This window comes from Ursus maritimus, unplaced genomic scaffold (genome assembly GCF_017311325.1).
Source record: "Ursus maritimus isolate PB19 unplaced genomic scaffold, ASM1731132v1 scaffold_23, whole genome shotgun sequence".
In the NCBI taxonomy this organism is placed as follows: Eukaryota; Metazoa; Chordata; class Mammalia; order Carnivora; family Ursidae; genus Ursus; species Ursus maritimus.
Genome location: NW_024424786.1, coordinates 36,390,964 through 36,451,911, shown reverse-complemented (window position 1 = coordinate 36,451,911; position 60,948 = coordinate 36,390,964). Strand labels below are relative to the sequence as shown.

Below are 60,948 nucleotides of genomic sequence, written 5' to 3'. Positions count from 1 at the left end.
ACTAAGGAAAATGTAAATCAAAGCTGCAATTATGTATCTCTACAAACTTAGAGCAGTTGAAATAGAAAAGTGATAATACCAAATGCTAGTGTGGATGTGGAGAAACTGGATCTCTCATACATTGCTGACAGGAGTGTAAAAATGGTAAAGTCCCTTTGGAAAATAGTCTGGCAGGCTCTTATAACTTAGCAGTTGCACTCTTACACATCTATCCCAAAGAAATTAAATTTTACATTTATATAAAAACCTGTATGTGAATGTTTCTAACAGCTTTATTCATAATGGAAAAAATACGTGAAGCAACCATTTAATGTCCTTCAGTAAATGAATGCTTAAACAAAATCTGGTACAATCAACAATGGAAGACTATTCAGCATCTTAAAAAAATGGACAGTTGATATACACAACATGAATGGACCTCAATAGAATTATGCTCAGTGAAAAAAAATCTCAAGAGCTTAAGTATAGTATGATTTTACTTATGGGACATTCTTGAAATTACTAAACAATGGAAAGGGAGAATAGTGGTTGCCAGGAGACAGAGATAGGGTTGGTGGTGAGGTGTTAATACAAGGACGTATCAAGAAGGAGTTATTTTGTGGATGTGAAACAGTTCTGTATCTTAATTGTTGTGATAGTTACAGAAATATATACCCAGGATAAAATTGTATAGCACTAAACACAACTAAATACACAAATACATACACATACAGACGTAGGACAAAAAATGTCAAAAACTGAACAAGGTTTGTAGTTTAATTAACTGTAAATGTACCAGTGTCAATTTCCTGGTTTTGATATTGTGTTTCAACTATGTAAGAGGAGGCCATTGAGGGAAGTTAGCTGAAGGGTAAATCTGACACTTATCTTTGCAGCTTCAAAGAATTTTGAGTAAGTCTAAAAATACCTCAAAATGTAAAGTTGAAAAAAACTTCATAGAGCTTGAAAAGTAAAAACACTGAAGTATGAAACAAAATATATATATGTATTCATTTTTTATTTTAATGTTAGAAAATTATCCAGAAAACAGTTCTTAGGAACATTAAAATCAATAAATGAGCTTCCATATTTTGGCTGTTGTGAATAATGCTTCAATAAACATAGGGGTGCATCTATCTTTTCAAATTAGTGTTTTCCTTTTCTTTGGGTAAATAAACAGTAGTTGAATTATTGGATCATATGGTAGCTCTATTTTTATTTGTTTTGAGGGACATGCATTGTGTTTTACACAGGGACTGCACCAATTTACGTTCCCACCAATAGTGAAAAGGGTTCCTTTTTCTCCACATCCTTGCCAACCCTTGTTATTTCTCGTCTTTTTTATTTTAGCCATTCTGACAGGTGTAAGGTGATATCTCATTGTGGTTTTGATTTTCCTTTTCCTGGTGATCAGTGATGTTGAGCATCTTCTCATGTTGGCCATATGTATGTCTTCTTGGGGAAATGTCTATTTAGGTCCTTGGCCTATTTAATCAGATTGTTTGGGGCATTTTTGGTGTTGACTTGTATAAATTCTTTATATATTTCAGATATTAACACCTTATCAGATGTATCATTTGCAAATATCTTTTCCCATCCAGCCAGTTGCTTTTTTGCCTTGTTGAAGGTGTCCTTTGCTGTGCAAAAGATTTTTATTTTGAGGTAGTCCCAATAGTCTATTTTAGCTTTTGTTTCCCTTGCCTTAGGAGACATATCTAGAAAAATGTTTCTGTGACTGATGTCAGAGAAATTACTGCCTGTGTTCTCTTCTAGGATTTTTATGGCTTCAGGTTTCGAACATTTAGGTGTTTAATCCATTTTGAATTTATTTTTGTGTATGGTGTTAGAGAAAGTGGTCTAGTTTGATTTTTCTTAAAGATTTTTTTTATTATTTATTAGAGAGAGAGAGCCAGCGAGAGAGGGAACACAAGCAGGGGGAGTGGGAGAGGAAGAAGCAGGCTCCCAGCGGAGCAGGGAGCCCGATGTGGGCCTCAATCCCAGGACCCTGGGATCATGACCTGAGCCGAAGGCAGACACTTAATGACTGAACCACCCAGGCACCCCTATAGTTTTATTTTTTTTTTACCTGTAGCTGTCCAGTTTTCCCAGCATCATTTATTGAAGAGACTGTATTTTCCCCATTTGTATATTCTTACCTCCTTTGTCATAGAATAATTGACCATGTAAGTGTGGGTTTCTTTCTGGGCTCTCTATTCTGTTCTGTTGATCTCTGTGTCTATTTTTGTGTCAGTACCATACTGTCTTGATTACTACAGCTTTGTAGTGTATCTTGAAATCTGGAACTGTGATGCCTCCAGCTTTGTTCTTCTTTCTCAAGATATCTTTGGCTATTCAGGGTCTTTTGTGTTTCCATACAAATTTTAGGATTATTTATTCTAGTTCTGTGAAAAATGCTTTTGGTATTTTGATGGGGATTACATTGAGCCAAGATATGGGAGCAACCTAAGGGTCCATAGATAGATGGATAGATAAAGAAGATATGGTGTGTATGTGTACACACAGACACACAGACACACAGACACACACACACAGTGGAATATTATGAGGCCATAAAAAATGAGATGCCGTCTTGCCATTTGCAGCAACATGGATGGACCTAGGTATTATGCTAAGTGAAATAAGAGAGACAAATACCATATGATTTCACTCATATGTAGAATCTAAAAAACAAAACGAATGAATAAACACAAAGTAGAATCAGACCTATAAATACAGAGAACAAAGTGATGGTTGCCAGAAAGAAGGGAGTGGGTGTTTGGGAAATCGGTGAAGGAGAGTCAGAGATGTAGGCTTCCATTATGGAATGAATAACTAATGGGAATATAAGCCACAGAATAGGGGATATAGTCAATGATATTTTAATAGTGTTGTATGATAACTGATGGTAACTACACTTGTGGTGAGCATAGCATAATGTATAGAGAAGTTGAATCACTAGCTATTTACCTGAAACTAATATAACATTGTGTATCAACTATACTCAAAAAATTTTTAAAAATCAATAAATGTGTTATACCCATATATGGCAAAAGAGGGGGAAAATCTATGGAAGTATTTTGTTTTGTTTTGCTTTGTTTTTCATAACAAGGGAGGATAGCAAGAGAGAGAAATAAAGGAGATATAAAGTAAAACAGAAGTTATGGGAAAAAGTATCAGGGAGGGATGATGGGAAAGAGATTTGGGGAATGACAGCTATGTACCGGCAATGGAGGGTGAGTAGGCTGGGTTTCTCCAGTAGAAATTCCTTCAAAATGATAACAATGATATTATTTGTAATATGAATCAGTATGTTAAGAGATTTATAACATTGGAGAGGTTTGGGGTTGAAAGGAAGTAAAAAAGAAAGAAAAAGCAAGAAAGCAGGCAACCAAGAAAGAAGTAAAAGAACACCATTCCAGGGGGGGGGGAAACATTGTGCAGGAGAAAGAATAATTTAGGTGGCTCAATTCCAATGCCATATATGGTCATAAAGAGATAAATAACACATGTGTCTCTGCCCAAATTATGGGCTTTGTAGAGAGGGTGGGGATGGGGAACGTTTATGTGTGTCATCATGGTTGGGGGTTGGAGAGAGGAAAGAGTTAAATTTTGATCTTCCACAATGAGGAGATCAGTGCTTCTCAACTTTCATCACATAAAGGTATTCATAGAAAATTATATTTTTCTGGTGCGTGGCTGAATTGGAAGTATTTAGAGTTCCAAATAGAGCTACTTGTTACTCAAGATAATTTTGTATGACTTGTTTATTTTTAAAACCATGTGAATATGTAACTGTGATTATTGGAACCCCAGAAAATGACTACTTTGGTTGTGTGTATGACAAAGCAAGTTAATATATCAAAAGGAAAAATAATACATCAAAATGTATTGAATCCTTTTTCTTCTTCCTTTATTGCACATCAGGGATATAATAGGAATTAAGGCACCCAAGAAAATTTCATGCCCTAATTCCTAGAACCATGAGTATGAGAAGATACCACACCCATGAATAGGCTACCTTGAGCTTTACTAAGTTTACTTCTAAGTGGGGAGATCATCTTGGATTATTTGAGTAGGCCCAGCGTAATCATGGGACCCCTTAGAACTAGAAGAAGGAAAAGTTTGAGAAGGACAAATCATCATTGGGTTGGGAGATGGAGGGGGCCACATGAGAAGAAACGGAGGTGTCTTCCAGGAGCAGAGAGAAGCCCCCAGCAAAGAAACAGGGTCCTCTAACCTCAACTGTAAGGAACTGAGTTCTTCCAACAATGAATGATCTTGGAAGAGGATCTCAAGCCTCAGAAACACCGAGCTGGCCAGTACTCTGATTTTAGTTAAGTGAGGGTCTGAGCAAATAATCTGACTAAGCTATGTAGGACTTCTGATGTATAGAAACTGAGAATGAATTGGTGCTGTTTTAAGCAGCTACATTTGTGGTAATTTGTTAGACAGCAATAGCTAATACAAGGGGATAAAGGTAAGGCTCTTACCATTTTGAACAAGGTTTTTTGCCTTAATGGCTCTGTTACTCAGAGTCGGCTAACTTCTGTGACAAAAAATTCCATGCTTTCCTTGGCCTAGTACCATAAAAGTTTTCTCTCTTAGGTCACAATCCAACTGAACGTTCACCAGTGGATTTAATCTATTCAGTTATTAATGGGTCAGGCACAATTCTCCACACATCTCAGCATCTTCTGGGTCCTGCATTCTCTGCATCTGGCCAGTACAGATTATGAGAAAAATGCAGGGGATTTAAGGGGCCAAGCCTGGACGTGTGGTGAGCATCACCTCACCACCATTCCATTGGTAGTCACCTTCTCACCGACTCCGACCCCTCTCACCTACTATAACCCTTAAGTGGGCGATTTAATCTAGCAAATGAAGGTGTACTTGTGAGCAGTCAGCCCAGTTTTCCCACAGGATCTTGGGAACTGTAGGTATAAGGTAGCATCTGAAAAATTAACTCTTCCCACTTCTACCAAAACAAACCTCAGTTAGAAGTAAGATAGTTTAAGAAAAAAAGCAGGTTGCCTTTAAGTAAATCATCAGTGCTCTGGCTCCCTACAGCCTTTTTCACCTTGTTTTATAAACAGCTACTTCACACATTTACATTCCTTTATTGGCTCCTAAACACATTTGATTTTGTCAGCTCTAGACCCAAACTTATTGACAGGACAGTACAAAGTATCTCAGAAAGAGGAGGTAAAGGGGGGGGGGGGACTGCCTTTGAAAAACAAAGAAAAGTGGAATTCTTGCAGATTGGAAAGTTGTTTGTGGGCCCAAAGGGGATTAGGGGCCTCTGACCTGCTCCGTAGCATTCTCAGTGGAATGGAAAAACCTCAGAGAAGATGGTTTTTAACTTTCTTACATTTTCACATTGTAAGCCCAGCCCCTAGGCACTGTATTTTTGCAATTTGGGGGAAAAAACCCTATATTCCAAGTGTGGTACAGAAGCATTATTCACAGGACACTTACGTTCTAATAGGAACTGAAACAATGAGTTTCTCATTGGTGTGGTGTGGACTAGCCAATAATGACAGGAATCACCTCTCCAGTGACTTACGCTGTTTTAAGATAAGACCCTGTGCACGGGTGTGTGTGTGTGTGTGTGTGTGTGAGTTTGTTGGATGGGTATGAAGAAAAATGGGCAGAACTGACTGCATGGGTTGGATTCTCAAATAATATGATTAAGAGTTGCAAATATCTATTTCCTGAACACCTGCATTTGTGGACTGAAAGGTAAACATATAAGCACCACATAAATATGTGCTAATCTAGCTGAAGCAAAAGGGTTTCCCTTTATTAGTATTATTATTATTCAGAGTGAGTTGAATACAAAGTGGCAACCATGTAGGAATGGGAGGCCAACTCAGGTAAGGACCCTACCAAGGTGGAACCACGTTGGGAAGTTCAGACGGCTAATCCTTACTACAGAGGCAAAGGCAACAAGGAGCCGATTGCCAGTCTCTCCAGCTCCATGCCTCATTATTCTACCACACATAAATTCACTCACCTCTAGGTGGAGAGTTTGTGTTTTAAAAATGATTGAATGCCTACTCAAAGCAAGCCTTTGTGTGGAATTCTGCTGAAGACTCAGCTATGACACGGTTTGGGATTATTCCCAAGGATATGAAGGAACTATGAGAGTGTATGTGATTTCAAAAAAGGAGGATGTTGGAGAAAGAGGTCCCTGGAAACACTTATGTTAGACTTCTTGAAATGGGAAGAAAAATGCAGAATCCAACAAGAGTGGTGAAGATTACAGAGAGAAGGAATGGTTAACAACTCCAAATGTATTTAAGAAATTGAGGAGAAAAAAGATTGAAAAAATGTTATTAGCCTTGGAGGATGCAGAGTAACTGATGGCTTTTGACCACAAAACTGACCACCAAAGGTCAGTTTCCTTTGGCCATTGAGGTCATAAGGGTTGATAAATTAGAAGTGAGTGCAGGCATACAGAAGTGAGTAGAACTTCAGTATATCACAGTTTGTCATACTTTGTTACAACATCTGCATCTCTGCCATTCCCTGCCTCCTACTTTCCTGTCCCTAGGTATGTTTGATTCTCTCCTTATACACTACAGTCTTTACCCATTGCCACATTATATCTCATTAATAATTGGACAAACTCAACATAGATTTGTGGAGGTAGTAGTAAATTGGGTGATTGGAAACAGGAAAGCAGGGGAATGGTGGGATTGATTTTTATTTCTCACTGACTCTTGGTTCTTGAGCCCTTTGAGAGCCTACATAGACTTCCTGGTTGACTTACTGAGCCCCTATAATACCCAGAGGAGGAGGCAAGGAATTTTAGCACCATAGAAAAGTAGGTCCATTTAAATATTAAACTGTAAAACAGAAATAGACTCATAAATAGAGAAAAAACTGGTGGTTTGGGGGGAGTAGGTGAAATAGGTGAAGAGGATTAAGAGGTACAACTTCTAGTTTTAAAATAAACAGGATTAAAAGTACAGCATAGGGAATATAGTCAATAATATTACAATAACTTCATATGGTGACAAATGGTAACTACACGTATGTGGTGAGCATTTCATAATGTATATAATTGTCGGATCACTACATTGTATGCCTGCAACTAATATTGTATGTCAACTATACGTCAGTAAAAAATGTATTCAGCTGTAAACTGAATTGGTGATCATAAATTGAAACACTCATACTGGTAACAGAATTTAAATGTGAATTACTCCTTCAAACCCAGAAAGTTCTGATATAGCATTAATATTTGTTGCCATTTTATTTTAATTAAGGACAAATCCTTTGAGTGTTCTGCATGCCCTTTGTTTTCTGCTGAGTGAATAAGGTAGCAACTATACTTGAGAACATAGGTTGGAGAAGACTATATTGTTCTTCCTTGTTTTGCTTCCATAATTAGGAGCAGTGTGGCATTTGGGTAGATTTTGCATGTTAGTCACAGTCTTCAGGTTGCTGTTGGTCTTTAGGGTAACATGAGGTAGAAGTTAAAGTAATATCTTCTTGGTATGAAGTTGAGCAAGTTGAAATGTTTTTCTGCACATCTTGTTCTGAATTTATATCAGACGTAGAAGTGAAATGTGTGTCTTGTACTGAGCTTTGGCAGGAGGAACAATTAAAATCTGGCTTTTTGTCTTCTGACTGCAGGTCGTATAGGTTTTGGCTCTCCTGTTTCATGTCTTTTAGTTTGTTGTCTTTCGTTTGCATGGTGTCTGTTTGCATAGCTTCTTTTTGGGTATCTGTGGATTTAAGGTCTTGTTGGTTCTTATCTTGATACTGACTGTCTTGAAATGGAATGCTTTGTAATTGTTGATGTCGAGTTATGGCGTGCACAGTTTGGACTTCTTGTTGTAGGGCTTTCTGCTTTACAGATTCTTTCTCTAATAGATCTTGGGTTTGCCGGATTTGAGAGTCCCACGTTAGGGAATGCGGCATTTCTAATTGTATTTCCTGCACTTTCCAGTCTTTGCTTCTCCAGCTTTGAAGTCTCCAGTCTTGGGATTGTTGGCCTGAAAATTGCCAGCCTTGGTACTCCTGGATTTGGAATTGCCCATCTTGATGTAGCTGCTCTTGGACCTGCAGGTCTTCAGCTTGATGGGTGTGTTTCATGAGGGCTTGCTCCTTATAAACCTGTAGAGCTCTATCTTGTCTATCTTTGTGTTGTTTCTTTGGGGATTGCTTTTCTTTGTCCTGTTGATCTTCACCTTGTCCATAGGGGGATTGTTGCCTTCGGGATTGTTCCCATTGGGCCAGCTGGCCTTCAGCTTGCTGATCTGGGTGTTTCTGTCTGTCTTGCTTAACTTGGATTTGCTTATCTGTGGAGCGCCTCTTTGGGGATAGCCAGCCCTTGATGTGCTCGTCTAGGGATTTCCTTTTTGGAGATTGCTGGCCTTGGATTTGCCGGTCTGGGGATTTCTGTTTTGGATATTGCAAGACTTTGTTTTGCTCCTCTAAATTATTTGACTTTAGAGATTGCCAGTTTTTGTTTTGCCAGTCTAGGTGTTGCCACTTTGAGAATTTCCTGCTGTGGAATTCCTCCTTAGATTTCCATTCTTGGGTCAGTAACTTGACTTCTGATTGCATGTCTTGATATGCTACTTGCATAAATTGCTGATTTTGTTGTTGAAGGGACTGCTGATCTAGGCGTTGTATATTAGAGGACTGTGCAGCATGAAATGTTGGAGCATCAAATAGCACGACTTGTGCTGGCAGAGCTGGTACTTGGGAAACCAGATCTTGGTTAGTTATGCCTTGGGGTGGTGGATATGGGGACAGCATGTCTTGGGATGCCATGTTTTTAGATGGCATGTCTTGGTATGGTGCATTCTGATATGATATGTCTTGGTATGGTACATTTTGAGATGGGATATCTAGGGATTGTGTGTCTTGGGATGATAGGTCTTGGTACGGCATGTCTTCTGATGTTGGGCCATGAGGATGTGTAACATAGGGTTTTGGGGCTTGTACCGGCACAGCGTGGGATAGCAAGTCTTTGGGTGGTAACGCTTGGAGTTTTTTTGTAGAATAGGATGGAATAACTTGGAGTGGTGAAGCTAGAGGCTGCAGCAGCTGGGTTTGCTTTTTTGGGGATTGTGCGATAGCAGGTTTTAGATCTTCATCTTTCAGTTGTTTAGTGTATGGAATATTTTCTGTGGGCTTTTTATCTGATGTTGGAGGCAAAGGTTTCAGCTTAGTTTGTTCTTCATGAAGTTGTGAAGGTGGAGGAATATTTTTATATTGTTCATCTAGCATAGATTCAGAAGATGTATAATAAATATTGCTACTTCTCCTCCTTGAATGTCGAAAGGCCAACGGATTTTTTGAGATTCTTAACTTGAAGAAAGTATAGCCTCCAATGAAAACAGGTTGCTTGTTTGTTGTGGAATCATCAGTGGAAGACTGTTCTTGAAGCTCAAATTGTATTGTGGCATTTTCTTCAGGGGCAGATAGTTCACTATCTTGAGTAACATCCGAAGGCAAGAAAAATACAATCTATAAAACCAAGGGGTAGGGGAAACATTAATGTAACAACCAAATTTTGATGTTCTTTTTTTCTTGTATTCCCAAATGATTTTTCATCTCTGCCTTAAGGTAGTAGATAGAACATAACATCTACACAAGGAGTCAGAAAACAAATACCATTACTAGCGCTGCCTTTGCCATCAACTCATTGGTTTTATTTTGGACAAGTCATCACCCACCATTATCTCAAATATTGAAAAGGGGAATTTGATTAAGATTGTCTGAAATATTCTTCCTATACTTAATATTATAAAGTATCTCAGAAATTTAAAATTATCCACTTAATACTCATGTATTCAGTTTTTTGGTTTTTAAAAAAGATTTATTTATTTCAATGAGAGGAAGAGAGAGCAAGTAGGGAGGGGCAGAGGAAGAGGGAGAGAGAAATTCAAGCAGACTCCTCATTGAGTGTGGAGCCCAATGCGGGGCTCAATCTCATGACCCTGAGATCAGACCTGAGCTGAAACCTAGAGTCCAATGATTAACTGACTGTGCCACCCAGGTATCCCCATATATTCAGTTTTATAATGATTTACTGTTCACCTACTAGATGAACTAGATACTGGAGATCAAAAATAATTGGATGTGGGTTTCATCTGTAAGGTACTCACAATGATAGGTATACCAAGATAAAAATAGATAGCAATACAATTTAGCAAATGTTATTATAGAAATAGGTACTAAATGCTTTATGGGAGTGTAGAAGATGACCTAATTTTGAGTGCCAGGAAATGCTTCATTGAAGGGTGATATTAGATCCATGTCTTGGTGGATGAGTAGGAATTCCTTAGGCAAAAAGTTCAGATGAAGTAAGATAAGAGTTGAAATCCAGGTAGAAAGAAATAGTGGGTACCAAAACACCATGTTATGATGCAGCATTGTGTGATGGCAGATGGTAAGCAGTTAGATATCGTTAGATAGTACATAGGTGCTCTAAATTGAATGTTTGTGTCCCTCCAGATTTATATGTTGAAACCTAATCTCCAATGTGGTGGTATTTAGAGGTAGACTCTTTGGGAGGGAGATTAGATAATGGGGCTGGGCCCTTGTTAATGGAGTTAGTGCCCTTATAAAAGGACCTGAAAGAGCTCCCTTGCCCCTTACTCCATTCAAGGATACAGTGAGGTTACCAGCTATGAATCAGGAACCTGAATATGCCTGAATCTGAATCTTGGACTTCCCAGCTTTCAGAACTATGAATAATAAATATTTGTTGTTTAAGCAACTCTGTCTTTGGTACAGCAGCCCAAATGGACTCAGACATAAACAGATACCAAGAAGTGGGAGTGCTGCTGTAACAAATATCTAAAAATGTAGAAGCAGATTTGGAACTGGGTAATGTTTGGAGACTGGAGGAGTTTGGAGGTGCATACTAGAAAAAGCTTATATTGCTGTGAATGGGCATTATATTGCTGTGAATGAACCATTAAGGGCAGTTGTGGTGAGGGCCCAGGAAGAGAAAAGGAGAGCCATAGATTAAGCCTCAGTCTTCTTAGAGAATACCTAAGTAATTCTGAATGAAATGTTGGTGGAACTATGAAAGATAAAGGTCATTCTGATGAGGTCTCAGACAGAAACGAGGAATATGTAATTGGAGACTAGAAGAAAAGTGATCTTGGCTATAAAGTGACAAAGAACTTGGCCAAATTGTATTTGTGTTCTAGTGTTTTATGGAAGTTAGAACTTGCAATAGTGAATTAAATGTATACCAGTATATAAAAGTAAATTGCATTTCTATATGTAGGAATGGATATTAGGAAAATAAAGTTTTAAAATACATGTACAATAGCAGGAAAAAGCATGAAGTATTTAGGGATAAATTTAACAAAATATGCTAAAGACTTATACATTGAAAACTACAAAATATTACTGAGAGAAATAAAAGGATATGTAAGAAAATGTAGACATATTCTATGACATGGGCAAGCAGACTAATATTACTAACAAGTAATTTTTTCCTAAATCATTTATAAGTTTAGTGAAACTCCAATCAAAATCCTAGCAGCATTTTTTTAGGAATTAATAAACTAATTCTAAAACTTATACGGAAATCTATAGGATGTAGGACAGCCAAAAATGGTTTTGAAAACAACAAAGTTAGAAGATTTACACTATCTGATTTTAAGAATTATTCTAGGGTAACCTCGAAGAAGAAAGCAGAATAAGGGAGCTCCTGGAATCTGTCTGTTCATCTATACAGCAATTGTACTGGCGGAAACACTCTGAAATAACTATTTTGCAACTCTGGAGTCTATGTGAACACCTGCAGCTTCCAGTGGAAAACTTAGCTGGTAAATTCGTAGGTTATGTCAGTCAATTTAAGCCTTCAGCATAGTAGTGACTACCTGTCTCCCACTCCGAGCCCCTGACAGGCAGCTGGGGGATGGCAACCCATGTTGCTGGAGCCAGGATGGGCAATTTAGGATCATGTCTTCCAAATATCAGGTTTCTGTATTCTTATTGCAGATTGCTGCTTCTGATCACTGATGTGTAGGCACAGAGGCTAGATGCCATTATTTCAACCCATACTGGCTGAAACAGCTTCTAGAAGAAACTATTCAACTTCCAACTATTTTTGTTTTTTGGTTTGTTTTGTTTTCTTGATATTTAAAAGCAATGGTATTTATGGGAGAATGTAGAAACCCACCATGCATGCCCAGGAAATGATGCAGGCTCAGAATAGACTTGAGAAGACCTGAAGCTTTCCTCTCAGGCTTATCTCTGGCACAGAGAAGCTCTACAGCAATAAAACAAACAAACAAAACCCCCCAGCAAAACCCAAAGGCAGATGGATAATCTGATTTCCAGAGTTAACACATAATAAGATTCAAATGTTGACTTTTCAACAAAAGAAATCCCAAGATATACAAAGAATCAGGAAAGTATGGGCTATTCAGTGAAACAAAATTAATGAACACAAACATACCCAAGGAAGCCCAGACATCATGCTTACTAGACAAACACTTTGAAACAACTATATTAAGGATGCTAAAAGAGCTAAAGAAAGTCATGGGCAAATACAGGAAAATGATGTATGAACAAAATCAGAGTATCAATGAAGAGATATAATTATAAAGCAGAACTCAAAGGAATTTCTGGAGCTGAAAAGTACAATAAAATATACACAAGAGGGATTCCAAAGCAGATTTGAGGAGGCAGAAGAAATAACCAATGAACTTGAAGGTAGAACCATTGAAATTATTGAGTCTGAGGAACAGAATAAGAATTCAAAAAAGTGAACAGAGCCTAAGTGACTTGCTATAAGGCATATAGAAAGCAAATAAAAAATGGTAGAAGTTCATCTTATTAGTATTTACTTTAAATGTAAAAGGTTTAAACTCTGCAATCAAGAGACAGAGATGGCCGAATGGATAAAAAACAAAACAAAACAGCTCAATTATATACTGTGTACAAGAGACTCACTGTAGATCCAAGGCACAAAGAGATTGAAAGTGAAATTATTGAAAAAAACTATTCCATGCAAATAGCAACCAAAAGAAAACTTGAGGGGGAGGCTATACTAATATCAGATAAACTTTAAAATCAAAAAAGGTTATAGGAGACAAAGAAGGACTTTATATATTAATAAAAGTTTCAACAGAAGATGAAGATACAACAATTATAAACTTTTATACATCTAATAACAGACCCTCAAAATATATGAAGCAAAATTGATAAAGTGGAAGAGAGAAATATTTCAGCAAGAATAGTTGGAGGCTTCAATACCCTACTTTCAAAATTGGTATAGCGACCAGACAGATGATAAAGAAATAAAGGGCTTAAACAACACAGTAAACCAATTAGACTTGACAGACATATCCTGAACACTGCAACCAACAACAGCAAAAAGCATACTCTTCTTAAGTGCACGTGGGACATTCTTCAGAACAGACCACATATTATGCCACAAAGCAAGTCTCAATAGAGTTAAAAGATACCCTACAAAGTGCCTTTTCTGGCCATACCTGGATGAAGATAGAAACTAATGATACAAGGAAAACTGAAAAATTCACAAATATTAAAGAAGAATTAATACCATTCATTCTCTTTACTCTTCCAAAAAATTGAAGAGAAGGGAAAATTTTTCAGTTCATTCTGTGAGGCTGACATTACCCTGATACCAATGCCAGATAAAGACATTGCAAGAATAGGAAATTAACAATATCTCTTGTCTATGTAGATGCAAAAATTTTCAACAAAATATCAGTAAGTCAAATATAGCAATATATCAAAAGGATTATTCATCATGACCAAATGAGATTTATGTCCCCAATACAAGGGTGAGTATGGAGCCTGACACAGAGCTCAGTCCTATGACCCCGAGATCATGACCTGAGCTGAAACCAAGAGTTGGATGCTCAACTGACTGTGCCACCTGGGCACCCTCATAGATTGATTTTTGACAAGAGTGCCAAGACCATTCAGTGGAGGAAAGGATAGTCTCAACAAATAGTGCTGGAAAACTGGATATCCACATGGAAAAAATGAATTTGGAGCCTTGCCTTACACCATATATAAAATTGAACTCAAAATAGATCAAAGATCTAATGCTAAAAGTAGCCAAAGCTGTAAAACTCATAGAAAATATTGAGGGAATTCTTCATGACATTGGATTTGGCAGTGATTCCATGGATATGACACTGAAAACACAGACAACAAAAGAAACAAGTAGTAATTGAACCTCATCAAAATTAAGAACTGTTGTGCATCAAAAACTACTGTCAAGAACAGGAAAAGACACCTAGAGAATGACAGAAAATATTTGCAAATCATATATCTACTAAGGGGTTAATATCCAGAATATATAAAGAACTCCCACAGTTCAACAACAACAACAAAAACAACCCAATTAAAAATGGGCAAAGGACTATAATAAACATTTTTCCAAAGAAGATATACAATCAGTAGGTCGATGAACAGATACTCAACATCACTAATTGCTAGGAAATTCAAATCAAAATCACAATGAGGTATCTACCACTGCATACCCATTAGGAGGGTTATTATAATGAAAAGAGATAAATGTTGGTGAGGATGTGGAGAAATTGGAACCCTTGTGCACTGCTGATGGGAATGTAAAATGATGCAGCCATTGTCAAAACATTTTTGCAGTTTCTCAAAAGGTTAAATACAGAACTACCATATGATCCAGGAATTACACTCTTAGATATATATCCAAAAGAATTAACTAGAACAGATATTTGTATACGAGCGTTCCTAGCAGCATTATTCACAATAGCCAAATGGTGCAAAAAAGCTGTGTCCATCAGCAGATGAATAGATAGACAAAATGTGGAATATACACAAAATGGACTACTGTTCATCTATAAAAGGAACGAAATTTTGATAGATGAATATGAATGAACCTGGAAAACATGTTTAGTCAAGTAAAACAGATAGAGAAGGAGAAGTATATGATTTCACTTTTATGAATTATCTAGAATAATCAGTAGATAATGGAAAGTAGACGTAGAGACATAAAATAGACTAGAAGTTACCAGGGGGTGGAAGGTGGAGGAAAGGGGAGTTATGTTTATGGTACAGAGTTTATATTGGGATGATGAAGAAGTTTTGGGCATAGATAGTGGTGATGGTTACACATCATTCTGAATATATTTAATGCCACTGGATTGTGTACTTAACAAATGGCTAAGATGGTAAATAGTACGCTATGTATATTTTACCACAATAAAAAAAGGTTACTATACGAAACCTGCAGAAATTAAGACAGTGTGTAATATGTGGAAGGATAGACATACAGATCAATGGGACAAAATAGTGTCCAAAAGAGACCTATAAATACGAGGTGAATTAATTTTCAACCAAGGTGCCAAAGTAGTGGGGGAAAACAATGTATTTTCAACAAATAGCGTTGGCATAGCTGGGTTTCTCCATGGTGGGGGGTGCATGAACTTCTTACCTCACAGCTATATAATATGTAGAAGTTAACTTGAAATCTGTTACAGACCTAAACACAAAAACTAACACTATAAGACTTCTACAAGAATATAGAGAAGAAAATCTTTACAGTCTTGGTATAAGCAAAGCTTTGTTAGAACACAAAAAGGACTAACCATAAAAGAAAATAAATCATAAGTTGGACTTCAACAAGTTTGTTATTTGAAAGAAACTACTAAGAAAATGAAAAGGCAAGCCAAGGCTGGGGAAAATATTAGCAATACACATATCTCAAAAAAAGACTTGTATTAAGAATTATTTAAGTTCTTATAACTCAATAAGATAATGCAATAAAAGTTGGCTAACGATTTGAACAGACACATCTCCAAAAAAAAAGAAGATATACAAATGCACAATAAACACAAAAAAACTCATCATCATTTGTCATCAGGGAAATGCAAATTAAAGCTACAATGAAATTCCACTATATGCCCGCTAGAAGAGCAAAATTAGTAATACAACTGGCAATTCCAAGTGTTGGTGATTATATGGAGCAACCTGGCGGGGAGATAAGGAGCTATGTCTCAACAGAGATGACTGGATAGCAGAGAGGACAGGAAAAAGAAGCATAGTTATCTCAAAGGGTGGAGTGAACCATCAACGTTATATACCTCTCATATATTGCTGATAAGAAGGCAAAATGATATAGCCACTTTGGAGAACTGTTTGACATTTTCTTACAAAGTTAAACATTCACTTGCCATCTGACCTGGCAACCAAATCCTAGATATGACGCTCCAAGAGAAATGAAACTGTATGTCTACAACAAAGACACGAACTCAAATGTTCCATGGCAACCAAATGCGCATCAGGAAGTTCACAGATAAACAAATTGTGGCGTGACCTCACATAAAAGGAACATGGTATTGATACATGCAACACCATGGCTGAAGTTCATGGATATGTTTCTTGGTGGAAGAAATCTGGACACAAAGAGTACTTATTTATGATCCATGTATATGAAGATTGAAAAAGTAAAAACTTATCAGGACAGAGATACTGACTGTGAAGAGGTTCCAGAGAATCTTTTGGGGTGATAGGAATTCACTGTATATTTTTAAGATTTTATTTATTTATTTGAGGAGAGTGAGAGAGAGAGAGAGCACAAGCAAGGGGAACAGCAGAGGGAGAAGGAGAAGCAGGATCCCTGCTGAGACCATGACCGGAACTGAAGGCAGATGCTTAACCAACTGAGCCACCCAGGCACCCTAGGAATTCCCTGTATCTTGATTATGATGGTAGCTAAACAGGGGTTTACAATTTGTCTAAACTCCTTGAATTAGGTACACTTACAATGGGTGCATTTTACTGTTAGTAAATTAAACTTCTATAAAATCGATGTAAAAGAAAAACACCCACCTTACACAGGGCATGGAATGGTTTTTTGGGATTGAGACAGCAGGCTCTGGAGCCTCATTATTTTAGTCAGAATCCTGATGTTCTGTGACACTGGAAAGGGTACTCTTTGTGCTTTAGTTCTTTCAAAGGTAAAATAAGGGAGTCTTGATAGTTTTGATGAGTATTGCTGTTAAATTTTATTTTTCTTCTCTCCTTCCCTTCTGGTGAGGGGATTGTCTCACACACCCTTATGGCCCAGGTGTAAGCTCCCCATGACATAGTAATATGGGTTCCCATTAAGTCTGTTTCTCTTCATGTATTTTGTCAGGGAGATAAGGTAAAATGTCTGAACAGAGTCTACTGGATATTGCAGAGGGCAGGAAAAAGAGGCATAGTTATTTCAAAGTGTGGAGTGAGCCATCAATGTTAAGCTTATCTCTCCTTGACCCTCTTCACCTTAGAAGTTTTAGTTCAGCATCTGAGAATACTGCTTTGGCAGCTGTTAGACCAGAGGTCATCTTGCAGTGTCCCAATAGGAATCTGTTCTTATAACACCATTGAACGCACCTCATCGGCGTTTGTCCAGCACTTGCTTCTGAAGGAGGCAATAGTCACAGCGATGCTGAGCTCTACTATACTGATGACCAGTAAGACTGACAAAATTCCCTGCAAATAATAAGGATAAATATATGGCATTTGGAATGAAAGCTGTATCATTTTAAAGATATAAGCCAAGGACTACTTACACTGTAGGACCAAATAGGGGAAAACCCACATTTTAGATACTCCCATAGCCATCAGTGATTGAACAATTTTCATCTTACGTCATTTTGGTAAGTGTGGATAACAAACTCCAGTGCTTATAGGAGGCAGGCAATCATCCCAAATGAGTGGAACGGTTAAGAGGGGAGACAGTAGAGAATAAGCGTTCCTAGAATGTGTCCATTAATCACTTCTGACCAGTGGTTACCACGTGGGAACACGGGTCCCATGATATTTTTTTTCTTTCCTAAGGAAGCTGGATATGCATATTTTTAATGTGACATTTTCCAGCTATTCATTCACTTGTGTGAACCAAATAGAACATATCTGCAGGCTGGATATAACCCACAGACTGCTGTTCTGCACACTCTGCTTTAAGATAATAGTTAGATCAAAAAGCAGGGTAAGAAATAGCGTGGTGTCCAGAAAGCTTGGGTTGGGGAGACTGGAAAAGCAGGGTGCAGTCAGGCAACACTTAACCTGGTCAAGCAACTGAGTCTGTCTGAAGCTTGGTTTCCCTGCAACACATTCAGAAGCTTGGGTATTCCCCCATTTGTTGGTAAAACCAAAATGTATGAAGTGTCTACTGTAAATTTGCTGTTGGGCAAGATAGACCTGTTCCTGGTCATTGTGGAACTTATAATAAGGGAGGCAAACAGTGGCAAATAATTAGACAATTATTTACTTAACTGAGGTGTGATAAGTGCCATGAAAAATATTGGGAGCTACACACTACTGTAATGGGAGATCCAAAGAGGTCAGCACTGGGAAGGGTAGAGGTGCAATCAGGAAGGACTCCTCAATGAAGTGAAGTTTAAACTGAGGTTCAAGAATGAGGAGGAGTTTTAACTGGGGAGGTGGAAAAGGGTAGGCACCAGGCTGGGAAACATTGGAAGCAAGAGAAAGCTTGTCTTATGGTCCTGGGACAGTGGGTATTTAATACATTAAGGAATTTGAGGAAGTGCCGGATGTGTGGAGTAAGAAGGACAAAGACCTGGAACAATGTTGCAAAGGTAGGCAAGGTAGGTATTATAGGGTCTTGTAAGCCTTTTAAGATTTGAGTCTTAATTCTGTGTTTCACAAGAAGCCATTGTGTAATGTGCTCAGATTTGCATTTTTAAATGATGGCTCTGGTCACAGTGTAGACAGTGGATTGGTCTTTGGGACAGGGGTCCATTCAGGAGATGTCTATAGCCCACGGTCCTGGCTTTTTTTTTTTAAAGCTTATTTGTGATATTTAAATACACCAAGGAATTGTTGAGTCATACACGTGAGATCTTGGAACGGGTTCTCCCTGATTCTGTATATAGAAACTAATCCTGCAGTTGCCATCCATGCAGAGTCAAAAACCTGGACATTTAACTGTCAAGTATACAGTTTCTAACATATACTAACATAATGTACAGTAGTGGTCTCCTGTCCACTAGGAAAAGAGAGTAAGGGATTATAATGTTGTATGTCTTGGCCCAGTTAGGACAGGACTGTGTTCCTCGTATAGTTTTCTGGCTTTCCTTAGTAACTGTTTTTGAGTCTAATTCTGGAGTTTATCTCAGAACATACGAGAGAGTTCTTAGCCTTGCTTTTGTGGATGGTTGTGAGGATTAAATAAGATCTCGTATCCAGGAACTGGTAGCTCTTTTCTCTTTCCTCCTTTATTGGGGGAGACAATTTCCCATGATTCTTTTTCACTTCCATCCAAACAGGTCAAATCTCATTAATGTTCTAAGACAAAAACCTTCAAGATGTGGCTGGCAGAAATAAAATGAAAGCCCAGGATTTACTTGGTGAAGTAAAAGGCAAGGCCTTTTGGAGTCATTGACATGCATAAAAATGATGTCATTGAATGCTTACTAGATAAATACTGAAAATTACACTTAGAGTTGTGTTTCCTGGCAACGGTACATCTCATCTGTTGTAATGAATAAAATTACTACATTTGTGTAAAATGACTTATGTTCTAAAATTATTAAAATACTTTATTAAGTGGCTCAAGCACCTGCTCCCACTATATTTTGTTTTTAGTATTAACTGGGTAAACTTTATTTTTTAAAGATTTTATTTATTTATTTGAGAGAGAGATCGTAAGAGAGAGAGCACAAGCTGGGGGAGGGGCAGCAGGAGAGGGAGAAGCAGACACCTCACTGAGCAGAGAAACTGATGCGGTGGAATGCTGGCCTTGATCCCAGGACACTGAGATCATGACCTGACCCGAAGGCAGCCACTTAACCGACCGAGCGACCCAGGCGCCCCAGTTGAGTAAACTTTAGGTCATTTTGCGCCTCCCTACTCCTTTACAGGTAGAATTTAATCCAATCCATGTCGTACTAATAGTAATAGCCAAAACCTATGACTGTTCACACTGTGCCAGGCAGTGTTCCAATTTAAGTAATCCTCATGACACCCAATGCAAGACATATTCTTATCATCTTCATTTTCCACACAAAGGAAACTGGGACTCAGAGAACTTACAAAACCAGGATTCAGATCCTGAATCACAATACACTTCTCAACAGTCAGCTCAAATGCTAATTAACTTCCATTTTTGGAATCAAAAGTAATGAATTGATGCATCATGAACATAGTTCAAATAAGATTGTACAGATTCACCGTACAGAGTAGGACCACTTACATTGAAAAGAATTCTACCTATAACACATATTCCTTCGAGGGAAGGCACCTGGCAGTACTTGTGCTGGTATCTGTAGCTGATAATGGTTAGAGTAATCCCAGCCACCGCAACCAAGGAACTGATAACATTCATGGCCGTGGCACCTTGTCCCTGAAAAACAGTTTTGAAAATAATATTAAAATAAATAAAACCCAAACCAAACCAAAAATACCTTGTAAGAAATTCATAGTGCCTTTGTCTTTCCAAATACGCCTCAGGGATGAATTGTTCCGTCAGGTCAGTATGCCTGAAAGGCATGGTAAGTTAAATCCTGATTCACTGAAGTCAGAAGGCAAACTAAGTTTTAGAATGAGCTAGGAAGCCAAGAAAGAGAACAGGTAGAGAAGAAGGAGTGCCCTATGGATAATGCTAAAGAAAACTTTCATTTTATCCTCACGCACGGTCTTTTGTAATCTACAAGGAAAATGGTGTGTTAGGAAATATCTTCACCTTGTAATTAGACCTGATTTTGAATCCTATTGAACAAGGGCCTTGTACAAGGTAACTTAATCTCTCGGAATCTCGATTTTTACCTCAAAAAATGAGAATAATGTCACCTAATTTTAGGGCAGTATTCACTTACTCATTTATTTTAACAAGTGTTTAGTGGGCCCCAGCTATGTGTCCAGCACTGCATTAGGCCCATGAGACACAAAGATCGACACAGTAGATGAGGTCCTGCCTTTGTGTGGTTTTCATTTATTCTCCCAGGGATTCAAACAGTAGCCAACTAAGTCACTAACATATTTACTGAAGGCAACAAATTTAAACGGGGGTTTAATGATTTCCGTTCTTGATTTCAGTGTCCCAACATAGAAGTTATTAAAAGTCCTGATTGCCCCACTGTATGCAAGGAAGGGGGAACTGTCTTATTCATACCGGCTCCCAGCACTGCTATTGCTTTTTTAAAGGAAAAACAAAGAAAAGCCTCATATCTCAGATATTTACTGTATCTTGATTGTGTATGCCTGTTGTGATGAGAGATGCAGTGACACATTTACCCAGCCTGTCCTATCCAGGAGCAGCTGTGGCTTCATGTGGCAGGACTTGGAAGTATACCTATGACTTAATGCTTACCTCAAGCACAAGTCTTTACTACAAACAGGCATTTTGGTAGAAAATGTACAGGGACATACAGACATTCTATCTCTATCAATCCTCAGTCCTTTGCTCTTTCTGGGCTCTGATCTGGCTCTCATAGGACCTTTAATGGACTAAAATTTCTAAGTAAGCAACCCCCTATTTGTATTGGGCTTTATGGTTTGCAAAGAATATGCCCAGCCTTTGTCTCATCTGATGCTCATTATGGTTTTGTGATGTAGGCAGATCACTTGTTATCCCCACATTACAGCTTAATAAGGTTCAGGGACTGCGTGAATCCTGCAGTTGGTGGCAGAGCTGGGATGGAAAGCCAGATCTTCGGATACCCAATTCAGTGTTCCTGCCTCCGTGGTGTCCTGCCTGCCTTCTTCTGCATAGCTCTCAGTGAGTCTGGGGTCAGTCTGCCTATCCTTAGTTTATTCCTCAGCTCTGAAAGGAATCGATATGGAAAGAACAGCAGCATTTGGACTTTATCTGCATTGTCTGTATTTATTTCTACAGGTAGAGAGAGATGGTGGCTTTCATCCCCTCAGAGCTTTCCTATGGTCTGTAGCTATGCCTGGAGGAAAATGACAAAGGACCATAAAAACACAGTCAAAATGGCTTCAAGAGAACCCTTACATCTCTAGAGCCTTAAAAAAATGAGTTGTTAGAAGGGAATATAAATTTTTAAGTATCTTTTATACATAGTATATTTTTTAAAAGATTTTATTTATTTATTTGAGAGAGAGAGAGCAGAGCGAGACAGAGCACGAGCAGGGGTGGGGGGCAGAGGGAGAGGGGCAGGCAGACTCCCCACTGAGCGGGAAGCCTGATGTGGGGCTCAATTGCAGGACCCTGAAATCATGACCTGAACCAAAGGCAGACAGACTCTTAACCGACTGAGCCACCCAGGCACCCCTATAATGTAATATCTTATTAAATTCTCAGAATAGCCCTTTGAAGTAGGTACTTTTCCCTTCAAGTTGACACAGCAATGAGTGATAGCCTTGATTCCATCCCAGAATGATCTGCCATCAATGTCAGACTCTTTCCTGCAGACTTTGGGCAGGTCCCGTAGAAAAGCTTCTGTTGGTGGGGGTGAGGGGCAGGGAGATTACAGTGATCCTGGGATTGGTTTTGGTTAGAGTAGGGTTTCTCAGATTTGGCACTACAGACATTTTGGGTTAGATGATTTATTTTTTGTTATGGTGGACTTTCTGTGCATTTTAGGATGTTTAGAAACATTCCTGACTTCGACCCCTAGGTAACAATAGTACCCTGAAACCCAGTTGTGACAACTAAAAATGTCTTCAGATACTGTCAGATATTTCTGGGGGAGGAGGCAAAATTATTCTCCGTTAAGAACCATTGAGTTAGAGGAATGTAGAATGGTTTCCAATGAGTAACTCTTTCAGATTACTTGACCAGGGAAATGGGAACTAGTAGAAGGGTGAAGGCTAACAGTGACATTGGCAAATAGGAATGACCTGAACTGCAAATTTGATGTCTAAAGATTTTCCCGGGAGATCCTTAATTATTAAAGGCTTTATATACAAAGATGATGTAAAGCAAGTAGAAGGTCATAAATTATGTAGAAGTCACAAAAGTAACTTACCAGACATTTTTCCTTGTCATTAATTCCTGTGAGGTATCCTGTAATAACATACTGTTAAGAAGAAAAGAGATAAAAGTTAACAGGTGATGTGTTTGACTCCCTTACAATATAATCTCCAAAGTAAATTATAGCGTAACATTGTATATTATAATTTCCTTTGGAGATTATATTGTAGTCTGTATGTCTGTGAATCTCCTTGACCATATAGTCTTTCCACCTGAGCATCAAGGAAGAAGAGTAGGTACTGATGTAAGATGAAATATTGTGTTGGGCATACTCAGCACTGAAAAATACCCCTTTTGCCAGGGTCAGCTGGAAGAGGCAGGCCCCTCCTTAAGGTCGCAAACATACCACCCAGAGGTTTTGCCCAGCGGGGCTCTAAATAGAAAGATAATTCTGAGCTCTGGGTCTGGCAGAGGGAAGGGACGGGCAAACTGTGTCTGCTTTAGCTGATGGAGGGAGACTTTCTCATGGCAGATCTCTCTAAAGGCTGATATGAGGGCTTGAATCTAGTATAGTTATCTCAGCCACTTCTTTATCTGGAACATAAAGAATCTATCTATGGACCCTTAGGTTGCTCCCACATCTTGGCTCACTGTAATCCCCATCAAAACACCAACAGCATTTTTCACAGAACTAGAACAAATAATACTGAAGTACTTTGTATGGAACCACAAAAGACCCTGAAGAGCCAAAGCGATCTTGAGAAAGAAAAACAAGCTGGAGGTATCACAGTCCCAGATTTCAAGATATGCTACAAAGTTGCAATAATCAAAACAGTATGGCACTGGCACAAAAATAGACACATAGATCAATAGAACAGAATAGAAAACCCAGAAAGAAACCCATGATTATATGTTCAATTAATCTGTGATAGAGGAGGTAAGAATAAACAATGGGGAAAAGACAGTCTCTTCAATGAATGATGCTGGGAAAACTAGACAGCTACATGTAAAAAAGAATGAAATTGGACCACCTTCTCTAACACCAGACATAAAAATAAACCCAAAATGGATTAAACACCTAAATCTGAAACTATAAAAATCCTAGAAGGGAACACAGGCAGTAATTCCTCTGACATTGGCCATAGAAACATTTTTCTGGACATGTCTCCTAAGGCAAGGGTTTAACAAAAGCAAAAATAAAATTATTGGGACTACCTTAAAATAAAGGCTTTTGCACAGTGAAGGAAACCATCAACAAAATTTTAAAAGATAACCTACTGGATGGGAGAAGATTTTTGCAAATGATATATCCAATAAGGGGTTAATATCCAAAATATATAAAGCACTTACACAACTCAACACCAAAAAAAGCAAACAATCTGATTAAAAAATGGGCAGAGGACCTGAATAGAAATTTTTCCCAAAGAAGATGTACACATAGCCAACAGACAAATGAAAGATGCTCAACGTTATTAATCAGTGCAAGTCAAAACCGTAATTGAGATATCGCCTTACACCTGTTAAAATGACTAAAATCAAAAAGACAAGAAATAAGTATTGGTGAGGATGTGGAGAAAAAGGAACTCTCATGCAATGTTGGTGGGAATGTAAATTAGTATAGCCACTGTGGAAAATAGTATGGAGATTCTTCACAAAATTAAAAATAAAAATACCATATGATCTAGTAATTCCACTATTGATTATCCAAAGAAAACAAAAAACACTAATTCAAAAAGATAAATGCACCCCTATGTTTATTGCAGCATTTACAATAACCAAGATATGGAAGCAACCTAAGTGTCCATTGATAGACAAATAGGTAAGGAAGATGTGGTATATTCAGTGGAATATTACACAGGTATAAAAAGGATGAGGTTGTGCCAGTTGAGACAACATAGATGGAACTAGAAGGTATTACGCCAAGTGAAGCAAGTCAAACTGAAAAGGATACCATGTGATTTCACTCATATATGGAATAAAAAAAAATGGACAAACAAAAAGCAGATTCAGACCTATAAATACAGAGAACAAGCTAACAGTTGCCAGAGGGGAGGGGGGAGGGGGATGGAGAAAATGGATGAAGGGGAGAGGGACAAACAGGCTTCCAGTTATGGAATGACTAAGTCATGGGAATAAATGGCACAGCATAAGGCATACAGTCAGTGATACTGTCATAGAGATGTTTGGTGACAGATGGTAGCTACATTTGTGAGCATAGCATAATGTAAAAACTTTTCAAATCATTATGTTGTATACCTGAAACTAATGTAACATTGTGTGTCAGCTACACAGATAAATTGTGTGTCAGATAAATTATTATCTACTCTCAAACTCCATTTCTGTATTTGCAAAGGAGAAAGTAGGATATTTGCCCATCTGATCTCCCATTGGTAGTAAGGAGCACATGACTTCCTCTACACACAGGGCTTTGGAAACTTACAACACTGTACACCTAAGAGTGTTATTATTGTGATGCTGGTAATGAAGTGACCAAATGGCATCACTTCTCTTGCCACAGAAGGGATTGGCTATCTGGTCGCCTTGGGGACCATATTCATGGGTATCATTATTCCAACACCTGAAGCAGTTCAAACCAGCCTTGACCTTAATTTTTCAAAAGCTCCTGACTAACGGTACTCACAATAAGTGCTCCCCAGAATGGATATCCTGTGAGGAAAACGAGGGGAAATTTCTGGGAGAAATTGATGTAATTAAATGCAAATATAGTTCCGACGCCCACAATGATCAGTGCAAGCAGGATCTGGATAGCCTGTGAGGAAAGAAATGGGTCCATGAGATCACAAGTGCCCCAGTCTCTTTGGACTCTTCCAGGTCCCTGGGGCATCCCGTTATGCTTATGTCACACCTCCTTCCACATGAATGCCTTCCTCTTCTGTGTGCCAACTGCCTTTAGATTTGCAGAAATTCCAGTGTCTCTTTCCTCATCACACTTACCTGGGTCCTTCAGGTTCACATTCCTCACTCTCATCCCTAACTACCTAATGTCCCCGGTATTACCAATTTACCTTGCACCAGACAGATTTAACTATAACCCTGACCTACTTGCAAGCTTCTTGAGGACGGGGACTGCAAACTATTCACCCTTAATTTATTCCCCTTCGGTAGCTCCAGCATCCTACTATTATCCCCACCCCTCAGCACACACATTTTCCACATTCAGTATAGGCTTTTGCAGTTACAGCTCAGCCCACTTCTCTAAAAGTTTGAAGTTTGCTGATGTAGAGTGGAGAAGCTGGGGTGAGTTCTGTGTCCCATCTGCTCTTCAGGCAAGGGCCTCTCTAGAGGTGAGAGTGATCTAGTGGGTTTTTTAGCCTGTTAGGAGTCTACACCATGCTGGTCTTGGGGTTGGCAGCTCTTCTCAGGACACAGCTTCTCCTCAAGCATTCTGGGTTTTTCCCCAGGCCACACTCTATAGCACTGTCCCACAAGTAGTGGTTCTCCTCTAGGCACCTTTATGACTTAAGATTTTTTGGCTACCCTGTGGCTCACTATGGAGCTTTGATTATAATTTTTAAAGAACTCCCAATGCCTGTAACAGCACAAAGAGGAAGTTTAACCTCTCCATGAATGGCTTTTAGCGCTAAGGGAGGTGCCACCACGCCCTGAGTGCACCTCCTCAATAAGATGTTTGGAAAAAGTACACCAGTTTCCTGCATCCTCTCTGCTAGGATTCAGAGAGCAGTACTAATGCCTCATGAAATAGCCCCAGGATTTCCTCAGTGTTAAGAAGTTATAGCCAAACTGTGGAAAGAGCCCAGATGTCCATCAACAGATAAATGGGTAAAGAAGATATGGTCTGTATCTACAATAGAATATTCCTCAGACATCAAAAAGGATGAAATCTTACAATTTACATTGATGTGGATGGAACTGGAAAGTATTATGCTGAGTGAAAGAAGTCAATCAGAGAAAGACAATTATCATATGGTTTCACTCGTATTTGGAATATAAGAAACAGCACAGAGGATCATAGGGGAAGGAAGGGAAAACTGAATGGGAAGAAATCAGAGAGGGAGTCAAACCATGAGAGACTCTTAACTATAGGAAACAAACTGGCTGGAGGGGAAGTGGGTGGGGGAATGGGGTAACTGGGTGGTGGGCATTAAGGAGGGCAGGTGATGTGATGAGCTCTGAGTGTTATGTGCAGCTGATGATTACCTGAACTCTACATGTGAAACTAATGGTGTACTATATGTTAGCTAATTGAATTTAAATAAAAAAAGAAAGATGTTTTCTAAATAAATAAATACTCTATTTCCCAGAGTTAAATAAGCCCCCAGAAGCATTTCTAAGATATGCTTATAAATAAGACATTTCTAAGGCAAACTGTGTGCATTTCTAAGCAGAACTTTTATTTCTTTTGTTTATCAAAATCTAGGGAAATAGTATTATTGGCTACATATTGGCTCTTCTACTGAAGATCAAGTTATTTGTACAAGCATATGACTTAGAGGTTCTTATGATTAATCAAGAAGGAAACATTAGCAACAAAAAGTGAGAGAAAAGAAGGGGAATCAAAGCATCCATGCAGACACACCTGGAAAAATAGCTTCTTTTCTCCCTTCCAGGAAAACCCATGGATGGGAGAGGACTTACCCCTAGGACTTTTGGTTCTCCCTTCAGGAAATCCAGCAGAGAGGGATGAGGTTCATAGGGAAATGCAGTCAGTACTGTATCATTTGGTTGTATAATGATGGCAGGGGTCGATCTTTTGACCTCGGATGATGACTCCATGATTCAATGGTAGAACTCTTAAAAGAGTGAGTGACTGAACATTGCAGCTAAAATCATGGTCTTCCATCAGTTTCACATGGAGCCCTTAGCAATGAGCCTTAGTGATTGCTCTCCTCACTCCTAGAACCACAGAATCACAGTCATTGAGTCATAGAGTCTTAGAATTCTGGAGCATATCCAGGCCCTGGATCCTGGTGAAGGATCAGTCCAGTTTTCCAGAAGACCTACTTTCTTGTCAATTTGATTATAAGCAGGTGGTAAACACAAAATAAATACATGATGTATGTGAAAACAAATCCCATGTACTGGGATATGAAGGAACTGAAACTTACAGAGCATCCCTTATGTTCTAGTTTCTGTAGACAGTTTCTGTAACTATTCTGTAGTGCCCATACTGAGGTACAGAAAGACTACATTGCCCAGCGTAACCTACTAAGGGACTGAGAAAGGAGCCATACTCCACCTGTCTCTAAAATTTGTATTTCTTCTACCCTCTTTCAAAAGGAGTTTCCCACTTGTAGTTGATGAATTGTCTCACTTGCTGTTTAATCCTATTCCTTCATAGTGTAAAAATCCATATTTAAGGAGGTATAGGACCAGAGGCAGTTGCTACTTTACTAGAGCGTATTTTAGCTTGAAAGATAAGTAAAGTTAATCCTGCTCAAAGCCTTCCTGATTTAAACTACACAAGTACAATGAAAAGAACAGAAAGTGCCTTTTGGAATTTTGCTTCCCACATTTAATCCTTTATAATCCTGTATTTATTATGATTTTAACTATTAAACCACAAAGGTTAGTGGTCTCACAAATCCAAAAGATCATATGAACCCATGTTGTCTTGAGTATTTCCTAGTTTGCGGCAACCATGGCTAGCAGGGTTTCTCAACCTCAGCCCTACTGGCATCTGGGGTCTGCTAATTCTTTGCTGTAAGGAGTTGTTCTGTGCATTGTAGGATATTTGACAATGTCTCTGGCCTCTACTCATTAGATGCTACTACCACATCCCCAGTTGTGACAGCCCAAATTGTCTCCAGACATTGCCAAATGTCCCTTGGGGGTGGGGAGCAAAATCATTTCAGGTTGAGAACCACTGATGTAGAGAAATAATTGTGGACTGTGTTCTCTGTTAAATTTTTTTTTCTGATAGAATGACTCTTTGTTTTCACATCCAAACTTCAGAGAGAGTACATATTCCTAATTTACAACATTTTTCTACTAACATTTATTCAAGTAAATTTTAATTTATGTACCCAAAGTACAAGGCAGCATTTTAAACAAAACAGAGTGTGAGACAAGTCTGTATTTGAATTGTAAGTAGAATTGATAGATGATCAGAATCATATGGAGAAGTTTTGGAAAGAATGCTGTGTCAGTAAAGGGGAAGTGATCTGGGATGGTACTGACTCAGACTGCAGCCATGCACTGCAAAAAAAAAAAAAAAAAAAAGCATCTGTTTGTTAGCGACCATTATGATTATTTGACAATCAAGGAATTACAGTATTTTAAGCATTTGTATAACCTGACATGTTAGTTTACTATTCACACATAGATATTTTACTGCCTTTTACTTGCATTTTTGGAAATTGGGTGGAAGTTTGGGTTGACTAATAGCATATGGTTCTTCCTTTAAAATGATGGGAAAGAACTGTCTTTGTGCAGAATACCTGATTTTTAGGAAAGAATAAGTGATATTAAGCAGGAGACAAAATTTCATCTGCCTTGGTTATTTCAAAAATGCATCTCATTTTATTATTTCAACTAGGCTATAGTTGTCAGCCTCAGCCCTTTGCCCCTGCTTGCCTTTCAAGCTTCTTAAAGATGGGTCCTCTAATATCAGTCTGCAGACTTAGACCAGAAGGCAGGAACTAGGCTATTCCATGGAGAGGTGAAATGACAGGATCTCCATGGGACAGCTACAGTCTGGGTGATATTCTTTGGGTGGAAATGGCATTCCTCTTGCTTTCCACCTGCAGAAGACCACACTTAGCATTTGACAAGTACCACTTAACATGTGCCAATGCTACTTTAAATAAAATGAGATATTTACTCCTAAATTCCTCCTTCTGCATATACTATCACATCCATTTTAAAGAAGGGGAAACTGAGGTCCAGCATTACTGCTGGCAAGGGTTGAAGCCAAAATTTAAGCTTGGCCTTCCCCCTTTCGTTTTCCATGCAACAATCTAATGTGTATTTTTGTTTGTTTAGTTTAGTTGATTGGTTTGTTTGGGGTTTTTTTTGCTATTAACTACTGCAAATTTAGTGGCTCAAAACAACACACATTTATTATCTTATGATTTTCACGGAGCAGGAGTTGAGGCATGGCCTAGTTGGATGCCTCTGTTCGGGGTCTCACAGGGATGGCTACAATCAAGGTGTCAGACAGCCTGTATTTTCATTTAGAGGCTCAAGTGGGGAAAACCCACTTCCAAGCACAGTCAGGTATTGACAGAATTTATTTCCTTGTGCTTATATGACTCAGGGCCCTGAGTTTTGCCAGCTGAATGCCCTGTTCCTTGCTTTCTCAACATGACTGCTTACACCAGGCCAACCAGGAGAATCTTTCACCCCCTGTTGGTTAAGATGGGAGGAAGGACAGAAAGTTTGTGATAAGGATCTGAGTATGTGCGGCTTAGCCACTAATTTTGAGTTGCTTTTTGGGGAACCTGCAGTTTTATTCTAAAACATTGAGAGAACACAGAATTCTAGTATATATGTTCAATATCTGCAGTGTCTGCTTGGACTCGGTTGAAACTGTTCACTCCTTTTCTTGCCATGAATTTGTTCAACCTTTCTGCTAGTGGTTCTTGCTTAATTGGGTTCCCAAAGTGAATATGATAGTGAGGCAGAAGACGAAGTCAAAAATGACTCCCAAATTTCTGACTTTAGAAATTGAGTGGATGGCCATGCCATTTATGAAAGGCAACCAGGCTGGGGGAGTGGAGGGAAGTTGCAAATGAAATATGCATTGTCCTTACTGCACCTCATATTATTCCAGGGAATTCTGAATCTAGTCCAGATAATATTATTTGAAATATTATTCCAGATAATTCTAAATATAATTCTTCTGATATTCTGAAGAACCTTCCTGTTAACAGAAAAACAAACTAATAAGAAATAGGTCCTGGATTAAATATTTTATTGCATTGCTTGGCTTACAGAATGAGGAGGAATCTCAAGGCCCTTCACCCCTAGTATAAAATACTAATACACACGCACACACACGCACGTGGGAAAACATAAACAGGAGCTGAAAACCTCAGTGGAGACTAGTAAGTGAGGGTCCTCGCTTACAGACTAGTGGGGGTAGACATACAATTAATAAACAAAGAAAATACATAGTATGTCAGATGGTAGTAAGTGCTTTGGGGAAGAAATAAGCAAGTGAATGGGAGAGGGGCCCATAATTTTACGTTGGTTGGTGGGGGAAATTTCACTGCAATAAAGAGATTTGAAGAAAAACCTGAAAGAAGTGAGAAAGAAAGCAATGGAAGTAATTGCAGAAAAAGTACTCCACGTAGAGGGCCTGCCAGTGTAAATCTTCTAAAGAAAGAATATGTGACAGCAGAGGGCCCATGTGACTGGAGTAGATATAGTGTATGAAAAAAGTAGAAGAGCCGAAGATGACTCCAGGGTTTTTGGAAGATGATGTTTCAAAGGAAATTGACTATGGAGAAGTGAGGGATGGCTTAATAACCAGACAGGTCAAGGGGTCAAAAGTAACTTCTTCAAAAACATTTTTATTCAATTATAACGTAGAAGCAAGAGAACACAAGTCATATATGTATGATACCAGCACCAGATCGAGGAAAAGAATGTTTCTGCAAGCCCATAGACCCTCTGGGTTCCCTTCCAGTAAATACGTACCCCCCAAGGCTAACAGCTGTCCTGCTTCTAACACTATCTACTAGTTTAACTTGTGTTTAAAGTTTATACACATAGACTCATACAGTATGTACTCTTTTATACATGGCCCTTTTCTCCTTGAACATTATGTCTGTGGGACTTATCTATATGGCTGCATGTAATTATAGTCTGCCCACTTACATTACTGTTTAGTACTCCAGTGTATGAATATACCACGATTTTTATTTCTCTCTTTTATTGTTTATAGTCATTTGGATAGTTTCCTTTTGGAGGCAATTATGTGTATTACCTCTATGACCATTTTTGTACGTGTCATTTGGAAAACATATATTTGCATTTCTGCTGCATCCTTCCCTTGGGATAGGACCCAAGGCCTAGACCCAGGGGACAATATTGGGCCCCTCTCTGTGGGATAGGTCATGTTGTTTATTCCAGTACAGTAATAAAGTGGATATTCTTTCTATATGGCTAATTTCTTATTTGGCCTAGAACTTAGATGGGGAAGAGCATTATGATAAATTATGATCTTTGAAGCCAGATATTTAAGAATAAAATCATTAAATGAGATAGAATATTGAGCTACATTCAGTTGACAGAAATTCACTTCATTCAATTGGGAGAGATGGAGCCATATATTTCTAAAGTACTTTTAATTTAAAAGTTCTTACAGTCCCTAATACCTAATGTTTAAGCATTGTAAGTGTGAAGGTAATACAGAAGTGGAGCCTGCGGAGCCACGTGACTCAGCCACATCACAGTAGCACAAGAGAGCACATTTTCTCCTTATTCATGGGTAGATGAATCACTTTCTGTTCAGTTTACCCACATGGGCTTTTGTGAGATTATTTTCAAGAGCAATGAAATTACACAGTGAGCAAGTGCCAAACAAAAGCTGTTTTCTGCAAGTTTCTTTCAGTGTCTAAAGTAGCTGAAATTTCAGGAAAGTCTAATCACACTTTGCCAGGAGCCCTGGATTTCTCCTTTTTCTTCTGAGGCGTTACTTCTGTCCATGACCTTAAAGAGCTTTTTGACACGTTGGATTTGACCTTGGCAAGGAAAATGCACTCTAGAAAAGAGAAAGTGTGTCACTGGTTATTAAACGCTGATTTTAGAGGCTTTCTTTGATCCATATTTAGAATGCATTCCCTCCACGTGTTGTACAGTAGTAGCCTTTCCAACTTTACCAAAATATATGATTGCATCAGTATTAATTTCAAACAAATTTCATTCTTCAATCTGCTAATCATGTTACCATTTACTAATAAGACCATAATTGAATCATTATTCTGTCCCTTTAAGTAATTTCCTTTAAAAAAAAAAATTACGGCTCTTAGAGGAAAGGCAAGGATTTTTAAATTGTAATGTCATGCCCGAAGAGGGAGTAAGGAAGAACACAGAAAAGCATAAACAGAACAGAGATTCCCTAGTAAGATACCATCACATTTAGCAAGGGGATGGGGCCATGGAGACTCTAGGGAGGCAGGTGGCTGTGTCCGTGACAAGAAGGAGGAGATCAAGCTTTCATTCTCAGCCCGTTAGTCTGTATCACTCATTCTCCATGTGATTTTATCCAAGCCTCAGTTCTTTCTTAAGGGCTTGGGACAGGTGGTTTCTTTCCTTTTTTTATCTTTATCTTTTTTAAAAAAATATTTTATGTATTCATTTGAGAGAGAGAAAGAGAGCACTGGTGGGGACGGGGGTCTCATGGGAGGGACAGAGGGAGAGGGAGAAGCAGACTCCCTGCTGAGCAAGGAGCCCGATGCAGGGTTTGATCCCAGGACCCCGAGATCATGACCTAACTCAAAGGCAGCTGCTTAACCAACTGAGCAACCCAGCCATCACAGGGCAGGTGATTTCTAACTTCATATTAAGCAGGTCTCTAACTGGCTTGCTGGCCAGAAGGCACCCACTAATAATCTCAGATACCTGTGTCATCACGAAGGAGCCCACTCTCTCCTCAATATGAAAATCGCCTTCTACACGAATCTCATGACCACTAACTGATTTCTCTTTCTGACACTTTCTCGACCTGGATCATCACAGCTCAAATGTTGGGACCCAGCAGGTGTCATGTGATATGTCAGAGTACTCACCCCAGGGTTGTCGGAGTACACCTGTTTCCACCAAAGGATGGAGGCATATGCAGCCAGTAAGAGCTCCAGCACAGTGAAGACCAGCATCACCACCAGCACCCCCTGTGAATCAAGCCAGGGATGGTTGGTGCCTGACTGGAGAGAGCAGACTGGGGGCTGAGAGCTCTAGCAGTGGACAGAAGCAGGGAAATACATAGCAGCAGATAAAGGAAGTAAACCCTTCCTTTATCTCTAGTTATTTTTACTGTTATGATGTTTGTAATGTGGATTTGTTTTTATTTATCCAGGAACAGTCTCTGTTCATAGCTTCAAGCATCTGAAATCTAATGTCTTTTTTTAATTCTGAAATTTGGCCGGTTATTTCTTTTTGCATATTTCCTCTCTCCCTGGCTATCCTCCTGGAGCTCATGTTAGATGTGTGTTGACCCTTTTCGCTTCACTGTGTCCTCCCTGTCTGTTAACCTGTCGCTTGTATTTATCAGATTTCTATTGTAATGTGTTGTGCTCTGTGTGATTTAATCAGACCTTAAATTTCATCTCACTATTTATTTCTTTGGATATGTTGAATCTACTGTTTAACTGATACACTAAATTTTTAATTTCAAAGATTATAATTGGCATTTCTAATCATACTGTTTAGTTCTTTTTCAAATCTACTTGTTCTTTTTTCTTACTGTCATGTTCTTTAATTTTGGTTTTAATTCCTTTTTTATGCCTTTAATCATTTAAATATATTTTCATTATAGTCTTCTAAATTGGTATATAACCTCCAATTCTTGAGTAACTAAATTTCATATGTGTTCCATTTCCTGCTGTTCCCTATTTTTTCTTATGGTTCTCAAAACTTTTTTACTCTTAGATGATGTTAGTATATGGGTGGGTGGAGGGAATTTTTTAATATACAGGAGACCCATTGGTTGGGTTTATGGATGACTCCCTAGTGGAAGTTTTACATTTGATTCTGATAGAACCTCAGGAGTTCCACAGACCCAGGAAGTTTTAAAGTTAATCCTTGTATTTGAAGTTCCTATGTTTTATGTGTAATTTTGGATTTGGGTACAGTCCATTCCTTCCCGTGGCTTGGTGAGATGAATTCATCCTAGAAACCTTTATGGCAGAGTTTCTTAAACCTTCGTGGGATGTTGGGCAGAGTTTTCCTTGTCCTATTTTCATAAATAGGGTAAATACTAAGTCTCTGCTTCTAACATTTTCACAGAGCACTTAGTGTGGGCCTGAAGAACTTCAGATTTGTCATGGGCATTAAAATGCCATTATCTCAGCTTGTAACACCTGTGTTCCCGTCCAGACCTCTCTGGTTTTCTGGTCCCAGCTCTTGTTTGGTTACCTGGCTGCAGGATCCTTCTTAGCTCCTGGAACATAAGGGACCTTTCTTCCTCGATTTTTTTCCTTCTTTCCACCCTCCCTTCCTTCCTTCTTCCAACCTCAGATATGTATTTTAAATGTTGTGATGTGTTACTTTGCTCAGGTTATGTTTGTGTTAATAAAGAGTGGGCATTTGGGGTTGGTCCTGTTGCAACTTCTCTGATTTTGCAGGAAGTTCTCTGGTTGTCTGAAAGTAGGAGACAGTTTGATGTATTGAGAGTAGTTTTCATTGAGTTAAACCCTCAGTGTCCCGACAGGGAGGATGTCTCCCTCACCCTCACGGCTTTGCCTGATGTCTGCCCTGCACCAGGGTTATGCTGTCTCCTGGGCTTCCTTGCACTGATTTCTAACCAGATGCATTTCTGTGCCCTTGCACTTCCTCAAGCTCCAGGATCAAAGGGGTTGCTTTTGACAACCTCTGGGTCACATGGGCAGAAACTTGCACACATTTCAAGGGAATAAGAGATACTACATCTGTCTCCCTGGCTCCTGCTAGAGGAGTCATAAAGGACGAAATTTTTCTCCTTAAAAGGCCAAAGTGTATGGTTTTAAAACTATGAGCCTATATATATAGAGGATTGACTAAGCCAAGATTTTTACCATCAACAGGTGATGACCATCCAGCTTGGGGGAAATTTTGGCAAGAAAATGCTGCCCAGAGATGTTGGCATTTCTTCTAGGAGTGGAATCCATTGGTGGGCCATCTTCCATCCCCTTCTCCCTCTGCCAGCCCTGATGGGCTGAAGTATAATAATTATGTGTTTGGGCTTAAAGTCCAAGTTCTATAGCTAACTTAATGTGGCTACCTTAATCCCAAATCAAATAAAATTCAAATGAAAAGGGATACTTCTGCCTGCTTTGGGGGGGGGAATGCCTGCTCAACAAAGAGAGCACCCTGAGAGCTAAACCTATTGAGAATGAAATCTTTTTTATGTAGGAAAGACTGCTGACTACCTCTTCTTTATCCATTCATCTGTGGATGGACTCTTAGGTTGCTTCCGTATCTTGGCTATTGTAAATAATGCTGCAGTAAACACAAGGGTGAATATATCGTTTCAAACTAGCATTTTTGTTTTCTTTGAGTCAATACCCAGTAGTGGAATTACTGGATCGTATGGTATTTTTATTTTTAATTTTTCCAGAGTGGCTGCACCAATTCCCATTCCTGCCAACAGTGCATGTTGTTCCCTTTTCTCCACATCCTCACCAACACTTGTTTCCTGTCTTTTTGATATTAGCCGTTCTGACAGGTGTGAGGGTGTATCTCATTGCGGTTTTGAATTGCATTTCCCTGATGATTAGTGATGTTGAACATCTTTTCCTGTGTCTGTCAGCCATCTGTATGTCTTCTTTGGGAAAATATCTATTCATGTCTTCTGCCCATTTTTAAATTGGATTATTTGTTATTTCAGTGTTGAGTTGTGTAAGTTTTTATATATTTGGGATATTAACCCCTTATAGGATATGTCATTTGCAAATATCTTCTCCCATTTAGTAGGTTGCCTTTTCTTTTTGTTGATGTTTTCCTTTGCTGTGCAGAAGCTTTTTTATTTTGGGTGTCATCTCAGTAGTTTATTTTTGCATATTTCTCTTGCCAGAAGAGACCTCTCTTGAACCCACAGCCCTTCTTGATTTCCCATTTTGACTTGGCACAGTGCATCCCTAATATTTTGCAGTCTGCTGACAGGACTCTTTCAACCACAATTTTTTTTTTCTGTCTACTTCCAGGCATGCAGATCAGCAGGATACAGACTGCTGAAAAAGCAGAAATTATGCAAAGGAGAGAAACTGAGATTTCACATGACAGGATACTGAGTCTGAAGCTACTTACTGTTAGACTGACACTAGTCAGGAGACAGTTCTTGAATTCATATTCCGAATAATAGTACATCGAATAAGGCAGTGTGGCTAGATACTCCCTTTCTGAATCACACCCTCGAGAGGCAGTCTTCAGGGCTGCCAGGCCATCAGCAAGGAGGAAGAGGCCTGCTCCAGCAGTGAGAGAACTCACTGCACTTGAGGTCAGGCTGCTCATGGCCTGAAAAAGAAATTCTGCATTGGGCTCTCAAGGCAGAAGCAGTGTGTGATACTGTTATCCCTCCATCCCTTACACTACAGTGGTGCTTCCCTAAGTCTGTTTCCCCCGTAACCTGCATACTCCTGGGAGTACAGACTGTATTTTATTCATCTCTGTATCCCTCTTCACTGTCTAGTTTATCACCTGATACATTAACGAATGTTTGTTGAGTGCAAGAATGCATGAATAATTCCTCCTTCGGGATAGGTTGCTGGTTCCTTGGCTCCCTGCAGACAGGTAAAACTGCTCAAACCACTTCCAATATATTCCTTGATTTCCTCAACAGCTTTGGAATATGGCCTTTGGTCCCTCCTAGACCAATCTATGTCTTTTCTTTCCATACAAGAGAAAACTGGAGAAGCTGGAAGGTATCTACCTATAGGTGGATCAGGCCTGAGAACCACATGCATCACACTTTCTCCTGGGTCATATTCTACATTTCAGGGTAAAGGGTTCTCACAGAATATGGTTCCTCTGCAAAGACACTGATGTGCTAGATTCTGTGCCAGGTTCCCAGCATATGCTCTTTTCTACTTGAACATCATTATAGGCTACTGTGGGTTGGGAGGATGGTTGCTCTGCCCCCTTCTCCCTGGACCTGGTAGCTATGTGGCTTCAAGTGCTGAGTTACCAAAGGGAGAGCAGATGGAATGGGCAGTGCCTTTGCCCAGAGCTGCCACGTGGGCAATGGAGCCCACATGTTGTCTTGTGTCCTTTGTTTGGAGCCCACATCGTGCCATGTCATCCGAAGTATTGTTTTTCCCTTTTAGGGTGTTCAGGACACTTGAGAAGCCGCCTGTGAGATCCACATGTTTATCTTCCACATTTTATAAATGAGAAAACTGAAGGCCAGAGAAGGAAGGAACTTTTTCAAGCACACAGATGTGTCAGCAACAGAGCTGGGACAGAGTATAGATTTCCTGGTTCCAAGTCCAGAGCTCTGACTCCATCCAATGAGGTGAACATTTCAAAATTCTGTCCACTGGTTCTGGGGTTTAGATTCTAGCTTCAAGTATTGGGAACATATACCAGCCTCCTACACCATCTTATGTGCCCTCATCCATAGCTAACTACACCCTGAAACTTCTTGAGTCAGGATGTAGCTTTTCCCTAAGTCGTCTTCGTGAGTGTGTGGCAGGGGAAAGGAAAAGTTTGCTATGGAGAGGATCAAAGACCCCACCCACACTTTCCTGACAAAAGTCAGGAAAGTGGCTACAGTCTGATAATTCCTTGTTTCTGAGAGGGTGGAGGAGCTAACCACAGGATCTAAGCCCATACACCTGTGTCTCTGACTTTGCCACTTAGGGAAGTTGATTCATTATGAGACAGGTTTTTCCAGAAAAAGGATCTCTAGGTTCTAGCTGGGATGGTCATCTACCCTCTTCAGGGCCAAGAAAACAAACTCTAAAGACTTCATGGTATATTTAAAAATTTCTACTGCTTAAGCAAGTGAGGTAACTCTCCTCCAAGCTTGGAATATGATCCAGGAGTACACTGTGTAGAAGAGCACTGGTCTAGAAGGCAAGGAATTTTGTGTTTATACCGGTTCTGCGGAGACCAGCAGTGAGAACTTGGGTTCTTTCCCCTGCTCAGAGCCCTGTTTTCTTAAGTTGTGAATGGAAACTTTGAACTAGAGTAATTAACTCTTGAGTTCCCTTTATTCCAATGAGCTGAGATTTGATAGTTCTCATACTTACAAAAGGCTTAGTTGATTTTTTCCCAGAAATAATCGAGAGGGATCCAGTAATGGCAAACTGCTCAAAAAAGAGAGAAATAATCAGTTCAGTTGTCTTGTGGAAATGTGGCCACCATGTTACTATCAATCAATCAATCAGTAATGTAAAACTTCTAGGGAGATAACACTGTAGGAATGGTGTAGGTCCATTTTGATAGAGTCCTGATTTCCACTCTCAGGATGCTTACGTTGACTTTGAAGAATGGGCAGATGCACAGAGGATCTGGATTTGTGTTAGCAAAAATCACTGTCAGCTGAGGTGGCCTGGAGAGGAGGTGTATGTGGAAGGAGGAGAGCAGTGCTGAATTACATGGTGGGAAGAAAGGAAGCTGAGAAAGACCAGTGACTTGAAGGGATAGGAACGCGGGAACAGCCAACAGAAGCACTTATGAAAGGGGCTCTGATGGCACAAGATAGCGAAACACGTGAGCTTCAAGTATTGGTGTAGGGGGCCTGAGTTAGACTGGGAGCTGAGGAAGGTGGGAAGTACAGGGACATATGTGAAGAGTCTTTCATCCTGAAGCACCAGAGGTCAGTATTTGAGCTCGGCGGTATTAAGGATCCAGCTGGTGGAGGGAGAATGTTCTGAGAAGCCGAAAGATTGGTTAAGCTTGTGGTTTTTAGGGATTGGGTAGTCACCGACAAAGAAGGTCCAGCATGACCTATTTCTACTTTTCGTAAGGGAATGTGGGAGCCACAACTACTGATCAGATAGGGATATAAGGACGAATTATGCTCTGGGGGCAGGAGCAGGGCTTCCTTGCAACACTGCATAATTTGTGTTCACACAAGGGCTATATCCATACAATGGTGGTGCCTTCGTAGAATTCATCTGCCCAGAATGTGTGCTTTTTTTCTTCTTTGTACAAGACACTACATGGAAAATAAGTGGCCCTTTGTGGGAGGCGTGACTAGGCCCTCGCTATCTCTAAAGAAAAGGATTGACTAGGCCCCTCTCCCTGAGTGATTAGATGGAAGGCATCAAAAAAGTTTTCCAAATTCTCAGAATTACTTCTGAACACAAACAAGTGCCCTCGCTTCCCATGAATTTTACTGTTGCCAGTTTAATTCTCTGCAAACCTGTGGCATCTACCAGTGGTGCTCATTCTATTTTAAAATTGATTTTTTCACTCTCTACCTGACAGGTGGATTATTCTTAATCTAGAGGAAAGCCAATGGCCTCATGAAAGGCCCAAAGAAGAATGTGAAAAATCTTCCATTTTTCCAAAGGTAGGCTGTGAGGCCAGGTAAGAAATGCTGTCCTGGTATGCCCACTGTATTACCCTCTTGCCTCCTGCCCCAACTAGACACTCCCTGGGATGCTGACACAGGAGGAGGGATTAAACCCATCTGCTGCTCTTCCTGATTGGAGAAACATCACAAGGGACAATGATAGAGGGAAAGTCAGAGGCCTTGACTGCCTTCTCCTCTCTCCCTACCTCTTGGGAGTCATGGAGTGACTTAGCACCTACTTAGCATTTAAAAAGCATATCCGCTCGTGGAGACCCCACTCTACTCACACATAGAGCTCCTACAAATGGGTACCCAGACATCAAAATGGTGGAAATTGTTGGCTTGAAGTGGGAAGAGTAGGGAGCAGAAACCAAAAGAGCCCCCAAACTTGAAATCAGCAGGCAGCACAGGATCTGGATAATCTACAAAAGACAAGAAGGAAAATTCTAGGAACACACTTTGAACAGATGAAAGTGATTATTTGAATGTACATTGTGTTTATAAAGAGTACAAATATAATTTGTCATATTAAAAAGGAAAAAAAGGGGCGCCTGGATGGTTCAATCGGTTAAGTGTCTGACTCTTGATTTCAACTCAGGTCATGATCTCAGGGTTGTGAGATCAAGCCCTGTGCTGGGCATGGAGCCTGCTTGAGATTCTCTCTCTCCCTCTCCTTCTGCTCCGTCCACTCTGCTCATGTGTGTTAAATCTCTCTCTCTCTCTCTCACACAATAAATAAATTAATTAAATTTAATTTAAATTAAATTAATAGGAAAAAAAGGTGTTACAAGGAGCCAATAGTCATTCTCTAATAGAAAGTCATGTATAACCTCTTCTTTTCTGATAGGATTATTAAACTAGCAAATCAGGGAATGATCAAACGTTATTTTAGCTTTATTTTGAAAAAGATAGTTGACAAATATTTTTTTTCTAGGAAAAGCAAATGGAGAAATTTTTTCTGGATGCTAGTTCAGCTAGATGGATGTAGAAAGCAAACTTACCAAGGAAGAGTTAATATAGTACTCAATTTCAATTGAAATAAAACAGAGCAGAAAGTCTCTAGTGCCATAATCCATCTTATCTTATTCATCATTGGATTTTAATAATAATTACTATTTTCAGGACATTGGTGATAATAATGTCTATATTTGTTGAACACTTTCTATACTCTAAAAAGATCAGAGTTGGTGGAGTATGGGATGCTTAAAATGTAGGTAATGGTGGCTTTATTGCTGTTAGTATTGATAAGGCCCAGGGTATGACTCATGGAATGTTTGCCTAAGGAAGGATGGGGAAGATACCTGGGGAGAAGAGGTCAAGGAAAGAGAGGATGCGATACTGGAGGAATCATAAACATGAATATTGAGACAGTTAAGGCTTATGATAGGACCTCTCTTGGAAGGAGTGACAGTGATTGAGGACAGTATCTCAAAAGGAAAAGGCAAATTACCCAGGAGAGTAAAAAAAGTGGCAATGACCTGGAGTCCTCCTGTATAGCAGGAGGACTTTGAGACTAGGTCTCTGTTTCTTTTTTTTCTTTTAACTGTATAGTCCACCTATTATCCTAAGTGTGTAAAATAATGGCCAAGACGTTGAAGGTGCTCAGAAATGGCAGCTGAATGCCTGAATGAATAAACGTGTTTACAGTATCTCTTGATTGCGGAAGGACACAGTGAAAAGTGTTTGTGATTCTAGGCCGCATGTAGGCTAGATTGTAGGGAGCAGGGCAAGTCTGCTCGGAACCTGTTGTTTGGAAGAAGTAAATTAAGGAGTGAGTACTGGTAAATGATAGCAGAATGACAAACGATTGGTCTTATTTTCAAGCAACATGTTCATCAAATGATTTTTCTAAGGATGATCACTTTTCAGGTTTGCCAGTACGTTATTAATGTTATTTTCTAAAACATTGATTATTTTTACATTTTTAAACTAAACTCTGTCTTCTGAAATTTTAATTCTCCTATCAGTTCTCAATTATTCCTAATACTAGAGTTACCTAATAGAACCTTTTGAAGTTCATGACTGATTAAATTGCTTGAGATAATTAATTTCTTCCCGTGCTCATAATATAGATAACTTTTTAAAAATATCTTTTTTGGGGGTAGAAGACTGAATTAAGATTTTTCAAATACATAAAAAGGGTCATTAAGTTGTTTTTTTTTTTTTTAAGTGGGAGTGAATTACTTAGTTGGATGATGAGATACTAAAGTAGGAGCTTTTGGAGATTGAGAGGAGAAGATTGATCTAGAAGTGTCCGTGAGAAGCAAAGAAGAGACTGCCTTCACTTCCAGGCCCAGAAGTGAGGGTCGCAGTGGAAACAGTGCCCTTGGGAGCTAGGTTTCTGTTTGCACAATAGATGTGGAGGCCTTTGAGAAACAAATTGGGGAATGAAGAGGATTATGCTGTTAACTGACCCTGAATTCCAGAGGCCACAACTAGGCAGGTTTCCGAAGCTGGAAATGAATAGGAGTCAGGTCTTAAAAGGGGATATTCAGAGCAGGTAGGAATTAAAGTCCTGGATATGAAGGATGATGAACCGGGAACATGTGGATGTCTTATAGTTAGGCGAACAGGGAGAAAATCTATAGTGAGGTTAGTCCAAACTGTCTCATCTCAAAATGGTTAAGAAATGAGCTCAAAACAGAAAGATCTAATTTAATCCCATTGAGTAAAATCATGTGGTTAAATCCAAAATCTACTATATTAAAGACAAATTGCAAGAGACTTTCTTATATAGATTTCAAGTAGAGACCTAGTGGTTTTAGTTTACAGAAAGGCCTGAGTTGGATAGAGTCTTCCCATAAAGCCCCATTTCAGGTCCCGGTTAACCCGGAGTCAGATGGGAAAAAAAATGAAAGACTGTCCAAGATCCACTGTAGATCTGTAGTCTGAAGGCATTCACCACATTCTCCCCATGTTCGCCTTACAATGACATCAACTTACTCCAAGGACTGTAGCTTCTTCCTGCAGACTGTTCTCTGGGTTATCTTCCTTTTGGTCACTGTGTTTAGGTTTTTCCCTTTTGAGGACGAAAATGTCATTTGGAGTAAAGGATTCAAAGTCTCCCTTGGTCTTGGGCTGTGATAGCATGATGCTGACGATGCTAGAAGAGGCAGTGAACTCAGTTAGGACCCGAGGTTCAACCTGAAGATGTGAAACCATTTAAGATTTTTCTCCATTGTCCAAGGGGTGACCTGTCCTTCAGGAACAAAACTGAATGTGGGGAGCAGTGGAAGTGTTGGAAGGCCAGCATGCTTGACACAGTCCATCCATTGTGGACAGGAAGCATATCGTGGGGAGAAAACTATAAACATTTTGAGGAGTCCCACAGTGGAGAGGTAAACAATTCATATAGAACTTGCCTTGCAGCCTTGAGCGCATCCACCTCATTGTCCTTCCAACCAGCCCTGCTTCCAGCCTCTCTGTCCTGCCCACGTGTCTGTGCTTTAGCTGTGCTGCATTTCCACGCCACAGATCCTGATTTTGTACTTCTGTGCTGCACCCATACTGCTCAGTGTTCCATCATAGCTTGTTTTCTTTCCACTCAGATGTTGATTAATCCTAGTCCACATCTCTTGTATAGCTCCTGTCCCACAAGGAATGACCCTCTTGCCCATAGTAGCTCAATGATTGTTAATACGAACATTTATTTAACTCCTGCTAAATTCCAGGCACTAGACCATAGTAGCTCTAATCTTTATAACAGCTTAGGTGTTATTAACTCCACTTTATGCATTAGAAACTCAGGACTAATAAGTTCAAGTGATTTTCATTATATGAAATACACAAAGTGCTTAGTCTGGCACATTGGGAGTGTTTAATACCTGGTAGCAAATATCATTATTATTATCCTGTATTTGCATAACAGTCTGAACCAAGTCAATCTGGCTCAGAAGCTTGTGATAGTTTCCTCAACACCACATTAATTTTCCTCATCTTCTCTTCTTTCCTAACATTGGCAGTTCCAGTGTAGACTCAAGGCGCATGTCGTCTGCTGCCCACCAGCTCAGCAGTGCTGCTGAGACTCTGTGGAATGAGCAGCAGAGTCCAGCCACTGGGATGCTCCCTGGATCTGTTCTCAGCACAACATTCTCCCCCTTGAAGGCCATAGATTGGATAAAAGTTTGTGATAATCTGATGGTGCCACCATTCTGTTCCCTGATCCTTCTCCTCAATGTCTAAGTTCTCTTGGAGGGAGTGCATAACATATAAAGATTGGAACTGGCATCTACAATCTCATTACTAGTGAGGAAGATGGGAAAGGACGGTGAGCTGGAAGTCAATGCCTCAGCATCATTTTGCATACCTGAGCATATGTCTTGGAGTCCAATCCTATGCTTATATTCTACACCCACCAGTTATTTCTAAACTTACCATAAGCAGGTTGTTTTAGCCACTTCATAGGTTCATAGTGAGGGAGAGATGAGATGATGCATGTAATGGTTTCAACATAGAGCAAGTGCACATGATATACTCTCAGGACATATCAGTTATATCTAAAACCCATCGGAATTCCAGCTCCGATATTTATTAGCTGGCCACAGGCAGGTTATTTCCCCTCTTTTATCCTGTTTCATTAAATATAAAACAGGGATAATAATGCTATCATGAAGGACTCTTGTGAGGATTTGAATGAGGTGATTTAGATGAGTGCCTTTTGTTGTGTCCCTGTGATCTTTATCAGGTGCTCCATACTCAATAAAAGATTGGTGACTTCTACCCCATTTCTACTCCTAGATCCATGCCCTGGTCGTTTCTCATGCTCTCTGGGCATCAAACGCCTTTGAAAAGTTTTTAAAAATATCGTTCTCCTTGTCTAAGGAGTTAATTTTCTTTTTTTGGGATTTTGGAATCTGAACGGCAGTATGGTTAAGGTAACATAAACAAGGAGGGGATCAGTGTTGACACTGAATCCTTTGCAGTAGAGCTGGGGCAAAGAGGCCATGGGTGAGCATTCTAGCACATCTTTAAAACCAGAGCAGTAGAAAAATCATCAGGTTTGGAAAGATTCTGGGTTTCAAAATCAAACATTAGTTCCTGATAAAATGATAATAATTGCTAACATTTACCCAGCACCCACTGTGAGTCTGGCACTCTGGTAAGAGCTTTGTGTAGAGTCTCTTTTAGTCTACACAGCAACTCTCAGAGATAGGTGCTATTGTTACTTGAATTCTACAGGTAAGAAAATAAGGCTTAGATTTTCCTCTGTGGTCAGGAAGAAGACAGGAATGTCTACTCTGACCACTGTTATTTAACATAGTACTGGAGGTCCCTACCACAGCAATCAGACAACAAAAAGAAATAAAAGGCATCCAAATCAGCAAGGAAGAAGTCTAACTTTCACTATTTGCAGATAGAAAACCTGAAAGACTCCACCAAAAAATTGCTAGAACTGATAAATGAATTCAGTAAAGTTGCAGGATACAAAATCAATGTACAGAAATTTGTTGCATTTCTATATACCAAAAATGAAGCAGCAGAAAGAGAAATCAAGGAATCTGCCCCATTTATAATTGCACCAAAACCCATAAGATACTTAGGAATAAACCTAACCAAAGAGGTAAAAGAGCTGTACTCTGAAAACTATAAAACACTGATGAAAGAAATTGAAGATGACACAAAGAAATGGAAACACAGCCCATGCTCGTGAATTGGAAGAACAAATATTGTTAAAATGTCTATATTACCCAAAGCAGTTTACACATCGATGGCAATCCCTACAAAATACCAACAGCGTCTTTCACAGAGCTAGAACAAATAATCCTAAAATTTATATGGAACCACAAAATACCCCAGATAGCCAAAGCAATCTTGAAAAAGAAAAGCAAAGCTGGAGGCATCACAATTCTGGACTTCAAGTTCTATTACAAAGCTATAATGATCAAGACATTATGGTACTGGGCACAGAAATAGACACATAGATCAATAGAACAGAATAGAAAACCCAGAAATGAACCCACAACTATAGGGTCAACTAATCTTCAACAAAGCAGGAAAGAATATCCAATGGAAAAAAGACAAAGGATACAAAAATACTAATTCAAAGGGATACACGTACCCCAATGTTTATAGCAGCATTATCTTCAATAGCCAAATTATGGAAAGAGTCCAAATGTCCATCAACTGATGAATGGATAAAAAAGGTGTGGTACACACACACACGCACACACACAGACATGTTATGCAATGGAATATTACTCAGTTATCAAAAAGAATGAAATCTTGCCATTCACAACAATGTGGATGGATCTAGAAAGTATTATGCTAAGCAAAAGAAGTCAGTAAGAGAAAGACAAATACCATACGATCTCACTCATATGTGGAATTTAAGAAACAAAACAAACAAACATGGGGAAAAGAGAGAGGAAAACCAAGAAACAGACTCTTGACTATAGAGAACAAATTCATGGTTACCAGAGGGGAGGTGGGGGAGATGGGTTTAACAGGTGATGGGGATTAAGGAGGGCATTTGTGAAGAGCACCCGGTGTTGTATGGAGGTGTTGAATCACTCAATTATACACCTGAACATAATATTACACTGAATGTTAACTGGAATTTTAATTAAAGAAAAGAAAATGAGGCTTAGAAAAGGTAAATGGTTTGCGTAAGATTGTATATATAGCATATAATGGAGCAAGATTTGAACCCAGGCAATGTAATGCCTGGGCTCTTCTATATCCCTGGTAGGTATGGGCCTGCCCATCTAGCCGCGCATAATCCTCAGCCCTTCTGTCTTCCCTCCCTCATAGCTGAAGTCCATTGGCTACTACTCTCCAGCTCCGCATTCACTCACAGGAGTATTTCTTTTTTTTTTTAATTAATTAATTAGCATATAATGTATTATTGGTTTCAGAGGTACAGGCCTGTGATTCATCAGTCTTATATAATACTTAGTGCTCATTATATCACATGCCCCCCTTAATGTCCATCACGCAGTTACCCCATCCCTCCACCCCCTCCCCTCCAGCAATCCTGTTTGTTTCCTGTGATTAAGAGTCTCTCATGGTTTGTTTCCCTCTCTGGTTTCGTCTTGTTTAATTTTTTCCTCTCTTTCCCTATGGTCCTCCCTCTGTTTTGTTTTCTTATCCCACATATCAGTGAGATCATATGATAATTTTCTTTCTCTGATTGACTTATTTTGCTTAACATAATACCCTCCAGTTCCACCCACATCATTGCAAATGACAAGATTTCAATTTTTGATGTATGTGTAATATTCATATATATATATATATATATATATCTATCTCACATTTCTTTATCCATTCATCTATTGATGGACATCTGGGCTGTTTCCATAGTTTGGCTATTGTGGACATTGCTGCTGTAAACACTGGGGTGCAGGTGCACCTTCAGATCACTACATTTGTATCTTTGGGGTAAATACCCAAGTGCAATTGCTGGGTCATAAGGTAGCTCTATTTTCAACTTTTTTAGGAACCTCCATACTGTTTTCCAGAGTAGCTGTACCAGCTTGCTTTCCCACCAACAGTGTAGAAGGGTTCTCCTTTCTCTGCATCCTTGCCAACATCTGTCATTTCCTGACTTCTTAATTTTAGCCATCTGACTGATGAGGTGGTATTTCATTTTGGTTTTGATTTGTATTTCCCCGAAGCCAAGTGGTGTTGAGTATTTTTTCACGTGTCTGTTGGCCATTTGTATGTCTTCTTTGGAGAAATGTCTGTTCATGTCTACTGCCCATTTCTTGATTGGGTTATTTGTTCTTTGGGTGTTGAGTTTGATAAGTTCTTTATAGATTTTGGATACTAGCCATAGGAGCATTTCTGACCTTGGACATTTGTTCCCATATTCCTGGTAAAAGTAAATTGGCTTCTGCTGAGCTCCTGTGTTTTACCAGCCCAAATGTGCTAAGTAGATTCCTTCCTCTTTCTAGTCTTAATCCCGTCTTTTGGGGTTCATCCACATTGTCACAAAGTGCAGGATTTCCTCCTTTGTAAGGCTGACTATGAGGACACTGTGCTGGTCAACTAGCTGGTCACAGAAGGACAGATACTGAGTGACTGAACTTATATGAGGTATCTAAAGTAGATTCACAGAGGCAAAGACTGGAATGGTGGTTGCCAGGCGCTGGGGAAGGAAGAAATGGGGAGTTGCTATACGATGTGTATAAAATTTCAGTTGTGTCCGGTAACTTCTAGAGATCTGCTGCACAGCGTTGGGCCTATAGGTAGACCTACTGTATTGCACATTTAAAAATTTGTTAGAGAGTAGATCTCATGTTAAGTGTTGTTACCACAATAAAAATTTAAAAAATAAAATCCCAATTTAAGGATTTAAAAACAAAAGTCTCTAGTTCTGGATCCTTTCCTATAGGATTTCTATAGGATTCCTTCCTATATTTTTCAGTCTTCATACCCAAGGACTACAGGATATACTTGATTCTAGTCCTGACACTAGGACCTGGAAGCCTCCTTGGTACACTTACCATACTCTGGATGCCATGTACATGTATTTTCTTTAATTATTTATTAATTGTTCTGTTTAAAAAAGTATATAACCTAGCAAATACAATGAAAAAGGAAATACATTTTGAAGAAGAAAATGAAATTCCTTAAATCCTGACTTCTACGCAATAACTAGCGTTTCATACATATCCTTTGCATTCTTGCATTTTCTTCCTCTTTCTTTTTATGTGTTTACACACATTCATCGTTCTACATAAACAGAATCATTCTATTCAGGTCTGTTAGAAATCTTTTTGCACTCAGCATTATTCTGTGGACATCTCTGACACTAAGGAATGTAGGTAATAAAAATCCTAAATTTAAAAGCCTAATGGTACATTCTGACACATGATACAGTGTGGATGAACCTTGAAGACAAAATGCTAAGTGAAATAAGCCAGTCATAGAAGGACAAGTATTGTACAATGGCACTTCTGGGAGGCAGCCAGAGTACTCAAGTTCGTCAAGACAGAAAATAGAATGATGGGTACCATGGCTGCGGGGGAGGGAAATGTGGAGTTAGTGCTTAATGGGCATGGAGTTTCAGTCTGGGAAGATGAAAAAGTTCTGGAGTTCGGTTGTAGGGATGGTTGCACAAGAATAAGGATGTACTAAATACCACTGAATGATACACTTAAAAATGGTTAAAATGCTAAATCTTGTGTTATATATATTTTACCACAGTGGAAAAGCCAGTGTATCCAAATGAATAGATGTTTCAAGATTCATTTAATCAGTGAAGGTTATTTAGATCGTTTCTTTCTCTTCCTCCCCCCCCCTTTACCATTATGAACAACACTATAGTGAACATCTTTGCACTCTGTTGTGCCTCACCTATTCAATTATCTCCTTAGAGTAACATTTAGAAGTGGATTTATGGAGTTTAAGGCTATGATACATGTATTGCTACCTTTTAGGGTTATATAGAGCCAACATTCTTTATGGTTTCGCAGGTCTGTAGACTGATGCCATCATCCCCAGACTTCACAGTCTTAGAGGGATGCTTGGTCCCTCCACATTCATCAAATGGAGGCAAACTTAGGGCGGCCTACAACCTTTCCAGACAGTTCTTAAACCTCCACTTTGGAGACAAATCATAGCTTAGAAGAGAACTGCTTCGCATGCAGCAGTTTTATCTATGACAGAAATAGAATGGAACCTTGGGGTCCTAATGCAGGATCCAGTCTAATAGTGCAGTATTTTCTGAGAGCACATTCTGTGTAAGACTGAGTGACATACCAATAAATGCAGAGAATTGTAAAAAATCGTCACCTCAAGTCTTGAAGGAAACCTAAGGATTGTTTCTCCCAATTCTTTCGTTTGGAAAGTGGTAAACTAATGATCAGAGCAGGAAATTAACTCACCAGTCATGCAGGTACTCAGAAGACAGACAGAATAAGAATCTGATTCCTGGCTCTCTATTCCAAGGACAGTCATCTCCCCACAAAATTCAGGATCTGAACCAAGGTACCCACCTGTTCTTGTAGCCCAGTCCTGTAAGCGATGGCTGGTGGGCTAGCTCTCTGCTAGGGAACTCTCAGCCAGAACTTCCTACTGGCTGTTCCTGCCAGAATGATCTTGCTCCTCTGCTCTCCAGCCTCTGAGACTTCCTGCCCCTTTCTCAGAGCAGAAGTTATGATTACACAAGATATGAGCTTCGCTGTACTTACTATCAATGCATGAAAAGTACCTCTGCTTTCTTTTTCTAAATTTCAAGGACTGGAAACGGACACAAAATACAAGTAACACATAAGAATAAATAGCTTGTGAACACTGGTAACTTGCATGATCCGAGTTAGAATTCATTTCCCCCATTCGTATAGGTAAGTCAACTAGTTTATCTTAGCCTGAGTTTTCTGTCTACTAAATAGGGATGGGTAATAATGAGTTCACTGTTGGCTGTTGGGAGGACTAAAGAGAAAGGATGCAAAGAGCTTACAAAAATCAGGTACTCAGTTACTAGTGATAACAATTATGTTCGTTTTGGATTTCGGAGAATTATTTATTTTCCCATCTCCCAGGCTCTTGGCAAACTGAAGGCAACCTATGGGGACTTTCTGCCCAACTGTCACTTCTTTGGGTGCCTCTTTCTTCTCTGCCTCTGGCTTCATATCTTCCTTATAATTTAGTGCTCAGGCAAACCCAGGCACATCTTGGGAAGGATGCAATGGATGGGGGCCTGAAGCAGAGCCATCTAGGCCTCATACAAGCTCACATGCTGGGAAGTGCGGGGTATTGAGGGGACATTGTTGCCACTTTAACATTCCTGTTAAGACTGCTTGGAGAACAGCCTCTGCTCAGAAGGGCAGGGGTTAGGATGGCTGTGGAAAGTGTGGCCTGCAGTGACAGCTGGCAGCATGATGTGCTCCATACTTTCTCAGTTTCCTGAAGGTGGCAAGGCTGTCCCCTGAGAGAGAAGCAAATCTAAGCCAGGGGTATTTAAGAAACTCATAAAATACTTGGAGAGAACTTTAGTCCAATCCATTTATTCTCCAAATGAGGTGATACTGCTGAAGGAGCCTACCACCGATCACTCGTCACGTCAGCAGAAGAAGTAGGACTAGAATCCAAGTCTCTTAGCATTTGGGTCAAGTGTGCATCAGGGCAACAGTCTGTCACTTTGTCATCATCTCCATCCCCACGGCCAACATCATCATCACTGAGGAAAACCCTCATGGTCCAGACCTTCCTCTGGGTCTGCGACCTGCTTTGAACAAATTGTCAAAAAAGATGTTGGTCATTGGGCTTCTCTCACACCTCTTCTGAGTCTGAGAGGGAATTTGTGAGGAAATCAGTTAAATAACCAGTTTTCTCATAAAAAATGATAACAAAGAGGTTTTCAGAATTTATGTGAGGATTTAGTCATATATTAAGTCATGTATATAAGTCTATATAATGTGCCCAGCATTAAGTCTTACATATATATTAGAATTCATAAAAATCTGTGTTCTTTGCCCAATATCTTCTCCCACCCCATTTACAGAAAAATATATTTCATGTCTAGATTGATCTCTGGGCTCTGTGTGTAGTTTTTCTACATGTACTCCAAATCTGTGCTCCTGTGTATTGACCGGAATATCCTCAGCCCTTTTCAGAGTCCTAGTGCTCTAGACAGCAAATGACTCGTGGTGCTAACAAGCTTGCTTCAAGGGTGAATTCCAGGAATTTCCCAGTTTCACACCCTCTCCCGCCAGGCTGACCCTGAAGTTAGTAAACATGGAAGTGCATCTCAGATCTATGATCTAGAACAGAGATGACTGAGATTTCTTTTCTCCAGAAACAGCGGATGCGGACTATCCAGGAGAGGTTCCCCAGAGCACAGTCCATTGTCCTCTTTGACATTTGAGCTCCTCCTTTCCATCTTTCTGCTCAGCTATCCATAACTAACGCAGGCTTTCATCCTCATGGGAGCTGTATGGTAGTAGCAAGTTGGGTGCTCCACTATCAGGAGGCAGAAGAAAGATAGCAAAGCGGAAGGTAGAAATGGACACATTCCGAGAACCTCCAGCAAAATTCTTCTTAAGTCTCATTGGCCAGAACCATGTCACATTGCCATTTCCATCCACAAGAAAAGCTAGAAAATATCATTTTTATAGTTGTGCATTATAGCATTCCTGAATAAAGTTACTGTGATTTTGTAAGAAAGATAGGGAGACCCTACAATGAAGAAGCAAATTATCTTGCTACAATTAGTGTCGAATTTGCAAGATAATTTCTTTTGAGGTACACGTGTGTATTTATCTTGGTGAGCTGAATTCTTTGCATTAGTTCACATAACCTGGTTATGAACTCACCTGAAGATATAGCTGTAAATATTTGAAAAACTATGAAATGACACATTTAAGACTTGAGAAGATTTCTTCCTGTTTTCTTAAACCAGATAGACACAGTGTAAGGACATGAAATCATTTTACCAACACTTTGCAAATATTATTAAAATGCATTTGGAAGAATTTTATATTTCATTTTTAAACACATGCGCACACACACACACACCTGCATTATATCAAATGTTATTGGCATTTTGAAGACCAAAATTTATTCGTCGGTTTTTTCCTATAATTTTGGCTACCAAGTAATTTTGAATGTGAAAGGTAAATATTTCTAGGAAATAAATCAAAACTGAGTATTGTGTCTCGTGACAACTGATTCAACCCACTGGAGCTGATAAATGATTATAAACTTTGAACAGCAGGACTTGTTCTAAACAACTGGTTTTCCCCATCTAGTGCTAGGGTTTCAGTCTTCAGTTTACATAACCACCATGAAACGTCCTTCTTATCAGTGGAAAAATCCTTACTTTCCCCAATCAGTGATTTCTTAATGAATTTCCTCTCTGGGGTGCTTCCTTACCAGGCACATGTATAAACACATAAACTTGGCTTTCCTCCCCCTTCTTCCTTCCTTCCTTCCTTCCTTCCTTCCTTCCTTCCTTCCTTCCTTCCTTTTTCTTTTTGTTTTCTTTTCTCTTTTCTTTTTTTCTCCTCTTTCTTTCTTTCTTTCTTTCTTTCTTTCTTTCTTTCTTTCTTTCTTTCTTTCTTGTGGGTAGCTCTGATGATGTTTCTTTTACTCTTTGACACATCTCAAATCTTATCAGATAAAATCTTATGAACCTTCTGTGATTTGAGATTCTTAATATTGGTTAAATTTTGAAAAAGCTACCTTATTGATATGAAATGTTGCCTTCATTTTAAGTAAGTGGTACTCAGACAAAATCCCTTCAGCACTTAACCAGTTATAATACGAATTCTTGCCATTAAATAGTCAACTAGATTTATTGCTACAGATATTTCTTATTTAATATGCAATGATTTTCATATAAAATTACATTTATTTGTGGTTCTTTTTATTGTAACAAATACTGCACAAAAATGTACAGTGATGACATTTATTTTTTTAATGCATTTAAGTAGAAAAAGTGAGTTAGTTAAAATAGCTAAATTACAACTGGTTTACAGTCATGGTTCTTTAATTGGAATTTGAGGATAGAGCACTTTTTCTAAGAAAGTCACTTAAAAATACCCCAATTCTTCTCCAAGGAGCATCCTGTGGTGTTAAGGAATTTAATAGCTCAATTTCTTTTTTTTTTTTTTAAAGATTTTATTTATTTATTCGACAGAGATAGAAACAGCCAGCGAGAGAGGGAACACAAGCAGGGGGAGTGGGAGAGGAAGAAGCAGGCTCATAGCAGAAGAGCCTGATGTGGGTCTCGATCCCATAATGCCGGGATCACGCCCTGAGCCGAAGGCAGATGCTTAACCGCTGTGCCACCCAGGCGCCCCAATAGCTCAAATTCTTAAGCATGAGTGTATGCAACATGGAGAGCACCAAAATAATATAGCACTGGGGTGCCTCGGTGACTCAGTTGGTTAAGCATCTGCCTTTGGCTCAGGTCATGATCCCAGGGTTCTGGGATCAAGCCCCACACTGGGGCTTCCTGATCAGCGGTGAGCCTGCTTCTCCCTCACCCTCTGTAGCTCCCCCTGCTTGTGCTCTCTCCTTTTCTCTCTCTCATAAATAAAGAAAATCTTTAAAAATAATAACATAGCACCTTTTCTTTTTGGGTTTTCAAAATCTGTAACTTGTACTTGAATAAGCAGGACTCATAGATTTCAAAGAAAACAGCCTCATTCTTTCCCCACAACTGTGCTATCTAGACATCCTCAGCAGGACTAGATGTCCCCAGCTTCTTATTTAAAATCTCAAGAAAGTTGCTTTCAGGGAGTAGAGAATTCTAGCCACTTGAATATTTAAAATGTACTGTTTTACATAAGAATCAAGTTTCAACTGTCATTTACTGTGAAAGCTTCTCTCTCAGTTCCGGTCTGCTCTAAAGAGGACATCTATTATGGGAAGGAGGAAAGAGTACTCTTTCTGACAGTCCTCCCCAGCTTGCTGACAGGGATTTCTGTTCCTTGCAGTCAAGGGCAGGCACGAGGACTTCGACTGGTACTTTCCCACCTTAATGTCAGGCTGCTAGGGGCTGAATGCACCCGGGCTCCATCACTGGGATTCCTTGGCTTGGCCCTCTCAGTACTCTAATGCACTAACTCAGCCAGTGGATCATGATTCCTCCTACGTCCCACCCCTGGGTGTCCTTTGAAAATCTCCAGCCTCATTCTCTTCAAGGTCTCCTTGCTTCTCCTGGTATCCTTTTGGAGCATGGTCTAAGACCACTCAGGTGGGGTTTCTTTCACATGGCTGACTTGTGGACGGAAGCCACCCCAATACAACCTGCTGCTCCTGCTTCACTGGGGCAGACAGACTCCAGGGTGCTCTAATGCTTCCTGCCTCCTGGCGTTCATGCCCTTTGTGATTACTTCCCCTTGGGTAGAGGTGAGACCTATGACTTGCTTTGAATAAATAGAATATAGCACGGTCACAGAATGTACGTGACTATGTGCACGTGATTGCATGATCACGTTGCAGGAGATTGTAGCCTGTCTTACTGGTGTCTCTTTCTCTTTCTTGCTGGCTTTGAGGCAGCAGGCAGTTGTGGAGCTCCACGTGGCCAGTGACTGTGGGCAGCTGTTGGGAGCTTAGAGTAGACTCTAACCAACAGCCTAAAAAGACTTCCAGGCAACACCCAGCCAAAAAAAAGGGGGGGGGGTCCTTTGTCCTACAGCTGCAAGAAATTGGATTCTGTCACCAACTATGGAAGCTTGAAAGTGAATCCTTCCCCAGACAAGTCTTAGTTGAGACCAAAGCCCTGCCAACACCTTGACTGCGGCCTTGTGGGACCCTGAAGTGAAGAGCCCAGTTAAGCCATGCCCAGCCCTGACCTGTAGAAACCGTGAGATAATAAATGTGTGTTGTTATTAAACCTGTAAGGTTGTGGTCATTTGGTATGCAGTGATAGATAATACACCGGCCATCAGAGTTGAAAGCCCAAACCTTAGCCTCTTTTGTCTCCTCGGAGTGTGTTAGACTCAAGTCTACCCTCTTCCTCAAGGGGTGAGTCTGCACATTAAGTTCCCCACGTGGTGCCATGGAAGCATCTGTTTCTGAGCCTAGAGCTGAGGGAGAAGTCCTCCTTCCTTCTGCTACAGTGGGAAGAGGGGAAAAACCCCATAGAACCTCAACAAGTTTCTTCCAATGAAATTCTCAATAAAGTTTTCAAGTGATATTCTGTGGCTAATGAAATTCTCTGAGTTCCAACTCAGTATTTTATAGGCTGGTTGAGAAAACCATTTTTGGCTATTTCTTTTGCAATTTCTGCTTGCGTGAATGGCATTTTATTCGGATTAGGGGCAATTACCAACTCCATTGGCAAATCAAGAAGGGGTGGGGGTGGTGATGGGCACAGTCCCTCCAAGGGCAGGCAATAGGGGGAAGCATTGTCTGTAGAAAATTTTAAAATTATTACAAAACTGCCATCTGCTTTATGTCATCCACGTGCAAGCGTTCTAAACAATATTGATAATAAAATATTCTCTGGGAAGAAAATCTTTCATTGGTCAAAATTCTAATATAAAAGTGGCCTACTCCTGGGGCAGATCCCTCCCATTGCTCCACCCTTGGCAGGACTCTGAGTTATCTATTGTCTTTGGGCCTCAGATGCAACGGAGCCCAATCTCCTGCTGTATGAGTCCTGTTGACATGCAGATGGACAGCTTAGCATCTAGCCTTTACAGCGAGTGCCTTATGCCTTTCCTTCGGGACACTTTGCTGCCATCTGCTGGTGGTACAGGATCGCAGGGTTCTTGTCTCAAGGAGTGGAAGAATGAATCTTGTAGACAAAGGAGAGTGAGAGAAGTGATAAGAGTTCTATTAAGCAAGGATACAGAAAAAGGTCTCTAGAGTGAGAGGGGTCCCGAATGGGTTGCCACTGAGGGCTTTTGGTGGCAGTCTTTTACCGAGAACTGACTGGGAAGCTTGTGGCCTTGAGATTCTTGTGCTGTCTTGGTGTGAGTAAGGACTATAGATAACACCCTTCATGACTTAATTCTTTGAGGTTTGGTCACTTTGTATGATTACACTACTGCCACCAAAGAAAAATACTCCCTCACATCCAGGGCTGGGTGGTCTGTTTCCTTATCTTTTGTTCACACTGTCTTAGTGCTTCTGCCTGCCAGGGACAGTCTTAGAGTCCAGCCGGGGGACCCCCTATCTCTCCCTGTCTACACCTTAACCCTTCCCTTATTCACTGGGAAGCTGTAACAAGTACATAAATCCATGATGGTTGCAAAAGTGAAGAGCCTCTTAGTCATGTGTGGTGGTACCGTGCACGTGTGTGTGTGCACGTGTGTACATGCAACTTCAGAAAGCAGATGGAACATTTAGCCCTAATATATATAGGATTCGATGCAAAATTTCCACCATACATTGCTTTTCTTTTTTGTCTGGGCCAACAAGAATGGTATCAGAAAGTCACGTGGGTGGGTCTCTGGGTAAGTGTGTGGTGGGAAGTGGGGAAGGAAGAGGTCAGGCTGTCTGGAGACAGTGAAGGACCAGGACCGGTAGACTAGCTTTATTGTCTAGGAAGGCAAAGCAGGGAAAGAAAGGAAGAGGGGGAGAAGGAAAACCCATGAGTACTGAGGAAGGGATGGTGTCAGGCACTGTTCTAAGTATTGGCTCATTATTTCTCACCCTGTGAGTATGGAGGGCTGGTACCTGTGTTTCACTCTTCCTATTGTGCAGAGAGAGGAGGACACTGAGGAGTGCAGGAGCTCACTCAAGATCATATTTTTTTGTTTGAGGAAGTAAGTGGAGAGGCTTTTAGAGGGAAGGTTCTCAGGCATCTGATCTGGGTTAGACATGCATGCCGTGTCCTCTCTGAGCCCACCCTGACCCTGAGTGAGCTCTGGGGCAGACCCTTAGCAAAGGGACTCATGGCAGTGCCTGGGTCAGTGACCCTCAGCTCCAGGAGAGAACTTGCCCCACCAGCAGCCTCTCTCCGCTGTGGCTCCCACAGAAACGAATGCGGATGGGCAGTTTCTGTTTTCTGCCAGAGCGTGAGTAAGGGGGTTTCCTTTGCTCCTGCCTTTGAAAATAAAAATAAATTTTCCAAGGCAGCTGCAACTCTGTCATTAGCGCTCATCCTGGCGGTCACTGTAGAATGTCACCTCCTAGTCACCGCTTGAGTTTGAGACTGGGGTCTTGGCCTCCTGAGTTTATAAAAACTTTCATGGTGCTTCAGCATAAGGTGAAGAGGGAAAGGAAAGCCCAATTATGTGTAACTGCTGGAAAATGGGAACTCGGTATGTTTTTATGAGACTTGTCTTCCAACTATTTTCAGTTTTTTTGAGACGAAATCTACTGCTTGATTAATATTCTCAGGCCTTTGGATTCCGACCGAATTACACTACCAGCTTTCCTGGTTCTCCAGCTTGCAGGCAGGACTGCGGGACTTCCCTGCCTCCATAACCACGTGAGTCAATTGCCCTGATACAGCTACTCTTCTCCGTCTCTCCTCCCCTCCCCCTCCCCCTCCTCCAGCCCCTCCCCCCCTTCCTCCTCTTTCCTCTCCTTTTGGGTCTGTTTCTTGAAAGAAATCTAATTAATAAGGTACCACAGTGTCTCAAAGCCCACCCTCTGAAAGAGAAAGCAGTGTGCTCCCTCCCCACCCTACTGCAGACAGCATTAAAAGGTGCCCAAATTCGATTTTAAGTTATTTTAAATTCAGCCATCATCATTTCTGAAAAACTGGAATTGATTGGCATCCTTGAGGATGAAAGTGGAGGTTTCTTTTTCTCCATCTACCCTCCTTCCTTCAGATACCTCTGAGCTACAGCTTTGCTGCTGGGAAACCGTGTCGTAGGTCTAGGTTAACTATGGAGATCTAGAAACATAGATTTTCATGGGATAACTGTTCAAAAGGTTTGTTTTGCGCTTGTTTTCTAAATTTTGTAAATGTGGAGCTGAGGGAAGTTGGAATGCTGCTAAAAGATCTCCAACTCCATACAGAAGCTGAGGGAAGCATCTCTGGGTGAGAGTTAGTGAGATGAGAAAATGTGGCAGGATGAAAATGGGGCCATATCCTGTCTCCTCAGATCCATTTTCCATTTTGCGCTTCCCAACAGGGATGACTGGTGCTTGGAGATCCCCATGGTTTTGAGGAACTGAGTCCAGCCCCTCTCCCGTGTGCTCTGGTTCCAGGCCATCAGTCAGCGCCTTTGGTCCCTCCCACCGCAGTGATTGGTTCAGCATGGGCATGGGACCCAACATGGTCCAATCGGAATGATTCTCAGTAGTCTTGTTTTGAAGCTTCAGGCCAAAACGAATGTTTATAAATAAGAACCCTGGGTATAAAATCCAGACGTCTAGCGTGTGATCAGTCAGGAATACTGAATATCACTTTTTGCTTGCTTCAGGCACTGGTGTGTGGCACAAGGGAAACAGGCTGGGAGGTCCTCCTGTAACCAGGGAAACAAAAACCTCACAAGGATAAGAGCCACAGAGCCCTTCGCAAAAGCAAAAACCCTCTGAGTTTCTTTTAGTTAGTGAAAACAGGTACGAACGGAGGTCTTTCATTAACTGAAGTGGCGTAACGCAAACTTTTGAGACATGGGAGATACAGGTATCTATTGATCTAGAATAGATCATTGAATCTAGAATATTTTAATCTAATTAAATATTCTGCCTTATACGTGTGTATGACGCCTTTTTTATATGATAACTAATGTAATTTCTCTACTTTGCTTTTAGAAACATAAAAATGATTTGTTTACTGTCACAAAAACCTCCATCTCTCCAATTCAGGTAGATAAATTATCTAAATCCTTTACTCTGGACCCTAGAAAAGAAGAATGGAAAATGAGGAGAGGAAACCAAACTGTTCTGGAGGAAAGACATGGGAAAAGGAGCTGGAGAGAAACAGTCAAGGTTGTTTTCTCCAGTACAACCAAGGAGAAAACGGGCTCCCCTCTCACCAGGAATTTTGGCTTCCCCGATGGGGACCTCAGCCGGTAAGTTTTTCTAGGCTGTAGAAAATTGATACTAAGCTGAGGAATCCATTAAAGGCTGTGACATTTAATTATTATTTGTTACTTTGCACTTGATTGTGCAAAAGAAATATGGTAAGAGGATGTCTAGTACTGATATCCAGTGAGTACACTGCCTACAATTGCTACCTTGTCTGATTTTGCTCTTGCTCCAAATTCAGATTATCTTCCCTGTCACTTCATTACTCTCTTAATATGATGGCATTTTGTTCCATGAGTGAAGATGTGCCTGAAAACAGGTTTGTCAAAGCTCCTCTCCCTGCTTCACACAGGATAGATATTCGGCATTTGACAGATGGTCACACCATTGTCCATCCATTGAACATTCATCCAGCAAATATTAATTGAGGGAGTCCTCAGTGCCAGTGGCAGTCTGTGTGAGCAGATCATACCTGTTTGCCCTACCATGCTGCATCTATCCTAGGTTACCATTCTACATCAGCTGCCCTTCACAATTATCGTATTCAGCCACTATTTATGGGGTGCCAGCCACATGTCAGCTGTGCTGGAGACTAGCAACACACGATGAATAAGATACTGTCCTTACCCGTAAGCATTGTGTGGACACCATTGTGGGAGCACACAGGTGAGAGAAGCCAGTTAAACAAGGGGAAGAACAGGCCTTTCCAGGTGACATGTAGATGGTGCTTTCAAAGAAGAGCAGATACTTGTGGCCATATGGATTCTAGGTGGGCAGATCCGTGCAGGCAGAGGTCAGGGCCCTGAAACAAGAAGCAATGTGTTACAATTCTATCAGAGTGAGAAGGGAGAGATCCGACTGGGCGGGAGGCAAGGTCCTGGATGCCCAGAGCATTGAATGCCTCCTGGAGGCACCGAGCTTTGTCCCAGAGGCAATAAGCAGCCATAGGAGACTATAACCAGTGTGGTGACAAAATTGCATTTGTATTTCCAGAGGTCCCTAGTACAGTAGTGTTTGCAAGGGTAAGGAAAGGAAAAGATAGGTCAGAAAATGCAAAATAAAAGGTCAAAGGATGCCATATTAATATTAGACAACAAAAAGTCCTTATGACTAAATCACATAATATGCAAATAATAAAAAATAATTAAAAGATTTGCCTAGAGAAATGAGAAACTAACAAAAACACAATAGTCATGAGAATTTTTAACATGCAAGTTTTGAGAAATATAAGCAAAAAACATTATTTGAGTACTAAAGTGCTTGACTAAACCAATATAAAAGAAACATGCTTTTAAAGCTCACTGTACATTGATGACAATTCACCATAAATTCATCCCAAAGAAAACGTCATTAAATTAAAAAAAAAAATCCTGATCACATTCACTAATCACGTTGCAATAAAAGGGGAAATCAATAACACAAACATTTGTTACCACTATAAAAAGATTCAAGCCCAATGAAGCTTTATAGTTTCTCAAACTTTTAGTAACCAGATTTAAAAAATATGAAGTGAATATATTTTGTTCATATTCCAACAAAAGTGTAAAATAATCAGGAATTCACTGAAATGTGAAGGACTTACCTGAGGAAAGATACACATATTTGATAATGA

The 60,948-nt window shown here is 39.9% G+C and overlaps 2 protein-coding genes across 2 annotated transcripts; both read right to left on the bottom strand.

The window, feature by feature from the left end:
• Positions 1-7,407: 7,407 nt before the first annotated feature.
• Positions 7,408-27,619, bottom strand: MS4A14 (membrane spanning 4-domains A14). Its single transcript, XM_008707542.1, has 6 exons — positions 27,482-27,619; positions 25,506-25,634; positions 22,920-22,970; positions 20,183-20,332; positions 17,359-17,457; positions 7,408-9,465 (listed from the first exon to the last, which is right to left on the bottom strand). Exons 1-6 carry the CDS (start codon positions 27,617-27,619, stop codon positions 7,408-7,410), a joined length of 2,625 nt encoding a protein of 874 aa, XP_008705764.1.
• Positions 27,620-33,462: 5,843 nt separating this feature from the next.
• On the bottom strand, positions 33,463-43,097 carry MS4A7 (membrane spanning 4-domains A7). The gene is made up of 5 exons (XM_008707455.2): positions 42,951-43,097; positions 40,295-40,429; positions 38,737-38,793; positions 36,794-37,000; positions 33,463-33,681 (listed from the first exon to the last, which is right to left on the bottom strand). Exons 1-5 carry the CDS (start codon positions 43,095-43,097, stop codon positions 33,463-33,465), a joined length of 765 nt encoding a protein of 254 aa, XP_008705677.2.
• Positions 43,098-60,948: the final 17,851 nt, after the last annotated feature.

Bases quoted from the DNA above. Each gene is read 5' to 3' on its own strand.
- MS4A7 (XM_008707455.2), bottom strand. From the start codon at position 43,097: ATGCTATCACAGCCCAAGACCAAGGGAGACTTTGAATCCTTTACTCCA. The intron at 37,001-38,736 runs GTAAGTATGAGA...TTTCTTTTTCAG, and splicing joins AAAAATCAACTAAGCCTTTT to GCCATGAGCAGCCTGACCTC. The intron at 33,682-36,793 runs GTAAGTAGCTTC...CTTGATTCACAG, and splicing joins TGACTAGTGTCAGTCTAACA to GGGGTGCTGGTGGTGATGCT.
- MS4A14 (XM_008707542.1), bottom strand. From the start codon at position 27,619: ATGGAGTCATCATCCGAGGTCAAAAGATCGACCCCTGCCATCATTATA. The intron at 22,971-25,505 runs GTGAGTACCGTT...TCTTCTTAACAG, and splicing joins CATTCTGGGGAGCACTTATT to TATGTTATTACAGGATACCT. The intron at 9,466-17,358 runs GTGCGTTCAATG...TTGGTTTTATAG, and splicing joins GCTGGACAAACGCCGATGAG to ATTGTATTTTTCTTGCCTTC.